Source organism: Ammospiza caudacuta, chromosome 10, assembly GCF_027887145.1.
Source record: "Ammospiza caudacuta isolate bAmmCau1 chromosome 10, bAmmCau1.pri, whole genome shotgun sequence".
NCBI classification, from domain to species: domain Eukaryota; kingdom Metazoa; phylum Chordata; class Aves; order Passeriformes; family Passerellidae; genus Ammospiza; species Ammospiza caudacuta.
Window position 1 is genome coordinate 4,133,200 of NC_080602.1, and position 70,107 is coordinate 4,203,306.

At 51.5% G+C, this 70,107-nt stretch overlaps 1 protein-coding gene and 1 pseudogene across 1 annotated transcript; one reads left to right on the plus strand and one right to left on the minus strand.

The window, feature by feature from the left end:
- The first annotated feature begins 1,891 nt into the window (after positions 1-1,891).
- On the plus strand, positions 1,892-32,687 carry LOC131562121 (hydrocephalus-inducing protein-like). The gene is made up of 15 exons (XM_058811693.1): positions 1,892-1,921; positions 3,713-3,847; positions 5,287-5,486; positions 8,136-8,260; positions 9,524-9,728; positions 10,910-11,099; positions 14,736-14,959; positions 16,875-16,942; positions 19,102-19,334; positions 21,241-21,341; positions 22,588-22,651; positions 23,273-23,335; positions 26,262-26,426; positions 30,658-30,939; positions 32,646-32,687. Exons 1-15 carry the CDS (start codon positions 1,892-1,894, stop codon positions 32,685-32,687), a joined length of 2,127 nt encoding a protein of 708 aa, XP_058667676.1.
- Positions 32,688-33,197: 510 nt separating this feature from the next.
- LOC131562122 (serine/threonine-protein kinase pim-1-like) lies at positions 33,198-47,313 on the minus strand (annotated as a pseudogene).
- Between the last annotated feature and the right edge of the window lie 22,794 nt (positions 47,314-70,107).

The window sequence follows — 70,107 nt, forward strand, 5'->3', positions numbered from 1 at the left end:
TGGGAGGAAGGCTGGGGACACAGAGGCCCAAAATTGCCCTTTGCCATTCTCCTGCTGAAGGAGCCACCTCTTGCTTTGGTGTGGTCACCATCAAATGCTCGGGGTCACAGGATTCCCTGCAGAGTGGCAGCGTTGGCCTTTGAAGGCCAAGGATCTGCAGGAATTCCTTCAGATGGAACACAACAAATTGCATTACTGCTTTGGGCTGGAACAATGTGTTGGAGCCTGACGGGGTGTTAGATTTTGCAGGCTGCCAGATATACAGGGGACTGGCCCTGGGCAGAGGGGAGTGGATGTGCTTTGTCTGGATCAGTGCCTACTCAGAGGTGTGTTTAAAGCTGCTTTTCTGGCAGGACTAGCTCGGTATAAAGCACAGTCCAAACGGGTAGGTGACTGAGGTGGGCTGTTGAGCAGGAAATTGGCAGCAAGAGACACGGAACACAATCCAGGTTAAGGATTGTCCTGGAGAGGGGCCTTGGGAACACCTCAGGAAAGGGCACAGCTAAGGGACAGTGTGCTGCAGCCACTCCCTTGAGCGGAATGCATCTGCTGTGAAGTCACAGAGGAGACCTGCTTGTGTCTCTGCGGTGACAGCAGTGTGGCTGGAGAAGGCAGACAAAGCAGGGCAGAGTTTTCTCCAAGCAATGTCTCTGCTCCAGAAGCATTTGCTGTTGTTGTGTCATTCCAGACGTGCCTCTACAATGGCATGAAATAAGGTTGCAGTAATGACAGGAAAGCACCCATTTAAAGGCCATTGAAAAAGGAGATACCAACTCTACTTTTACCCAAGTTGCTGAGAAAATAACTGAAACTTATCCTCATTCAGGATTCACCTCACTTGTCTTTTTATTTTCAGCTCATTTGTCTTTTTATTTTTGCCTTTTCCTCTCTTTGGAACACACTAACTTTTAAATACAATGAAAAGGAACAAAACGATCAAAGCAAAAGAAAAGTGTTTCTTAGTAAGGATTCAGCTGAGCTGGGGATGTCTCCCTCCCTGAGAGCCAAGGGCACACACACACCCTCTGAGAAAATGGCAATCTTTGTATCCCCTTTGTACCCGGCTGGGGCGGTCCCTGTGCCCTTTGCCATTGGATGGGTACTCAGGAGCTTCCATTCTCTACTGAGCACCAACTTTTCTGTCCGCTCCCTTCTCGTCCTCCTTCCTTTTGGTCAGGTCTTCAACCCTGCCCCTCTCACTGTGACACTCAACAAACCAACCTGAACAAATCCAAACCACAAATAACACACAGAACCAACAAATTCCATTCTTTTGCTTAATAACCTTTTGGCTTCAGCCAAATGTCACCTCATCTCTCACACCTGCTCTGGTCCTGTGCTCTTCTTACTGAAGTCTAAGTTCTAGAGCAAAAAAGATATTTGCAGTTGTGTGGGCCTCGGTTTCCCTGTCTCAGAGTAAAAGACATCCCAAATCCTTTCCCATGGAGTCTCCTGTAAATTCATGGGTTTTACTTACTCCATGAGTGCTCAGTCAGTGCCCCAGAGCTCTGTGACCGCATGGGCACAGGGCTGTGTTTTAGGAACGTGCTGCCTGGCATTCTGGAGAAAGAAACCTGGAGAAATCCATGCCGAAAGAGCAGCTTGGCTTGAGCCTGCTCTGTGTGGCCCAGCAGCTGTGGATGAGCTCAGAGCAGAGGTGGGGGAGCCACTGTTTGCCCAGTGTGGGCTGGGCAGACGTGCTCCCTCAGAGTCTGTACTTCACTGGGGATCAGTGGAAGATTCTCCTGCATGAACCTTCCTCACAGCAGCTGAAGCTCTCCCTGCTCTCTCTCCCCTCCAGCTGCCGTCAGCTGCCCCGAAACAGAGCTGGTTTGGGGTTTCCCCACCAGAGCTGGTATTTCAGAACTTCGTCGCTCGGCAGGTATCGGAAATGGTGCTGTCTCTCATGAATAAGGACAAGGTAAGTGCTGGCACGCAGAGCTTTAACGCTGTGCTGGAAGAGGAGAGTGCTCTCATTCCCTCAGTGTACAGCAAAGCAAGTTATGTGCTGCAGCACATGCAGAAGAAAATGTCTCAGCACCTTCTTCTGCAAGATGGTGGAAATCTTCCTGTGCTGGGAATTGTCCCCAGATTTTGGCCAGGCGTTGATGGTATCTATCCCAAAGGAGTTTCCTTCTCTTGAAAGCTCTGGATTGACTGGAATGTTGAGGGCTGTACAGTTCTTACCTGCTCTCATGCTTTGCCTTGGGTCTATAGCACACCCTGTGTGTCCTTGGTTAATCTTGGCTCCTGGTAGGAATCTCTGCCTCTCTCAGCCAGTTTGGCTCCCTTTGTGCAGCTCACAGGCAAAGCTCAGGGGCTGAGCCTTCTGCACTTTATGCTGGAATCACTTCTCATTAATGGCATTGGCCCTGCAGGAACCGTGTTCTGCAAGAGCCCTGCAATCAGAGTGATGGAGCAGAAGCAGTGAGAGGCCTTCAGGTTCCACTTGAGGCTCCTGCTCAGCTTCATCCAGCTCTGCTCAGCTTTTCCAAAAGCAACACGGTGCTCTGCTTTCCCTTTGCAGAAGCACAGCACATCCAAAGCCATGTGCTCCTGGAGGTTTCCACCTTCACCTGAAGAAATTGGCATTGTTTTGCAGTTTCCCAAGAGAGCTGAGAGGGAAAAAGTTGAAAAATGTCAATTGTGTTCCACTGTAAAGAGGAAAACTTGAGACCATTTGAATTTCAGTCAGGGAAACATTTTCTCAAGTGAGGCTTGTGCCAAGAGTGGGCTGGTGGGAGGAGACAGGAGGGAGTCCAAATCACCTGGTTTAGATTTTTGGAGAGCATTTTGGTGCTCAGGGGTTGATGATATCATTGTGCTAGAAAATGCATGTGTGCTGTGCATGTGTACCCCAGAGGGCCGAACCTGGCCTGCTGGCTGCAGGCAGGAATGCCCAGCAGCCCAGCTTGCCTGCACAGGCAGCAGGAAGCCCTGGAGAGCCAAGATTGGCTTTTCATACTGGAACCACACTGTCAGTCAGTGCTGGTCCTGTTTCTCCAGGCAGAAAATGCCTCTGAAGCCCCACGGTCAATAGACACCGCCTGTCTGTGTTTCTGTCACTTTTGGCAAGCTGGTTGCTCTCATGGTTTTATGATTCTTGCTTGCTGCTTTGCTCCCCATTTAAATTCTCTTTGCCATCTCCTTGTTTTAGGGATTGTCTTGCTGTGTTCATTCCTTCTTTTGCTTTTCAGGTTTGCTTTTATTCCCAGTAAGACCACAGTGTTTGGTCTCCTGTCTTGCTGCTCTGCCTGCCTGACTGTATCCCCAGAAGGTCCCTACCCAAACCTGATCTGCTGGAAGGGAATTTCTTCCTTCCCCCACAGAAATGGGCTGGTTTGCTTTTAGGTAGCACATTCCCCCTCTGGAACAGGACCACTTCATGGCTGTGTGCAGGCAGAAGCCAGCAGGTTTTTTGGCCTTGTTGAACATGCAGGTGACTTGGTTCAGGTGCTGTGTCTCCATCCTGCTGGTGCTGACCTGCTCGGCCCTTCCTTCCCAGCAGGCACTGCCCTACTGGCCCTGGCCAAAATGCTGGAGCCAGAGAGAAGGGATTCAAGTTCAGCCTTGTGAATGATGTGCCTGTGCCTGCTCAGCTGGAAGTGCTTTGGAAAAGGGGCAGGGGAGGGATGTTAGCAGGGCATGGACAGGTCTCCCCTCATCCTGTTTCCACAAGTGGCAAAATCATAATTTCATGTCTTTGCTGCAGTTTCTTCACGTGGTGAAGGTCTCCATGGAGAGCTCACCTTACTTCCAGCTGGTGAGCTCCAGCGATGCGTACCGTGCCGTGCCGCCGGGCGCCTCTGCCCCTGTGCGCATCCGCTTCACCCCCAGCAAGAACAAGGTGAGGCTGGAGGAGCCAAAGCACACAATGATCTCCACAGCCATTGTTTTCCCTGCACTCTGGCTCCAGCCCATTGCATGCTGTGAGCTGGGCTCCAGGCGTGGGCAGGCAGCCTGCAGCCAGTCACACCTTGGCACTGCTGGCAGGCACTGCAGCCAGGCCTGACAGGCTCTGCTTGCCCTCCCTGCACACTGCTGAGCATTGCCAAGGGAAGATGCACGGGAAACAGGATGAAAATGACAGAGGGCTGTTGATAGATGTTGGGCCATCTCTAGGTCCAGTGGAAGGGGTTTCATTCTGATGGAAAACACCAGAGGAACAAAGAGGTCAGAGAGCTTTCCTCCTTCCTGGACTGCCAACAGCTTCCCTGCCTGCCCCTGGGCAGGAGCACAGCCGGTGCTTTTTCACCCCCTCTGTTGTGCAGCCTGTCAGCTGTGCTGTCCCAGAGCACAAGTGAGCATGGCACAGCTGCAGGGCCAGGGCAGAGGATGTGCTGTGCCCGTGAGCCCGGCCTGGCACAGGCACACTGGGCCCTGGGTGCCCTTGGTCAGCAGGAGGTTGCTGAGCTGCAGGGCACTTGGACACCTGCCTGAAGGAGCTGGTGTAGGGCAGGTACAAGCTGCAGGCAGAGCTGTGAGCCCAGAGCCCGTGGCAGTGACACTGCTGGGGCTCTGTCTTCATGCCTGTCCCTGTGCTTGCTCTGTCAGCTGGCACCCATTCCGTGCCAAAGGTGCTTTTGTGGGGAGCTTTGAACAGCAGTGCTGAGGCCCTGGCAAGTCTGATCTCAGTGCAGGGATCTGGAGGGTTCATGTTCTGATCTGGAGGCTTGTTCATACAGAAGGGTTGAGGGCATGGCATGGAAGGGAGGAAGCCTTGCAGGGAAACAAAGAGAGGCCCTTTTCAACAGCATCCTGCTACCTCTTAGCACCGTTCTTCTCCTGACTTGGTTGGACAGGCAAAGTTAGAGGGGAGTTGTGAGCCAACTGATGTTTCTGCACCAGGCCAGAGGTGCAGGATGTCTTTGGGTGCAGCTGTTTTCTCCTCTTCCTTTTGCTGCTAAGAGTTAGTTGAACACTTTGTCCTATTCTCAGACAGTGGGAATATAGAAGCCTAAAGAGCAATGCCCTGTGTTCCCCAGCTCCATGTTGCTTAGAAGGGGCTTAGGAATTCTTTAACATCATTAAAGTTTAGAGTAAAAATGATGGTGGCCTAGGGTTGTTATCTGTATGAGCCAAGTGACACAAGAGCTGAATGCCACTGAGACGGATTTTGCAAAGTGCGCAGGTGCCTTTAAAACGTGACATAGCAGTAGAACTTAGTGTTCATGTGAGGGTGCAATAGGTAAATGGATGCCCTTGAAGGGGTATAGGAAATGGTTTTTCTTCTGCCATGGGGATGGCACTAAATGTCCTGTGCTGAGCCAGTTTCTTTTCCTGCAGGATTATTGCCACGAGCTGGTGTGCCTCACTGCAAGGGAAAGGATCGTTGTGCCAATTCGGGCCATTGGTGCCCGAGCTGTGCTGGACTTCCCTGCCCAGCTGGACTTCTCCAAGTGTCCAGTCAAGGTCAGCACCCAGCAGACTCTGCTGGTGCGCAATGTCGGTGCCCGAGCAGCTCGGTACCAGCTGAGCACGCAGAGGTGAGGCAGCTCATCTGTCCCTGTGCAAACACCTTTGGGTGAGAGCGGAGTTGGGAAAGAGCTACAGAAGGAACCAAGCACCGGATCTGCTGCCCTGCAGCCTGGCTGGAAGTGAGCAGGATGGAAGGCATTCTGCTCTTGCTTTCAGTGGCCTTGGAGCTTTCTGTGTCCCAGATTTCCTGGAGGCTGCTGGAACATGTTGGGAGCTGGCTTGCACCCTGCTGAGCACAAGCAGCTTCTGAAATGCTTCCTCAGCACTGTCAGCCAAAGAGAGCCATTCTCAGGGAGGCCACAGGCACGTGGCTTTGCAGTGGTCCTGGAGGGGACCTCTGGAAATCATCTGAGCAAAGACACTGCTCAAAGCAAGAGCAGTGTCTGGGGGTTGCAAGGTGCCATTGGGAGACATGGACCTGTAAGGCATCTTGTAAGATGCCTTACAAGAAAACAAACATGTCAATGGACCTAGTATAAAAGCAGAAGAAAACAACCTTTTAAAACCCCCTCCATACCTTATCTTTTCTGCCTGTCAGGTGCAGTAGTGATTCATTGAGAGGATGGATCTAACAGGATGAGAAGTGTCTTAAGGAGCAGCTGACAATTAACAGAGAAAAGCCCAAAATTTAGCTTTCCAGGCCCATCTCTTGACAGCGATTTTAATTTGGTTCTTACAGTGTCAGGGATGTCTCCTTCACAGCTCTTCTAGCTGTGGGCTCAGGGAACAGTTTAGTGGTGTTGGCCGAAATTCAGAGGAGTTAAGTTTAGCTGTGGAGCTTGTGTCTTTGGGTCTTGGGGAGCCAGGTGTGTGTGAGAGATGACTGCTAGAGCAGGGACAGAGGAGTCTGGTGGGTAGAGCCCAGGGATGGAGGCGATGCGGGGGCTGATTTGCACTCAGTTTTTCAGTCCTGACAGCTGAGTCCTGAACTTGGCTGGATCCTCTTCTCCTGATAATTTGAAAAGAAGAAGACACCTTCTTTCTCAGGCAAGCCCTGAAGTCATCCCTGAAATGTTATTCCCATCCTGCCACCTGAAGGCAGGAGCATGTAAGATGGGGCAGGAGTGGGAAGGGAATGGAATGGAAGGCAGTGCTGAAGCCTGGCCAGGGATTCCCCTAACTGGCAGCTTCTCTATTGCGGTGAAATTTCTGGCCAAAGACTAAGAACAGAATGCTGTGCCTTGCCCCCAGCAGGCCCTGATCCCCCCAGCCCCAGCAGAGCTGCAGCAGTGCTGGCATCAGCCCCGGGGCAGATGCAGGAGCATGAGCACTGATCTGGCTCTGGGGCTGCTGGGGCCTTGTCTTTCCTCCCCTCCCTCCAAAGTCTCACGTCCAGCACATGAACATTGCTGGCCCAAGGCTTCTCCATCAGCCAGCAGTGATGTTCTCACCAGTGGCAATGGGAACAGGTCAGCCCATAATTACAGCAAGAGGTCCTGAATGAGCAGAACCTGAAGCGAGTTCATCAGCTGTTGCTACTGACATGAACAAAGTTCAGCTTGCCAGATGTTCTCTTTGCTTTTGTGTGTGATGCATTCATCAGCAAAGTCCCCAGAACACATTTGAAGTGACAGATTGACCAGCAACAAAGCACCAAGGCCAGGAACTTTTGTTTCCTCACTGGGGCTGTAGAAGGGCACAAAGCCCAGCAGCTGCTGGGCAGAAGCACATTTCCCCTGAGCTGTCCCTGAGCATCAAAGCACAGAGTCTTGTGTTTGTCAGGCAAGAGCTGTTTACCTGGTGACTAAATCCTGATTGCTCCTGTTAAATCCAAAGTGCACCAACGCATCTGCATCATTATTTCCAACACATTGCACAGAGTTTCTCTGCTGGGCCAAGCAAACAGTTACCAGCCTGCATGACAGCCCAGAGTCCCAGACTGCATTGCTGGTAAACACACAGAAACCTCCGGTTCTGCTTCCTTGATGTGCTCCTGCTCATGGTGCTTCATTTAGCTGGGATTGGACCCTTCAGACTGTAAATGGCATCGTCCTTTTGGGTTTCCATGTCACTGTATTGCTCTAGTCTGCATTTGCACTCTTTCAGAGTTTTGATTACTCCTCTTCTTAGAGCAGCTTTCATTGAAATGCCTTGAAAAGTTGCCCTTTTTAGGCTAAATCACGATGATTTCAAGGTAAAATAAACCAAAGAAGCACACTGCAAATTCAACAGGAACTATTCCTTGGTCTTCAGGGAAAAGTTCCTTCTCCCTGTCTGATTCCTAGGCTGTAATCTCCCAGGACAGGGAGTGCCCTACCATTTGCATCTCTTGAGATGGGATTTGTAGGCAGCAGGAAAAGGCTAATTCCTGAGGCAGTCAGTGTCAAGTTGTGCATGCAAATAGCTCTGAACCCTCTCTGTGCTTTTCACAAACCATTCTCTGATGGGATTGCTGGCAGTGGGAGCCTTGAGGCTCATTGCAGAGAGCTGGATGCAGAGAATGGGGAGCTGAGGCCCTTTTACCCCCAGGGTCTTGTGAGGGCTGGATCTTGTCAGCAGTGGCTCAGTGGCTGTTTGTGATCCTGTCTGTTCTGTCTCTTGTGCTGCCTGTGCTTGGTTTGCTCCCTGCTTGGCCAAGGGAGCTGCAGGGAGCTGCAGTGCAGCAGGAATCTCATGGCCAGGCGTCCCCAGGCCTGACCCCTCTCTCTGTGTTGCAGTCCTTTCTCCGTGGTGCCGGCCACAGGAGCTCTGGGCGCTGGTGACACCGTGCAGGTGACAGTGGCATTTCACCCGCTGGCCAGCGGTGCCCATTGCGGCTCCCTGGCCGTGTGCTGCAGCTCAGGTGAGTGCTGGGCCCTGCAGGGCACAGGACAGTTCTGCACATGGCTCCCTGCTGTCCCATCCCCTGCATTGCCTCCAGAGGTGCCTCCCCTGTTCAGCCTTACCCCAAAGCAAACTGAGAACTCCTTGGTGTTTAGGGGCTTGAGAAAGGCAAAGATTTTTGACTGCTGTTTTGCTGGGACTTGCTGAGTGGAGGAAGGAGGAACTCTGATTCTCCACTACCATGTGGCTATGCCTGGGTGAAGTTTTATTTGATTCCTGGGCAGTGCTGTAGGTGAGGTCTCCATCAGACTGTCTCCAATGCAATAGATTTCTTGCACACCTCTGTCCCATATGCTGCTTCTCCATTGGCTTGTCACAGGCCCTTTTTCTGTGTGGCCCTTACACATAGATGTAGTTTCTGTCTAACAACATTTTCAGGCCTTTAAGTTCCTTTTTTGTGACAAATCAAAACAATTTTTTCCCTGTCCCCATTTCCCAGGCTGTTGAAGCTGTTGCAAACCTCTCACATCTATCTCCCATTTGATTTCTAGACTGAGGGATCCCATTCAGTCTTAATGTAGAAACTGCTCTGTACTCACTGATCTTTCCTTTGTCCCTTTCTTCTTTGATTTGCAATGCTCCAGCTTGGTTTTTCAGATCAGAACAGTATAAAATATTTAAAGACTGATGTGGCTGTGGGTTTGGACAGGGAGATGATTTTCACGGTGCCCATTCTGTAGTGGTTTGTCACATTGCAGAGCCAGGCTGGTTGTGTTTCCTCACCTGTGTCCCTCCTGCTGTGGGCTGTCACTTCACTTGTTCCTCTGGGCCTCCTTTTGCTGCCCACCTGCCCCCAGGCATATTTGCTGGTCAGCAAGAAGGGATCCAAGGGATCAGGAGTCTCCTGGGATGCCCGGGGAGAGCCTGGGCAAGGCAGGACTGAGCAGGGCTCCTCAGCCCTGTCACCTGAAGGACTTGGATGCAGAAATCCTGGTGATCTGAGTGGGTCACCGGAGCACATGGACCAATCTCCCTGTCCATCCTGTCCCCTTGGGGCCAAATCTCTACAAACACCCTCAGAAATAAGGTGTTTTAGGAGGTGCCCAGGACATCCTCACGCTGTACACACAGAGCTGAAGGATGTGATCAATGGGGTGGTCCACAGAAGTGCTCCTTCAGCGCAAAACTGGGACACTTTCTTCTGTGCCCTGTGCTTTGCTCTGTCCCTTGTGCTTCCATCAGCCAGTGAGCTGAGCAAAGACTCCCCTTTGCTTTGTTCCAGGTGAAGAAAGAATCCACACAAAGCTCCAGGGAGAAGCTGTAGATGTCAACATTGGGCTGAGCCCAAATTCCGTGGAGCTTGACAAGACTTTCACCAGCATGTCAAGCCACAGAACCCTGTTCATTGAAAACAGGAGTAACATCACAGCCCACTTCCAGTGGAAGGCTTTTGCTACTGAGGAAGAAGAGAATGAAGCGAAGAGGAGGTTGGTTTGAAAGATGCATTTCAGTGAGATACAGGCCCAAGACTGAAACTAACGTGTGGCCTCAGGGGATGTTGGTGCTTTTGAATGGTTTAGGCCAAGTGAACCATGCCCGGCACTGGGGTGTGTGTCCCTGGGCTTCAGGAGCTCAGCACTCAGCATTCCAGGTCATTTATACTCCAACCAGGGATGGCATTTTGGGAAGGAAAGGTTGATTGGGATGACTGGATTTCCTCAGGTTCTAATTGGGCTCTTGTCTCTCTTCTCTTCTTTCTACATGACCTGGCAACATCCTTAAGCATTTCCTGAGTTGCCAGTCCCTCTTTCCAAAGGTGATACAGCCTCTTTTTTCCCTTTAGTTCCTTCAAAATCTCCTTGCCCATGCGGGCTGGTAGTGTGTCCCTGTGCTGCTGTCAGAGAGGTTTTGTGCTCTCAGAGCAGAGAGGATTTTTTGTGAGAGAAGATAGTGCAGGATCCTTTCCCTCTCAGGACATTCTAGTGCCATGCACTGGGATGGGATCCAAAAAGCTCTGGCTCATGGAAAGGTCTCTCCAGGAGTTTGCTGTCTCCCTCCCGCACAACAAAGTTCCTTCCCCTCTCAGAGCCTCTGTTTTCATGCATATTGCATATAAAAACTTGAATGTCCCTGAAGGGATTCGGTGCCTGAATTCATCAATTTCCTGTGGAAGTGCTCTGGGATGCTCTTGTGAAAGGCAGAGTAGGGAACGGGGCAGGTCCAAACTGGAAGAAACAAAGAGTGATGCTGGTAACACGTAGCTGCAAGCCAGCTTTGTCTCCCCTTGCCAGGGAAATGCTGCAGTGGGTGCTCTGTGATCTTTCTGTGCCCCCCCGAGCAGCTCAGTGGGAGGAAAAGCCACTTGAAATGGCTGGTTGATTCTCCCTCATCTGTGGCAGAGGCTTTGAGGCAGGAGGCTCTCTGGAGGGATGCTGGCTTTGCAAACCTCTGCTGAGCTTGCAAGGATGGAGTGAAACTCCCTGCTGGGCCAGGGAACAGCAAGTTGTCCTCTGATCCCTGTGGGACCCTCGTGGCTTGGGCTCAGCCTTTGCTGGGGAGCTGCTGCTGCTGCTCCTCAAGTGCTTTGCTCTCTGGCGCTCACACTTCTCTCTGCAAATCTGTGGCTCATGAAACCATCTGCTGGCCTTGTCTCTCCCTGGGGCTGCAGGCAGTGCTTGCTGCGGCCGCCCAAAGAGGTGTCTCAGGAAAACTTCCCAGAGGAGAAAGAAACAGAGAAGGTGAAGAGCTTTTGTGGAGATCACAGTGCCCTCCTGAGCAGCATGGACAAGGAGAAGATGGTAAAGGTGCAAGAAGACCCCATGCTGTTCTCTGATGACATTTTTTTCCTTGAGCCAATGGTAAGTGATAGCTGAGAACATTCTCTTCCTCCTCCTCCTCCTCCTCCCACCCACCCTACTCCCTACACCCACCCCTTCCCCTGCTGCGGTCACTGGGCAGATCCTCAGCTGGCTCCATGTGCTGGCAGGGAGGACATGGAGTTTCTGGTGAGGCTGCAGGGCTCGCTGCTGAAAGCATTTGTGCCCTGCAGGCTCCAGGCAGGGCTGGGAGCCTGACAAAGCCCAGCTCTGCTGCCAGGCTCGAGCTCAAGGCACTGCCTGCGTGTCCTTGCAGTGTCCCAGGGAGCAGTTCTTGTAGGCAGGGGCTCCCCTGACACGTGGGGCTCAGCAGAGGCTGTTGGAGCACTGCCAGCTCACACACTGACCTGAAGCTTGCAATTGTTCCCTAGCAAAAGGAGGCCAAATTCAGCCCAAGGTTAATGACAGAAATGCCAATCCCCTCCTGTAACCATGCCTTGCACTATTTCTGAGTGTCCCTTCCAGCGTCATCTGTGAGCCTGGACACCAGGGTGGAAGGTTAAAATGGGCCTTTGGAGTTGTCCTGCACACAGGGACAGAAAACCTTTTCCTTTTCTGGTGGTGCAAGCAAACTGCCACATGCTCCCATCAACCAGAGCCTTGATTCTGAGTACTGGCATTGTGAGAGATGATGAATGCCTGGTGTGTGCACAGTGGAACACCCTTCTCATCTTGGAGTAAACCCTAGAATAATCCCAACCTCTGCTTTCTTTCAGTAGAGGTTAAACTAATATTTTTATTTCCAAGGAAGGGGATCATGTTCTCTTCTTGGTTACAGCTATGGCCCATCTAAGGCCAAGAGCCAGCAGGGCACAGTGGCAGTTGCATCCCACTGTAGCTGACAGCAGCATGATGTGCCCAAGAGCTTGTGTCAGAGCAGCAGGAATATTGTGGAGAGTGGGAGCTGACCAGCTGAGCATTGAGAGCTGTGTTGGGCTGGGTTTGGAGTGTTTCCTTGGCCCCTTGTGTTGTTCACTCATCACTGATGCTCTAAACAAAGGCTTACAGGAGGGTGGTGAAAACAAGAATGTGAAGTTTGCAGACCAATCTTTTGCTGTCCCTTTCTGGTGTAGGAGGGAGAAATCAGGCCGAATTGTTCAGCTGAAATCAAGGTGACCTTCAAACCCCTGGAAGCACTGGAGTATGGAAGTGTGGCTTACTGCAGCATCTCAGGTGCAGCTCCTTTGCCCTGCCTCTCTCCCCCTCAGTGAAGCCATGGTGCCAGCCTGAGCCCACTGGGCTCCCATGGAAGTGCTGGGAAGGGTCCCTGGTCAGCAGGGCAGTGCTGGCACATCCCCCCTGGCCCTGCAGCTCCCAGGGAGTCTCCCGTGCCAGGCCAGGGCTCAGAATGCTGTGTGTGCCTGACTGATCCCAGAACAGCCCAGGCAGTGCAGGGAGAGGTTTTCATGCCGTGGCTTTGCCAGCATTCCCTCAAAGGCCAGAGAGCTCCAGAGCAGAACAGCTTCAGTGAACAAGGACTCAGCCCCTGCAGGACCCTGGCCTCCAGGATGGCTCCATTTGCCATGGATCCATCATCAGGGAGCAGGAGCTGAGTTAGAAATGGGCTCCCTGAGCCTGGACCACCTCCCAGTGCCCAGACAGCAGCAGAGCAGAGGGGGCTGAGCCCACTGAGCCCGGGCTGTTGGTAGAGGGAGCAGCCTTGGCCAGCAGCTGCTTCTCTCCCTGTGTGGCAGTTGTCACCTTGCAGCTCTCAGTCTGTGGCAATAGAACACAGTGCTGAGTGTCACAAGGGGAGCACCTGGGCAACAAAGTCCTGTGCTCCTGGGCCAGGGAGTTTGGCAATTGCCAAACCCTGTTGGAGCTTTGTGCCTGCACTGAATGGATTTCAAAGCTCCTCTAGGTGCAGGGGAAGGAAACCACAGAATCACAGTATGGTAAGGATGGAATGGACCTTAGAGATCATCTAGTCCCAAGGCCCCTACCATGGGCAGGAACACCTCCCCATAGAGCAGGGAGCTCCAAGCCCCATCCAGCCTGGGTTGGAACACTTGCAGGGCTGGAACCTCCACAACATCCCTGGGGAACCTGCTCCAGTGCCTCACCACCCTCACAGGGAAAATTTCTTCCCGAATATCTCACCTAAATCTCCTTTCTCTCCATTTCTACCCATACCTCCATGGCCTGTCACTACAGGAACCAGAGATGTTTTAAACTCAGCAAACTGGTGGCTCAAATTGGAAAGCAGCCCAGGGAATGGGTTAGAAATTGCAAGTCAGCCTCAGGGGATATGTCCTGAGGGAAGAGAAGGGTCCATATCTTCTCCTGCAGCATCAGGAGCTGGTTGCATCCAGCTCAGAGTCGGGGACTAGCACTGAGGCAGCCTGGAAAATCCAGTGTAGCAGAGGGAATGATTGTACTGCAATGGACATCTCTCCCCAGGCTGTGAGAGCAGGCTGCCCCTGCAGCTCAGAGGGGAAGGCCAAGGACCCTTGGTTGAACTCAGCTCTCATACTCTGAACCTTGGGAACGTTTTCGTCAACACCCCCCATGTCTATGAGGTGAGCAGCAGGGCTTGGAATGGATCCTGATGGCTCCTGAGGCAGCAGCAAGCCTGGTGCAGCTGTGGACTTGCTGCCAACCTGGGCAGCTGTGAGCAGGGAATATTTGATGGACTGCTCAAATCTGGGGGGACACAAAGGTGTGTCAGTTGTTCCTGAAGCCCCAGTCCCTGCCTTTGGGCAGCCTTCCTTAGGGATCAGCTGGGAGGCTTCCTACAAAACAACTCCTTGGCCCATGAAACCAAGCCTGGGTCAAAAAGCTGCATGTTCAGAGGCTTTTGTGGCAGTGCCAGACACAAGGCACCTTTGGACTGGGCTCTGCAGAAGCAGCTGCACCAAAGTGGCTGCCTTTGAGCTTCAGCCCACTGCCAACAGCTGCCAGCCAAGTGTCTTCTGCTTATTGCTGCAATCACAGGAAATCCTTGGGAGTTCTCTCCCTTGCTGACCAGTCCCTCACAGCACTTCAACCTTGGTGCATCTCTGGCTCTAGAAAGAGAAAAGTGTTCCTGGGAATAAAGCAAAGGGTTTTTCTACCTATTTGTCTCCCCCCCAGTAGAGTCAAGCTTGCAAAAACTTCATGAGGCACTGCATCATGGCAGACACTTTCAAAATCTTGGCTGTGGATGGGAAAGACACGCTGAGATTTGTTACAAACGATGGTGCTCTCTGTACGTTTTGACGCTGATGCCTCATTCTCAATGTATTGTTTTCATGGTCTGGGAAAAGGTGAATGAGCAGATGGTGCTGTTGGAGCTGTGCTCACTGGGGCAGCAGCAGCTCTGGGGTGATTCCCTAGGCAGCTGCAATCAGCCCACGTTGCTCTCAGCGCCAGCTCTCAATGCGCTTGGTGCTGCTGGGCAGAGGGGCACTGCTCTGTGCCCATGGGATAAGCCCAGGGTGACTGCAGTTCTGTGGAGTTGCCACTGCTCTGCATGAAAACCCAAAGGCAGAAGTTGTCCTGTTGAATCTTTGGACTTCTGCCATTCAGCAGCACAAAGCATCTTCTGCCTTTTCTGGGTGTTCATTGCATCATTAGACAATAACTCACAAGAAGGGGAGATTCCACACGTATTTCCATTTTGCTCTCTTGCTGCTGCAGGTGAAACTGATGAACCAAGGAGCTATTGATGCTCCCTTCACCTGTCTCCCTTCAGCCACCAACCTGGGTTTGTGTTTCAAGTTTGCCCCCGAGGAAGGCATCATTGCAGCAGGTGGGAGCCAGAGTGTGCAGATCTCCTTCAGTGCCACCGTGCTGGGGAGCTTTGAGGAGGAGTTCCAGTTCAGTGTGGCTGGATCTCCTACGCCTGCCATCCTGACCATCAAGTAAGGACCCTGGGAGCTGGGTGGGCACATCTGTAGCTGTCTCTTGGACATCCCCCACCTGCCTCCTTTTGGGGTGGAGCAGAGGAGAAAGGTGTTTCCTGAGGTCTGAATCTCTGCTCTGCCGCTGGCATTGCTTTGGTGTCAGGCTGCCTCCTGCCCTGTGTGGTGGCTGGGAGCTGGAATGACTCGTCCCTGCAGGGATCTCCCTGTGCCTTGGGCCATGGCAGGCAGTGGGATGGATCAGCTTTGGGCAGCAGCTGCTCTGGGATGTCCCACCTGAACACCCAGCAAGGCCCCCAGGGCTTTGCAGATGGGCCAGCCTGGCTGATTCTGCAGCAGCAGCAGCAGTGTTTGTAAAACCTTGTGTGAATAATCCATGCCAGATGGGCAGCAGCAGCCTCAGCTCACCTCTCATGGCCATGCTGTGGGGCACAAGCTGTGCCCCCAGCTCCTGTGCCCAGAGGGCTCTGGTGCCTCCTTTGCACAGCCAGCAAAGCGCTGATGTGGGAGTCAGGAACTGTGCCAAGGACTTGGGCACCATCCCGTGGGCTGGTGCCATGGCAAGAGACAATCCTGGCCCAGCCACAGGGAGAAGGGCGGATCATAGGGGAGGCAGAGCTCAGTGCTCAGCACCACAGCAGCGTGAGGCCTTGTCCCTGCCAGCCTGAGCCATGTGCTGCAGGATAATGGAGTGGAAGCAGGAGAGCTGATGCTGGCTGCTCTGCAGCTTTGGAGCTGGGCTGCTGCTCTTGGGGAGCACTGGCTCAAGGCAGTGAAGAAATGAAAGCAATCTGCACCTGATGGTACCAATGAGATAAGGGAGATGGGTAAAGAAGAACAAGGAAGTTATTCCTTAGCAAGAGAAAAGTGGTGAGCAGGTCTGCCCATAGTGCAGAAACAAATCTGCTGCCTTTGTTTTTGGAGGAAAAGTGCTGCTTTTTTCATTTGGAAATCAAGAGGGAACCTTTCACCATCAAATAATTGATTCTCCTCTGTCCCTCCCCCAAAATGGCCATGGGGTGTTTGTGCATAAGCAGCTTTCTCCTTGAGCAGGGGCAGGTGTCTCTTGTTGAGATGTGCAGAGCAGAGCCAGGGGCAGTCCTGTGAGTACAATAGAGGACACAGCTGACTGGTTCTTGATTTTGAACCAAAAGGCAGAGTGGGCACTGATTGGCATCAACCATGAAATCAACTGGTGAATGTTGTGCAGCTTCAAGTGCTGATTTCAGTGGATGTTGGTGGCTTTTGGAGTGTGCCTGCTGAGTTCAAGGGAAGGTGAGGTTCTGTGCTAGATTCAGGACAGCCAAGTTTGGTTGTTGAAGCTCTTGCTCTTGGCTGTGCCAGCTGGTGCACTGCTGACAAGCTGGTCCTTTCCTCTAGGATTCATCTGTGCCCTGGGTAGAACTGTTGCTGCTCTTTTCAGAGGATGTTTGGGAATGCCCTGGATTTATATCTCAGAAAGTGTCTGTAATGATTGTGTGGGTCAAACTCTCTTGAGAAAGCTCCTCCATGGGAACAGCAGTTGCAGCTCAGAAGGAGCAAAGCAGGGAAGCTGTGGCTGGAAGGGCTGCTTACAGAAGTTAGTGGGGACACCTTGATGTCCATGCCATTGCAGATGGGGAAACTGAGGCACGGAGCCATGTCTGGGTGTGTGTTCAGGGTCCTTCATGGGACCCCCAGCAACCCGGGGGCTTCTCCTGCCTGCCCTGTGCCCAGAGCCCATCAGGGGCTGTTGGCTGCTGCCCCTTGGCTGGAGCTGCCTCCTGTGCCCAGGGCCCTGTGCTGAGCACACGGGGCTGTGTTGGTTGGAAACCCCGGGTGCCCTGAGCCCGGGTTTTGTGCCCCCGAGCCACGACAGCCGGAGCTTTGCAATGCCTTTAACCGAGCCATTGCCTGCTCTGTCCTCGGCCTGCAGGGGCAGCGTCACTGCACCGAGTTTACACTTCGACCTCGCTGAGCTCGACTTCGGGGACATCTCCTTTGGTGAGTGTTCCCTGGGCTGGGACACAGCCTCAGGGATGTGTGCCTTCCAACAGAAAAGCATCCCTCACTCCTGCTCTGCCCCAGCAGCCTCTTCAGGCTGTGAACTGCAGAGCTGCTGCTGCTGCTGCTGCCTCAGGGGGCATTTTGCCATTGTGAGATCCAGTGGAAGCAAGGAATAGAAAGGCAGAATTTTCTGGTGTCTCTGTGCTGCTTTAAAAGACAGATGTCTGCCAAGGAAGGTGGGAATCTTGCTGCAATGGAAAGATGAGCCCCTCCCTCCAAATGATTATCCCTTTGAAATGACAGGGCTCCCAGGCAAAAGTGTGGGAAAAGGAATAACAGTTCTTTGCTAGACTGTCTCAGGAGAGCACAGACAAGAAGGCAAGAACAGACATTTCCCAGTCCTGTTTTTCCCCTTTGGTGGAGTTCTGGTGACAGCAGGAGGAGCTGTGGGCTCTGGCAGGCCAGGGATCCCCCCCAGCCGGTGCGGGAAGGGAAGGGAAGGAGGAAATGCTCCTTTTGCAAAGCCCCAGAGGGCAGGGGGATGCGGGCAGTGCCCAGCAGCAGCAGCAGCAGCAGCGGGGCAGGCAGGCAGGGTCGGTGCCAGCGCTGAGCTGCAGCCAGGGCAGCCCCGGGCCAAGCACAAACCTCCCGCAGCAGCAGCGGCCGAGCTGCGACCCCCGAGCGGGAGGAAGGGAAGCTCCGCTCCCTGCCCAGCCTCAGCTCCCACTGCACAGCCGCCCACGGCATCACGCCACAACTCCCAAGAACCCCCAAGGGAAAAGCCCAGCCCAGGGCCAAAACCCCCCAAAACCCCCCAGAACCCCTGTCCCCCTTCCCAGACCCAGGGCAACGTTCACTGCCAAGCCTAAAGCCAGAACAATGAAGTTCATGAACTTCTGAAGGAAACTCATTGCCTTTCTTGAGCTTCTTCTTCCCCAGCCTGCATCACCACAGAGGCGCTTGTCAAGTTGACTTTGGAAGGAATGAAACACGAAAGGAAAGAGATGGAAATATGGTTCTGAAGCAGGAGATTGATCCTGCTGAATCAATTTTCATTCCTAAGGGCTCTTCGGCTGAAGGCAGCTGTTGTATTTTTGCTTCTTTGTAACTCTTGACTGTTGTCTGCATGTGCTGGCCTCAGTCTCCTTGGAGGTTTTGACATCTGGGTTTGTCCTTTTTGTGCCTCTCTTGCCTCCCTGCTGGAGTCCCTGCTGGAGCTGGCAGTGGTCACTTGGATGGGCACAGAGAAGCTCTGGGCTGCAGCTGCAGTTGTTTTTCCTCCCCATCTGTGTCCCATTGACTCTTGGTGAGCAGGCCTGGGGAGAAGTCTCCTCCCCACAGAGCTGGCCAGCCCAGCCAGATGTGCAGTGCAGAGCAGGCTGTGGCTGCTCTGCGCGCTCTGCAGGACATCCCCACCATGAGTGGCTGTATCTCTGGCTTTGCAGGATGGAAAGCAAATCTCAGAGCCAAAGTGGGGTAAACCCTTGCAGGCAGCACTCTCAGTGAGCAGCACGGCTGTGATGTCCCTGTTTGTGGGCTGAGGTGGGACCTGGTTCCTGATTGCTAATCTCAAAGCAAGGCTCGGCTGTGCCCCCAGCTGAGCGGGCTCTGAGCTGTCACGTGCTCAGTCTGTTTGGCCCAAAGCAAGAGATGCCTTAAGGATCCTTCAGAGAGAAGCTGCATTAGGGTTCTTTGCCTCACGTTCTAGTTGCGGATTCCATCCTCACTTTCTTTTGCTGTAGCTTCTTCTCACTGACAACTCACTCTTTATATGTCTTGAAAAAGGTGGGAGTGTTGGCAGGCTGAGCAGGGAATTGGACAGCTTGAATTCTCAGAGTAAATGCTGGGTCTGGGTGCACACTCATCACTGAGAGAGAACTGGTGCTGGTTTGGGGCAGGTGAGGGAGCTTGGCCCCATCACAAAGAGAGAAGCTTGCAGTGTTCAGCAGGGCTAGGAGTGGACATTTTCAAGGCTGCAGTCTGGAATCTGTGTCAAAGGGAGCTAAGTGACGATTAATTCCTCACGCAGCTTCTGGGTGAGCTGTAGTTCAGATCATAGAGAGCTCCACTCCAATGCCACTTTGATCCTGCCAGGATCTTGCCCCCAGGATCATGGCCTGCTGGGTGCCTGAATGGATATTTGTGTCCTTGCCCAGGCTTTCCCTACACGCAGCGCTGCCGCCTCACCAACAGCTCCGCGGTGCCCCTGACGTTCCAGCTCCGCATGTCGGACGATGGCACGCAGCCAGCTGTGGACAGCGTGGATCAGATCCGCAGGGACACCGACCCGGCCTGGAGCAAGGGAATCCATTTCCATGTGGAGCCCAGGGAGTTCACCATCAATCCCAGCGGAGGCACCATCCTCCCCCAGGGACACCGGGACATCGAGGTACGGCAAGAGCCCAGCCACAGCCGCTGCAGCACCAGGGCTGGAGCTGCACTGCAGGGTGGGAGGGCTTTAGCTCTGGTGCCAGCTTGGAGCATGCTGGCACTGAGAGATCTGCACTGCTGGGACGCCTCTGCTGGCTGGCTTACTCGGGATGTTCCTCAAAGAGCACTGTTTGCTTTCCAAAATCATATGCCTGAGTTCACAGACCTTATGGTCAAGGCCTGAAGCCATTCTTGTGTTTTTGAGAGCGATTGATTTGATTGCAATGGGGCAGAGCAAGGATGAGGGCAGAAGGTGGCTGTTAGAGAGATGTCATTGTATCAAGCAGTGAGCTTTTCTTTGTGGTGTCATTTCCCCCCTCCTGGGCAGCAGAATGATTTGTGTTCACTGCAGGAAGCTCCAGTGGAGACAAAAAACTCTGCAGCCATGTGTAGCGGTTCAAATTTATTGTATTGATTCCTTGTTAAGTGGTTTGTTCTGTGGTACCCCGTGTTCTCCCTGAGTTGGTTTACCCCTGGGTTTTAGCCTCCCTCAAAGCTGTCCCTCATGCCATTCCCTGCCCCTTGTTCCAGCTCTTTCCCTGCCTGTCAAACCCAGCCCCTTTTGTTCCCCAACCTTCTTTGCCAATTTAACCTGGAGCCAATCCCTGTCTGCAATGCCCCTTTGGAATTCCCCTATTCCTGGAGGCCCCATTGGCCCAAGTGAGCCATCCTCCCCACCCTCCTACCCAAAGTGGCCCCAGACACTTGATGTAATCCCCTCAGTGCTCCCCTGAGGATTCCCTTTTGGCTTGCTGTTTGTATTCACCCTCTGATTTGTATCTGTACAAAAGCCCTTGCACGGGAGTGTCCAGGGCTCTTTTGGCTTTGACCCTTTTGCTTGGAATAAACCCTTCCTTGTGGAACTTCAAGACAGAGATCCTCCTCCTTTCTCCTCTGCCTGGTCCCGTTGGTGGCTTGTCTCTTGCGGCGTAGAGCAAGAGGCTCTGAGGGTTCTGCCTGTGGTAAATGCCCACCCTGGGGCAGTTCTGAGGGTTCTGCCTCTGGTCAGTGCTCACCCTGGGGCAGTTCTGAGGGTTCTGCCTCTGGTCAGTGCTCACCCTGGGGCAGTTCTGAGGGTTCTGCCTCTGGTCATTGCCCAGCCCGGGGCAGTTCCCCACTCCTGGCGTGGGGCCGGAGTTCTCAGAGCCAGCCTGGGGTCAGGGTCCAAGGGCAGCCATGAACTGCCCAGCACCTGCTGGGCCACACTTTGCCCTCAGCCTCCTGCTGTAAAGCTGAACTCGTTGTGGTCGAGTCAGATTTCCTCGGCATGGATGTCTTTGTAGTCAGATGAGAAATTGGCCCCTTAATTTGAATGCAGTGTTGCATGGAGCTGTAGTCTAATGTTTTAACGTAGCTGACCTGACATAGGAAGGGGACCAGGACACCAGGTGGTTCATCACAGGTCCAGTTTATTGAAGAAAGCTTCAAACACTTATACAGCAAATAATAAGCTTATGAATATTCTGTAAGCCAAGCAATCTATTGGTTAAACTATACCATTAACTCTTCCTCATTCCTTAGGGGTTACATCTCTCTTTTCTCATGTCTCTCTCACTATTTGTTATCCTACTACAGCTAGGCCCAAGGACACGCTATCTCACAGGTGCAGGACTTGGAATTAGCCACAGTCTTGTACTTTTACATTCTCTAGTCTCCTAAATTTCCCAACACTGACCTGTGCCCTTATAGCAAGGTGTGTTTAACAAATGTGGTATTGCCAGAAGGCTTTTGTTACTCTGAGACTGTGCTCTACACATGGAGCAGCAGAAGAATGAAGGGCAAATCCTCCCTCAGGAACTGGAGGTTATCACCCGTGGGTAATGAGCTTTTGTAAGGAAGCATTAACTGTTCTTCTCTTCCACCAGGTGACCCTGTGCTCCAACACGGTGATGGAGTTCTACCGGAGATTGCTGGTGGACCTGGAGGGTATTGGCAAGGGAGTGGCATCCCTGATCATCACAGCCAGGTACCAGCCCTTGCCTGGCCTCCCCCAGGCACTGCCTTGCCCAGGCTGTGCTGGCTGCAGCTGCCAAGGAGAAGTGCTGCTGAATGTCCTCATGTTGTGCCAGCTGGACACGAGAACAGCAGTGCTTGGGCAGCAGCCCGTGGTGAAAAGCACGTTTGCTCGCAGCCCAGCACGGTCCTGGGCCCTCTTCTAAAGGCACCAGGAATGATATCATTGATTGGCCTTGTTTTTGGTGCTTGAGGTGGAACAAATTTCCTGAGGGCCTCCTCTCCTTCAGGCTGCAAGAGGTGGAGTTGTGCTGGCTGTGAGCATGGTGCACTGGTTTGGGCCACACCAAGCAGCTGCTGAGAGTCAGGCTCTGCCTCTGTCCATGAGGGCACATGGCAGGGGAGAAGTGGCTCCCAGCAAGAGTGGGGAGGGCAAGGTGTGACAAGGGGAAAGCAGCCCTTGATGTGGCAGGTCAGCTCCAGTTTTTGTCCTTCCCTCTGCTTCCCGTTTTGAGCTTTAATGTTGTCAGAGTTGAGAGCAAAAGTCGTTGTTGCTGCAGCAGAATTCCATGCTGCTGTGCTGCTGTGGGTGTCAGTGTGATGCCCAGAGGGATGCAGCTCCCTGGTGCTGTTCCCTGTGCCAGGCAGAGCCATCCAGGCAGTGCCTGGGCTGCCACTGTGTACAGCAGGTGGAGCTGGGGCCAGGCAGTGCCTGGAGCTGTGCAGTGAAGGAGCCAGGGAGCTGCAGGGCCTGGCAGGGGCTGATCAGCCCCTCTGTGGGGCAGCTGCTGTCTCGTGCCCTCCAGGGCTGGGGCAAAGAGCTGAGTTCTCAGGCAGGGCAACAGCACAATGGCAGAGAAGGGAGTCAGTTTTACTGAGACCCTGGAGCTGTGTGTTCCTTGAGCCTTAGGGAGCACTGATCCTTGTTGGGAAGGCTCCCCCAGCGCTCGTGGGTCACTGGCACTGTTGCAGGAGTCCTTGCAAGCCTTCTTGGGTAAAGGAGGGGCTGAGGCAGCTGTGGGGCAAAGTGCTCTGCCTGGGGCGCTTGGCAGCCTCTGGGTGCTGCCTCTCAGGGTTTGCCCCTCCTTGACAAGACATGTGGGAGTGGGAAGAGGTAGAAGGCAATTTATCCCTGTAGGGCTCTTCAATGTGCATTTGACAGTGACCAATGGGTTCTGCTCCATTTCACAGTCTTTGGGGGTAGGCATTCTCCATTCTCTCAGTATCTCTGATTGTCCTGGGGTCATCTCTTTGCCCAGATGTCTCGTTCCTGAGCTCCAAGTGTCCTCCCCAGTGGTGCTGTGTGATGAGTGCCACCTGAAGGTGCCCTACGAGAGAAAGATCCTCATTAGGAATCCCAGCCACCTTCCTGGCTGCTACGGGCTTATTCCCCAGGTTTGGCATCACATCCACCTCCTCCTGTCAAATATTCCTGAGGAGATTATTAGGGGAACAAAGGGTTTGGATAAGACCTTGCTGCTTTCTATTCAGTCTTAAAGATCTGCTGAGAGCAGGATCCTACCCAACTGTAAACTTTAGGAGGCAGTTTAAGCTCCTGAAAAAACAGTTGATGCTCTAGTCCTCAGGGTGTTTTCCTGTGGGAGATCTTAGAGGGTTGTGAAAAGCTGCTGCACCCACAGACACCAGTGCCTGTGCTGGCAGCCTCCTTGCAGGATCCCCTGGGAGTGCTAACCCTACAATTCTTGCATCTTGTTTGTGCCTTTGACCTTTGTCCTGGGGAGCTTTAAAGGTGTGTGTAAGTTGCTGTTGTGGTGGATGTTAAGGAGCCTACAGTTTCTTGAGAGGTCCCTCTGAATCTGCGTTTCATTGTGTCCCTTCCAGAAGCGCAAGGAGGACTCTGCTGTGCTCTACTCCAGCCCCAAGCCCTGTGGGATTGTGCAGCCCCAGAGCACAGCAGAGATCCCAGTTGTGGTGGCAGTGCAGGCCCTGGGCACTCATCGCACCAACGTTCTCATCGGCGTGTTCGGGGATGAGAGAAACCCCCTGGTGAGGGCAAGGGGAGATGTGAGCCTGTGTGCAGCTGCTCCTGGCAGGATGCACAGGGACAGGGATTCTGCCGGGGAAAACAGGCACAGGCTGCTGGGGAGAAGGACAGGAGGGACGGGGGCACAAACAGCTCCTGCCTTAGAGGTGGGAATCTCAGTGTCTGACACAGAATGGAGTTGGGCTCAGCTGGAATCCAGGGGGCATTTGAGGTCATTATTCTTTCAAATGCTGGTAACTTTGGAAACATCTGTTTGAAAATGTCATCTCTCTGAGCGCAAGAGAGGATGTCAGAAGTCTTCTGGGAACCTTGAGCTTTCTGTAAAAGAAAGGAAAGCTGGCATTTGAAGAGTGGTTGCAAGGACTGAAACTTCGATTAAAACATATGGAAATGGCAATGCCAAATTCCCCGGATGGCACCAAACATCTGAACCCGGGCCGTCGTGGCACTGCCTGTAAATCAGTGAACAGGAAGGAAAGGCAATGCAGGCTGTGCCAGGGAGCCTGAAGTTTGAGCAAACAGTTGCTTTTAACTATCAGGCTGCTTCCCTTAAAGAGGAGGGTTTCTCCCCACCAGAAGAACCAGTTGTTTAACCGTCAGGCTGGTCTTACCTAGAGATTTCTTGCAAAGATAAAACCTTTCGGACAGTAACTTTTAGTTTGAAAGGTTCTCTTAGCTTAATCCTTTTCAATTTGGAGGTGAACATGTAATTTTCTTTTTCCCCAAAAGCCCAGCATTTCAGCTGGAGAGTGGTAGCTGTCCCTAAAGAAATAACTTGAGCAGGGTTGAGCTGTTGAAGGTTTTTTAGGTTTCTCTGTTGTGGTTTGTTTTGGGTTTTTTAAAATCTTTCTTGCTTGCTTCCTGGAACAGAGAGCACAATTACGGAGCTCAGGACGGCTGGCAGAAATCTCCCCAAGCCCAAGGCTGGCAGAGCTTGGCAGGATCCCAGCACCACAGCCTGTGTATGTATGGATGGAAGGAAGGATGGATGGGGAATGCGACCTGAGTCACCTGGGAGTGTTGTAAAATGTCAACCAACCCCCCAGCGGTGTCAGGGGAACATTCCTGATAAATCCCTGGTGGAGCTGCAGAGTTTCTGGCCTTGGGCACTGGGTGGGCTGTGCTGGCTGGGCACTGGCTGGGTCTGCCCCTCGGTGTCTCAAATCTCACCTTTTTGCTGCCTTCTCTGTCTTTTCCTCTCCCACTGTGCTTTTTGCATCCCCACCAGGTGTAAATGCCTGTCCTCTGTAATTGCTCAATGCGAGCAGTTGCAGCTGCTGCAGCACCTCAGTGCCATCCCTGGGCTGCCTTTAGAACAGACCTGCCCCAGCCTGGATTGGGAAGGGCTGGATCAAACCATTTCTCAGTCCAACGAGCCAGCACCCAGCCAGGGGCTGCATCCTGGCCAGGAGCTGCTCGTGCAGGTGTCCCTCCCTCCCTCTCTCCCACTGCAGGTCCCTGTTCATAGTTATTTATTTTCCAGAGATGAGCTCCACCCACCTAAATTCAAACCCCAGCCACCGAAGGAGAGGAGAACCAGTCTGGATTGTGCGGCAACTCGATGGAGGCACTTCAGGACTGGACAGGAGGAGGCAGCCAGAGCCCTGAAAGAAGTGCAGGATTTTACCCACTCTTCAGGAGCAGAGGTAGATTTTCTTGTACACCGACTGCTTGCTTTGCCTCCCCAGCCTGCCAGCACCAAGTCCTGCTCATGCTGAGCTCCCTTTTTGCTGCCCTGCTGTGCTGTGCCCTGACAGTGGGCTGGGCAGCAGGGCACGTGGCTGGACATGGGCTGAGGGGGAGGGAGAAATAGGAGAGTTTTCCTTGGAGAAGCTGGCTCAGATCCTACAGGCCTGTGCTGAGTGTGGGATTTTTTTGCCTTGTTTCCTTCCCAGTGTAAGATGAGGCTTTTCTCTGCATCATCATGGTAACACCTCCAGCTTCCCTGCCAGAGCAAGCTGGGATTATGCTGATCTCCATGGACCCTCTTCCCAAGGCAGCCAGACTCCCTGTTTGCAGGGCTCTGCTTTCACCCAGAGCTGCTATTGCACTGCTGGCCCTGGAGCTGTCTGACAAAGGCAGACTTTGCAGAGGGGCTGTCTCTTCCTCCCAGCACAGAAAATGGCTTGTTTTTTGGGTGCCAGCACCAAGTCCTGAGCACCCTCACCTGCCTCGAGGCTTGGAGGGATTCAGGTGCTCCCTGGACGTGGCGCACACTGCCCTGGGAGCAGAGAAGGCAAGAGGGAATCTGACTCCCTTGCCCATTGTCAGTGTGGCAAGCAGGGCTGGAGCTGCCAGTGCCACTGGGGGCCCTCAGCATTGGCCACAGAGGGGCCTCCCATCCCTGCAGGCCATCGCAAAGTGCTGCTGGAGCAGCTGCTTGTTGGAGAGGCCGTGCAGGACACGTTGCAGGGCTGCCCAAGGATGCTGTGCAGCACCTGTGGAGGGCACTGCTCCCCCTGGAACTCCTCAAGTGCTCCACAGGAAATTGTTGCAGGAGCTTTTGCTGTAGCACCTTGAGAAAGAAGCATTTAAATCAGAGAGAGAGGGGAAGAGCCTCAGGAGTCAGATGAGCTGGACTGGACTCCTTCCCTCAGCTCCAAGAGCTCTCACTCTGAGTCTCCTCCTTTTCTAAAAGCAGGAGGTTTTGAAACTTTGTAATGGCAAATTGTGCATCAGAGAGAATTTCTACTGCCAGGAGACATCCTAGTTCACTTTCATGTAATGTACTAATTAATGCATTGTGCTGTGAGTATGGGAGAAGATTTTCCCCATGGTCCCTGCACTGGTCAATGGCATGGATGCAGGATGAGGTGAGGGTGATTCTGGCAGTGTTTGGGGAATAGGCCCCTCTGGCTACAGCTCCAAGATGCTCTTCTGCATCCATTTCCATGCTCAACACCTCAATCTCACTTGTCTTCCATCCAGTCTTTCAATATCCTGCCACTGCCAGGTGTGCTGCAGCCAGGAGAGAGCCAGCAGGTCACCTCCACCTTCTCTGGCCACCTCAACACCACCTGCAATGTCCCGGAGCTGTGCCACATGGAGGGAGGCTCCACCTCTGAGGTGCTGGTGCCCAGGGCGGCCTCACGTGTCAGCTCCTCCCTGAGCCCCCAGGAGATCAACTGTGGCTCTCAGGCCTCTCTCAGGGACAGGTGAGTCAGCCTTCCATGGGTTCCTGCTCTGCCACGGGTTATTGTCCCTGCAGGGCTTCCCTGCTCCAAGGCCTCTGAGCTCAGAGGAGCTGCAGAGCAAAGGCCAGCAGCAACATAGGGATGGCCACTCTGAGCTCCCTGGCTGCCAAGAGAGGAAGGACCTTCTTCTGTTGAGACAGAACATCATCTTCTCTATTTGAGTGCTGAGCCCTCCTGGCTTAGCTGCTCTCTGCGGGGAGCTGGGCTCTGGGCCTGCCTTGGCACCGCATTTAGAGGTGTCTTGAAGTCCATGGTGTTGAGTGGCATCTTCTTCATCATCTGCCTTCTTCACCAGAACAGTGTGATTGTGGTATGGGCAGGCGTGGGGCACAGAGCAAACCTTGCTTTGGGTCCTGCTCCTGCCACAGATGAAGTCCTTGCACTGCTGATCTGCCAGGGTTCTCCTTATGGTGGCATAGCAGCCAGAAAAACTCCTGTGCTTTAGGCTCCCCTGCAGCTGCAGCCGTAGGCAAGCACAGGAGAAGCTCAGCTCCAGCAAGGCAGCCCAGCTCAGGACACACAGGCCAAGTGTGGAGCTGGGAGTGGAGGTGCTTAAAGCAAGCCTGTGCATCAGGACTTCTTCAGGCCAGGCTGAAGTTGGTTTCATGGGGAGGAGACGGACGAGGCTGCTTCCAGTGGTTTCCATGGCAGCCAGCACTGGTTTGCTTGGTCCCAGCTGGGTTCCAGCAGGAAATCTGCCCGACAAGAGCCTGTCTTGCAGGAGAGGAGTTCCTGCAGCCTTTGCTTTCTGACTGATAGGATTGTTCTCATGAAGGAGCAGGCTAGGAGTCGTTAAAACCGAAGATCACGGGCAGAGACTCTCTAACTAATTAAAGTTAGACAGTGGGATGTTTATTAACACCGGCGGGCGGCACCAGAGCCGTCCCTAAAAGGCGTGACCGCGCTGTCCAAGGTTCTTTGCCCTCTCTTTATTTCCCAAGATCTTACACACAATACATCTGCACAACCCCAGCACCTCCCATCCCTGCTCTGTATTCAAATGAGGTCATTGGTCCTTCACTCCTGTGCAATTCTTCCCTTGAATTGGGTTGGTGTCTCGAATTGGGTCAGTGGTCTTAGGGGATGAAGTCAGGAATGTCTTCATCAGGTCTCTGTGACCCTCTGGCACCATCCAAGGTCCCCTGCTTAGTGATTGATTGACATCAAGCCCAGGTGCTAACCATTGTTCTACTGGTTTCAAGATGTTCTTATAACAGTTCACTTCCTCCACTTCCCTCTCCTAATGGTAAACAATAGAACAATCTGCTCCAGCTTAAGCATCTCATAATCATTAACCTATGGTCTGCCTATCTAACCTACATCCTGATCAATGGGAATTGCTTCTAACCCTCAGCTGAAATCTGAACTCTTTAAAATCATGCTTCAGCTATGCCCAGGGAGAAGGGGGCTGAATGAGCTGAGTAAGAACTGTAGGAGAGCTAAGCAGATGTCAGCAATCTGTGCTCTGCTTTAAACTGGGAAGCCAAGAGACAAAGGGCGTTTCCAGGCACCAGTGCAGAGAGCTGCTGGATCAGCCTTTGGCAGGGGCTGGAGGGGTCTGGCTGTGCCTTCAGAGGGAGCTTGCACAGTCAAGACCTTATGATGGCAAAGCTCAGGTTTGGCCGGTCCTGGAGGTCCCCTTCCACCCATGCCCTCACTTGGGATGTTCCCAACCTCTGTGGGTTGAGGAGAATTCACGGAAATGGCCTCAGGGTCAAGGAATGAAGTGCAGGGCCAGCCAGGACGAGGGAGCCCAAGGTTCTGGTGGGACTCTCAGCCATATTTTCTGTTTTGTCTGCAGAAGGGAGCTGAAGGAGCCAGCTCAAAAGGTCGAGGAGGAGGCAAAAGCCTTAGAGGAGGAAGAGAGGAGGAAGGAGGAAGAGAGGCAGAAGAAGGGAAAGAAGAGTGTCTCTGTTGGCAAGCAACCTCCAATACCAGCAAAGGGGAAAACCAAGACCCGAGAGAATAAGGAAACCAAAATTCCAAAAAAAGAAACCAAAATCCCAGAGAGGAAGGAAAGCAAAGCATCAGAAGGGAAGAAAATCAAAGCATCAGAGAAGAAGGACACCAAAGCATCAGAGAGGAAGGAAACCAAGATCCCAGAGAAGAAGGAAGACAAAGACCCAAAGAAGGCGGAACCCAAAGCTCCAAAGAAGGGAGAACCCAAAGCCATCAAGAAGGGGGGAACTGAAATCCCATAGGACTAAGCTAAGATGGAGAAGAACTCTTTATTCTTTATTCATACAACTCATTTTACACAGTTTAACAGACCTTGTGTGCACCTTTAGTTCATTCAAAGGTTTCTTATCAGTTAGTCGATTATTGGTTAATAAAATAGATTTTACTTGTGCATCAAATCTCTCTATTGTTTACCTCTTCACTGATTCTCATGGGACAAATTACTTGTTATTGCAGGTGCATTTGTTTTTCACCCTCAGAATAGAATGGTCACAAAGTCTCATTCTCAAAATAGCTTCACATGGGAACTTGTAACTGCTTAGTTGCACACAGAAGAGATGATAGGCCAGCTATTGATGTGGCTGAACAAGGCTTCATTTCAAAAGGCTTTTCTGTCGCAGACATTTTTTCACAGAAAACCTTTCTTTCAGTTTTCTGTGTCTTCTGGAAGGCTGAGGCCTCAGAGGAGAACATAAACAATTATTATCAGCTTCTGGGGAATGCAACAGGGGCACCTATTTTGATTGGTGATTGGTTCATGTTCCCATGTTTATAATTAAGGGCCAATCACAAAGTGTAAGCCAGGGGACTGAGTCCTTGGCCACAGCTTTGTTGGGATTCTTTTCTATCTCTTCCTAGCTAGCCTAGCTGCTCTGCAAACCTCTCTCCTTATTCTTTCTAGTATAACTATAATGTATTATATCTTATATTAATAAATTCAGCTTTCTGATTCAAGAAACAAGATTCACCGTCTCTCTATCACCAGCAGCGCCCACTCAGGCGCGGTAATATCTGGTGACCCGACGTGTCAGAGCAAAAATTAATTTAATAAGACCAGAGGAGCAAAATTGCTGCACTGGGTAAAATCCTGTATGTGTGGCATTTGATGGTTGCTTTGAAGTGACCAAAGAAAGTGGATTCAAGCCAGGAGCTGAAGAACTGAAGATCCTGATTTGGACAGAGTTCACAGCCAAGGCTGACCACAACAGAACCTTCTTCTGGAAAACCATCAGGAAAGATGATGGAAAAGGGCAGCAGACCTGTGGAGCTGGCCAGAGCAAGCTGGACTCTTTTAGAAGGTACTGTGGGCTTTTCTATCCCTGATGAACCAGCCCTTCATAGCTTGTGGCTGTTTGTTTGGCAGACACATGCCTTGCCAGAAGACATTCAGTTCTCCGCTTCAGAGGAAAAGCTTATTGCCCTCTGGAAATATTGGTGCAGAGAAGATGGTTGCTTTTTGTCAGAAACAGATATCTATGGGTTCTTTCGATGGGCAAAGCTTTTTGGGTTTTTTACTGATGTCCTGTACGCTTTAGATGTTTTCGTCTGGGAGTGCATGGACTCAATTATCCAGTGCGTCTACAGTCAGGGACGCGTGTTGCCTTCTATCTACCCAGCATTTATAAAGCTTTTCCCAGTCCTGAAGCGCAGAGCAGCTTGTTTTCAATGGATCTCTAACTGTTATGGACAAGCTCCGTTTCCACCGCCCTTGGCAGAAGACCCCATGGGTGATGACTTTGGGCTTTTCGCCCCCCCCTGCTTCGCGGCGCGGGGGGCTGAAACTTCGCGGCGCGAAGAAGTTTTTTTTACTCTTGCTCCGGAGCATGCTCAGATGGAGTGTTGTCCTCCCCCCCCTTCTCTCTTTCCGGGGGGATGGGAGTGGCCGCTCAAGCCAGCGCCGGCCTCTCAGACTCCGCCTCCTTCACACATCGGAGCGGCACCGGTCTCCGAGGCTTCCTCCACGCCCCTGCTAGAGCCGTCACTCCAGGAGGTCCCGCCCGCGGTTTCACCGGCCTCCCCGCCCCCGCCAGAGCCTGTGTCGGAGAAGGCAGAAGAGAACAGCACTTTCGGCGATTGACCTGTTGCTAAGCAACAGCGATGCCCCGCCGCTTCTCCCGGCTCCGCTGCTGCCTGTTTGCGCTCCGAAGGAGACTGCGACTGCGCCTCTGCAGCAGACCCCGGAGTCAGCGGCGGGGCACGGCGCCGGCCCCGTGTCGTGCCTGCCGCTGCTTTCAGGGCTGGGGGACGCGGCGGAGGTGGGTTCTCGCGCATCCCCGCCGCTTCAAGCCGAGACAGTCCCAGAGTCAGCGGCAGAAAACGGCGCTGAACCTGCGGGACTCTCGGAGCAGCCCGCGGCTGATCCCACGATCAGCGTGATTCCCTCCTCGGCCGGCTCCTCCGTGGCCAGAGTCACTGCCGCGTTCCAGGCCAGCCCCAGCGTCATCCACAGCCCCGTGGGCCCCCACCCTGGCCCAGCGCCCCCCATGGCCGGCCCGCCAGCCCCGGGCCCGCTCCAGGAAGCGGCCCCGGAGTCTGGTCTCTCCTTCAGTGGAGCGGGGGCTGCCCGCCAGCTGACTCTTGCGGCAGTCCAGCTGCCGGCTTTCAAGCTCGGCGGTTTGGGGGGTGGTGTTTCGGTTGCTGTCCCATAGAGGCTGCCATCTCTGCCGCCCATCTTGTGCCCTAGCGGCGAGGGGGAGGGGGCTCCCGAAATTTCTGCCTCTGGTCCCCAGCCCGGTGGGGGTGGTGACATGTTGCTGTGGGAAACAAACATTCCCAGACCCAAGATGAAGATTCTCGGGGCAGCTTCTATTTCCCTGCTGCTGGCATGCCTCAGTGGTTTAGGGGAAAGGAAGCGTCTCACTACCCGTGCTGCCATTGTACTGGCAGCAGGGTTCAGGCCTGCAGGAATGCAGAGCCTTCCTCATGGGTTTGGCCTGGGCCGTTGGGCTCAAAAAATTCCTGGGCTGGTCCCACTGCGTGGCCTCCTTATGTTTTTGGGGACTCTGGTTTCTCCTACCGGTCCTGGTCCCCCTTTGTGAGCCAGTTTTGGGGTTCCTGGTCCAGTATGGGACAGAGCCCCCAGGGCCTTTCCTTGTCTGGCACTGCTCTGCTCGGGTGCTGCTCTTTTGTTTTTCAATAAAAAAAAAAAAATTAAAATTAAATAAAAAAGATTGAAAACAGCGGGCAGCAGCTCTGAAGCATTGAAGGGCCAGAAAGGACATTCCACAAACTGTTTAAAAATTGTGTTATGACTGTCAATGGTTTTTTGATAACTATTGATGGGATTCCTTTTGCAGCAAGTTGTTTTCAGGACCAAAAAGGACTCTCAGATATTCCAAGGGAAACAACTTTGGCTCTTGGACTGTTCCTGAAACTCAGCTGCATGGACTCAAATTCTCTTTGCATTGTATTTTGCATTTTTCTTATATTGTAGCATTGTTCTAGTGATTTGTTAGTTATTGTATATTCTACAGGTAAAGAAATTTCCTGTTCATTCCACATCAGCATTTTTTTTTATTTTATACAATTTAGAAAGGTGAGATGTCGCAGACATTTTTTCACAGAAATCCTTTATTTCAGATTTCTGTGTCTTCTTGAAGGCTGAAGCCTCAGAGGAGAACATAAACAATTATTATCAGCTGCTGGTGAATGCAACAGGGGCACCTATTTTGATTGGTGATTGGTTCATGTTCCCATGTTTATAATTAAGGGCCAATCACAAAGTATAAGCCAGAGGACTGAGTCCTTGGCCACAGCTTTGTTGGGATTCTTTTCTATCTCTTCCTATCTAGCCTAGCTGCTCTGCAAACCTCTCTCTATATTCTTATTAGTATAGTCATAATGTATTATATATAATATCTTAATAAATCAAGCCTTCTGATTCAAGAAACAAGATTCACCGTCTCTCTATCACCAGCAGCGCCCACTCAGGCGCGGTAATACTTTTCTTCTATCATTATTCTACCTATGACATCCCCCGGTGTGTCCTTGGACCCACATTGTCACAACTGACCCACGGTTCCATGAGGTTCCCCTGTGTCACCATGGTCACTGTCAGAAGCTGGATGAGATCAATGTCCTGAGACACTGTGGGATGAGCTGTCAATCAGTCACACAGTGGGTACAGTGCTAACCCAGCCCTGATTGCCTGTGTGATCAGAAATCCCACCTGGGGGAGGCTCACAAGGGCCCGGGGGCTTAAAATATAGAGCACAAGGTGAGCCCCTGGTATGGACTCTGCCCTCTCCTGGGGTTTGTGTCTCACCCACACTGGAACCCTAGGAGCTGTTAGTCATATATGTGTCTTTCTATAGAGCTTCTGTCTTTCTGTCTCTCTCTCTTTCTTCTTGTTCTAATGCTCTTTATATGGAACATTTTTGGATACCCTAACAGCTTACGTGTTTTAATGTTTCCAGGATAAATGGGCTAAGTTAATGAAGTTACTGCTATGATTAGTGTTTTATGTGTAATTTGATGTTGCGTTAAATCCTATTCCAAAGTTCTTGATTTTTTGCACTTTGCCAGTAGAATTTTGTGTCATTTTGACCTCTTACAAATATCTGGCTGGTGTTTTTCCTGTGCACCAAATTTGAGTAAAGGTGGCAGATGAATTGGTGAGTTGGCACGCAAGCCCTGAATGGAGCTCCGGGTGCGTGGAGGATCGGGGCAGTGTGAGTCGCGCACAATCCCTGCAGTAGGAGGACACGGGTCCCTAGCGGGGTTTAGGGTGCCCCGAGTACAGCGGCAGCACTGAGTAGAGCCAAGAGGGCCCCAGTGCCCAGGGTGGAACGGCGGTGCTGGGGGTTCAGGGTGCCGCCCTTCAGGTAGAAACCGTAAACCCACTGAAGGCCCCTGAGGGGATTGGGGTCACAGGGCAGGGCAGGGCTGGGCTTACAGGGCAGGGCAAGGCTGGACCTGCCCCTTCCTCCCCCACACACAAAATGTTTAGAGCCAACAATCTCCTCCAGTCTGTCAAAACAGGCAGTGTTGGAGGTGAAATCCCAATTGTGGCCATGGGCACCTGGCTGAGAAGGACAGTTCTTTTCCATGGGAAGGAAAGCACAGAGCCTCAAGGTTTGGAAGGCAAGTGAGAGCCTCAGCAGGCCACGGCCAGCTAGATTGTCAGTAATTGCAGAGTTTGGATTTAGGGAATTTTGGAGGTGGAAACCCAATCTCAGCCATGGGCACCTGGAGAAGCAGACAGTTCTTTCCTTAGGAAGGAGAGCATGGAGCCTTTCCCAATGTTTTGGGGACGGATGAGAGGTGACCCTTGTGAAACCACTGCCAGACAGACTTGTCCTGGCAATATTCCTATTGGAAGAATCCCTGGATATAAGGACCTTTGGAGGTGAAATCCCAATTCTGGCCATGGGTGCCTAGAGCAGGAGGACAGTTCTTTTCCATTGGGAAGGAAAGCACAGAGCCTCAGTGTTTCAGCAGCAGATGAGAAGTGACACTCAACATGCAAAGGTCAGTTGGACCAGTCAGGCAGTCTATGGGAGGCCAAAGCAGCCAGACTTGTTTTGTGTTCCCTTGGTTTTGTGGGGCTCCATATTGTCACAATGGTTCCTTGGATCCATGGGGCCCCGCAGTGTCAGAATGGTGACTTGATTCCATGGGTTCCAGCAGTGTCACAATGGCCCCTTGATTACAAGAAGACCTGCAGTGTCACAAAGGCCTCTTGGTTTCACGAGGCCCCACAATATCACAATGGTCCTCCCAGGATCACAATGGTCTCACTGATTCCATGAGGCCTCACAGCGTCACAATGGTCTCTGCGTTTCCATGAGTCCCCTGAGTGTCACAATGGTCTCTGTGTTTCCATGGTGCCCCTCAGTGTCACCATGGCCCCTTGGTTCCATAACACCCCAAAGTGTCCGAATGGTCTCCATGGTTCCATGCAGACCCACGCTGTCACAATGGCCCCTTGTTTTGATGAGGCCTCTCAGTGTCACAATGATCCCTACATTCCATGGAGCCACACAGCGTCAGTACAGTCCCCATGGATCCATGAGGCCCAGCAACGTCACAGTGCTCTCCATGATTCCATGAGGCCCCACAGTGTCACAATGGTCCCTTGTTGTCACAGGGTCCCACAGTGTCACAATGGTCTCTTGGTCTCACAGGGCCCCACAGTGTCACAATGGTCTCTTGGTCTCACAGGGCCCCACAGGGTCACAATGGTCCCTTGGTTCCATGGGCCTGTGCTGCTGCATTCCCCCCTCCCCTTCTCAGGCCGCCCTGCCAGCTGAGAAATGCTCCCTGGGCCTCAGCCTTGGCCAACAGCCCCAGGCTCAGCTCCTCTGCAGCTCATCACAAACACTGTCTGCTCCAGGCACTGCTGCTGCCCAACCAGCTCCTGGTTCCTATAGGAGCAGTCCTGGGACCTGTTTGTGTTCCCTGAGCGGCACAACATCCCTGTTCTCACACTGCCAAAGGAAGCTGTTGGTGCCAAGTGCGGCCAGGATGAACCATTGCTGGGACTGAAGCCCCTCTCTTGGGGCTCTGCAAACAGCGCTCCAAAAGGAGCCCTTGGAGCTCTCCTGGGTCAGCCACTCCCTCTGAGTGGGGCCTCTCCCAGCCGGGAACTCTCCCGTTTGCTGCACTCGGGGATCCTGAACAACGACGGAGCCTGGGCCGATCCCCCCACTCCTCCAGGCTCAACCCTTCACCCGCTGGGGAGATGCCAAAGGACCCACAGTGAGCATTTCCTGCCCTCAGGGGAATTGCTCACAGGTGCCTTGCACTGACTCTTTGTGTCTGTGTGCACACAGGAGTGCCTGTGCTGGAGAAATGTGGCAGAAATGCTGCACTCTGAGGGGCTTGAGTGCCTTGGATAGCTGAGTCAGTCAGGCCTGTAGGGAAGGTTAAATCACAAGGCCTAAGTGAAGTTAAATGCTGCTGAGAGGTTTTCTTTTGCTAAGCAGTTACCTTTAGTATAAGTTTTATGTTAAGTTCAATATTGTTAAGTGTTATTCCTCTGTTAAATTGCGAAGTCATAGGTTTAAGTTAGGTTACATGCTGTTATACTCTGCTCTTTTGCTAAACTGTGAGGTTGAAAGTATCAGTTAAGGTTAATGTATAAGTAAAGTCCTGTTAAGTTTGAGCTCTGTTAAGCTTTCAGGCCATGTTCCTTTTATCCTTGCCCTTGCTGTCCTTGTGTCACTCACACATGCACACACAGGGACAGTTCCAGGTTAATTTCTGGTTTTATTGCCTGGATTCTGTTTGGTTTTGTAGTTGCTTTGTTTCCTTGGTGTGCCTGAAGTGTCCAGTCAGGAGCAGAGTGACTCTTGCCAAGGAACTTTGTGCTGCTGTCCCTTAATATTAAATCTGGTTTTGGCTGATCCCTTGCCGGGGGTTTTTCAGCGCTCTCAAGGCCTCGTTTGTAACAGGGTGAAGGAGCCCTGGCCCAGGCTCTGGCCCTGGGGGACACGGGGACGCTGCCGGGGGGTCCCTGTCCCCCTGTCCCACGCCCAGGGCCCCGTCCCCCCGTCCCCGTGTCAGGCTCTGGGGTCGATCCCGTGGAACATCCTCTGGGGGAGGCTGCGGGGCTGGGGGACCCGGGGGGACAGGGGACCCCGCTGTGCACGAGCAGGGTTGGACTGCTCTGGGGGGAACTGTGAGGGGGGCCGGGGCAGAGTGACCTCCCCAGTGACCTCACACAGCACCTGTGATGTCACACTGCCCCTGTGATGTCACACTGCCCCTGTGATGTCACACAGCCCCTGTGATGTCACATAGCCCCTGTGATGTCATGCTGCCCCCATGATGTCACACAGCCCCTGTGATGTCACACTGACCCTGTGATATCACACTGACCCTGTGATATCACAGAGCCAACTCTATGTCACCCTGTGATTTCATACAGCAGTGCTGTGACATCGCAGAAGACTGATGTCACAAAGTCACCCTGTGATGTCACAATCTGGTCTGTGATGTCACAGCCTCCTCTATGATGTTACACAGCCACCAGGTGAGGTCACAACCTACTCTCTGATGCCTCAGAGCCACCCTCTATGAGAGCAGACACTGCTCTATAGCCTCACACCCTGCTCTGTGATGTCACAGCAAGCTCTGTGATGTCAAAGCCAGCTTTGTGATGTCACACAACCCTCAAGAACCCTTAAGAACTCAGTTCTATTGAAACACTGAAGTTTCTTGTACTTTGAAGAGATCCCTGTCAGGGACACCACAGGGAAAGTGTCCCCAGGCCCCAGGCAGAGCAGAGAACTGGAGGCAGTGATGACAGGTGGGGACAAAGAGAAGCCAAGTCTTGGTGCCCTGGGGCACAGCAGGGTCTGTGCCACCAAGGGCTGTGAGGAGACACCTTGTCCTGAGGCACGGGGGCCTCCTGGCACAGCCCCAGCCAGGCTGGGCACTGTCAGCCCCTTGTCCTGCCCTCAGCATCCTCCCCTAGCCCACATCCCATGGCCTCAAGGATCTGCTGGAAGGAGTCCCTGGGGAGCCTTGCTCAGGAATGGTCCTGGGGGCTCCTTCATGCTTCCAGGGACTGCAGGTTTTTCAAAGGACTTTGGGTTTTGCTTTTGCCTTGGAGTCTCTGAGAGCTTTGTGCAATCATGGCCTCTAATTATGTGTTGCAATTAGTCCTTAGAGAGGCTTTGTCAGTAACACCACTCAGTGGGGCTCATAAATGCTTCAAGGTACTTCAGTTCTTTTAAGGTATTTGGTGTTTCCCTTGGGATAGACTCTGGGAGATATTTGTCCAATCATGGCCCCAATTATCTGCGTTAATTAGTCCCTGGAGAGCTTTGTACTGACACGAAATGGGGCTCATTAATGCTTTGAGACACTCAAGGTGTTGAAGGTACTTTAGATTTTCTTTTCCACACTGTCTGAGAGGTTTTTGTGCCATCCTGGCCACAAATTCTCTCCTCCAAGGAGTCCATGAGGAGCCTGTGTTGGAGAGGGACCTCAGAGGGAGCCATGAATGCCTGGAGACACTTGGGGTGTTTCCTCTGCCTTTGACTCCTGGCAAGGTTTGTGCAATCTCCTCCCAGGCCCTGAGGTTCAAGGGCTCACTCCAAATGCACAGTGAGGCTCATGAGGATCAAGCAAGTCCTGACAAACCCTGGCTCTGCCTTGATTTCCCTCTGCTCCAGTGTAGTTCATTAGGAGGTTTTCCTTTGACAGTTATGGAGAAATAGTTCAAAGAGCTTCCAGGAAATATGTAGTCCTATTTTAAAGGGTGTCTTTTTATTGCTGTTCTTATTACACAAGAGGTGATTGCAGCATTCAGTGACTGATATTGATCCAGGGACTCTCCTAAGGAGCCCTGGCCTGCTCAGAGAAGTGGTGCCTTGAGCTCTGAGCCAGTGTGGACAACCTTGCTTCATATTTCCCAAGCCCATGGTCTCTCTCCTCACTCACCTGGAACCTGCTTTGCTTGGAGAAGTGGCTGCACACAGCCAAAGAGGGATTTTCCTTCATTTGTTTTTGAAGCAATCTAAAACTCCTGAGTTTCCCCACTGAAAACAGACATCCTCCTCAACTGTGTGCCAAGCCCAAGCTGCCACCAGAAGCACTCCAGACCTGCCCTGGGCCAGCTGTGAGGGTGCATCATCATCCCAACATGCAGTGGTGCCATTGCAAGGGACTGTTGCCATGGACACTGCAAGGACCCCACTGCTGGGTTTGGGTGCCATGGCAACCCCCATCAGTTCAGGTTTCCTTGGAAACCAGCCCAAGGAGCCATTTCTGCAGCCAGGTTCCATGGCCACTTGCCTGCAGAGCTGTTGCTGCCCTTGGCTGCCATGGCAACCCTGGGACAAAGCGGTGCCAGGGCTGTTCCAGGTACAATTGCAGTGACACTCGTTGGTGCCACCAGGTGCCATGGCAACGGCCACGGGGACCCGTTCCTTGGTTTGGTGCAATGGCAACCAATGCCCGGAGCCGTTGTGATGGTTGGTGGCCATGGAAAGCTGCCCTGGGCCCTTGCTCAGGGCTGGTGTCAGTGCCCAGAGCCAGAGGGGATCCCTTGCTGGGGGCTGTGCCATGGCCACCTGCCCTGTGCCGCGCTGGCCGCTCTGGCACCAGGAACCAGCAGCCACCGGCACTGCCAGGGCCAAAGGCCAGGTCAGCCAGACAGAAAGGGGCAGGGCTGGGCACTGTTTCCATGGCAACCGGCACTGGGGGGACACCTGGGTCACCTGGCCTGGCAGTTGCCATGGAAACCCCCGGCAGGGACTGAGGGCACAGCCCCTGGCACTGAGACACTGCTGGGCCGGGTGCTGAGCACAGCGCTGAGCACGCAGAGATGGTTTTGTTCTTGCTGAGCTGCAGCACAGCCAAGGCCTGTCCTGCCCCTCGTCCAGCCACGCTGGGGAGGGGCTGGGGCTGCGGGGGAGCTGGGCAGGGGACACAGCCAGGACAGGGGACCCAAACTGAGCCCGGGCATACCCCAGACCAGAGCACATCATGCTCAGGGTATGAAGGGGGGAACAGGGAGGAAGGGGGGAATTTTGGAGGGAGGGCTTTTGCCTTCCCAGGTAACACTTAGGCAAAAGGGGGCCCTGTTTCACCAGTGGGCAGGGTCACTACCAAAGACACAGACACCAAGTTAAGGAATTGTGTCATTTATATCATGCACAGCTGCAGAGATTTACAAAAGGATAAGCTCAGCAAAGCACATCATCATTAGCAAAGAATTACAAAAGAAGCTCAGCAATCCATCATAACCCATCATTATATTTTGATGACCAATCCCTTGGTGAAACACCAGAGGTATTTGTGGCAGACAAAGATTCTGGCTGACTATCAAGGTACACCTTACAGACATCAGTAGTACTTTAGTGACACCGTTCTTCATTATTTTTTCTCAATCTCATTCGAGTTAGGAACAAGAATTCTGTTGTCCATGGAGCTGGCACCTTTTTAATTCCAGAATAATGCCCCCAGGCCCTTTGCTGTTCAGCTTTACCATGCTGTCTGTGGCTAACAAGGCTTGGGGGGCCCTTTCCCCTCTGGCTGGAAGGGGCCGGGTCCCAGTCCCTGAGGGGCACCCAGGCTCCTGGATGGAATTGCTGTGCAAGTCCCTCAGTGTCACAGCAGCCTTCGCACGGAGCCCCGTGGATCAGAGCATTTTCCACAGGGGCCCTTAGAGCAAACAGGGAGATCTGGTCTGGCAGGATGTGTTAAACAATATAAAAAATATATACATATTTTTTACACATATGTGTATACACATATATACCCACATATATATGTGAATATATTAATATATATATATATATGTCTTTATATACTATAAATATGTATATAGATATTTATTATATCAATATTTCACTTGTACAAATGCATATTAGCTCAAGATTAAAACCTTCTGTTGCTCCATGTGGGAGCATTCCAATAATCATTGTTCCTTCTGAAAGTGCTGTTTCCTATGTACTCTCAACAAATTCATCTTTGTCTGCCCAAACCCACAAGGTGTTTTCCTTTTCCATTTGCAATTTTTGGATGCACTTGAAGCCATCCAGGGGTGCAGCTTCTTTTACCCGACTGCCCCACTGCTCACAAGGGGCTCCGACCTCAGCCCACTCCAGAGCCAGGGAACTCCAGGGAAGGGCTTCCCAGCTGGCAATTTCTGATGGGACTGATTCCTCACATTTACATTGAACAAATGACATTTTGTTGGCATCTGGCCAGACTGTGCCAGTTTTGTTTTACCAGTGGGCAGGGTCAGCACCAGAGATACAGACTCCAGCTGAAGGAATCAGTGTCATTTCCTGCAGCTCAGAGCAGCAAAGAATCACAAAAGGAGCAGCTCAGCAATGCACCCAACCATCCCCACCAAAGATTGCCTGCAGTGATTAACAAAGATCCAGCAGCATTTACCCTCAGCCTTTACCATCCCCCAGACCCACACAGCAGCTGGGGAAGCTGTCACAGCCAAGGGCTGCAGAGCCACTCCTGGGCACTGGGAATTCCTGCAGGTGCCTCCAGCCCCAGGTGAGGCTCCAACCCCGCTGGGAGAGGGCCCAGCTCTGACAGTGCTGAATGAACAAACTGACAGCACTGCTAGTGTGGCAACATCTGCTTTCATCCTCCTCTTGGGTCCCTCCCAAAGCCTGGCCAGGGCTCAAGGAGGAACCAAGGGAGCTGACTTTGACCATACAGCCCCAAACAAGGCCAGATGTCAGATTTCATGGCCTTGTCTGGCTTCTAAATACACAAAGGTCAATACATGTTTCACTAAGGAGTGGCTACATCTATCACAGTGTTAATGACCATGCATATTTCATCAGGGAGCAGATACAAAGATAACCTTTGCTTGGAAGGTTCATCCAGAGGCCACCTTTGGCTCAGGGCCTGCTGTCCAGGCCTCACTCAGGGCTGGTGTCCAGGCCTTGGCACTTCAGGGACGTGGTTTAGTGCTGGGCTTGGCACTGCTGGGTGACCGGCTGTACTGGGTGAGCTCAGAGGGCTTTTCCAACAGAAAGGATTCTGTGATTCCATGATTATATCCGCTGCATTCAGCTGGGGCTATTTTAGCAGCATTCCTTTGCTCCAAAAGTTCCCTTTTGCCCAGCTCCTGTGGCCTGAGGCTTCAGCTCCTTCAGCTCCTGGTGCTGAGCTGCTCATGCTGAACAAGACGGCTCAGAGAGAAGAACACAGTCCATGCAATTCCTTCTGGGACACGGAGAGGGGAGGCTGTGCAAACAGGAGCTTGTTTGCTGTGGCCTCCTCCTCTGCCCTTCACACTTTTCAGCGCTTTGAACCAGCCAAGAGCTTTCTCCAAGAGTGCAATGGAGCAGCTGTTCCTGCTCCCAGGCCTGGCTCTCTCCAGTCTCTGCCCTTGCCTGGTTCTGTCCCTCTTGCTGTGCCCTCTGTTCCCCCAGGGCTCGCTGGCTGCTGCCCAGGACTGTGGCACTGGCACAGATCCAGTGCTCCAGAGCCTCCTTTCTGTGCCCTTGCAGCTGCCTGGGCACAGCAGCCTTTTCCATCTGGAAGCTCCCCATGCACAGGGAGTGCCCAGCTCCGTTCCTTGCACAGCCTCCAGGAGCCCAGGGCTGCCATCTCCAGTCCCTGCTGGCCCTGGGGGCTCCCAGGTGCCTCAGGCTGCTGTGACACCGCTGCACACGGGAGGGAAGAGGGGCAGGGGCTGTGCTCAAAGTCAGCTCCATGTGCTGCTGCTGCTGCTGCTGCTGTGGGGTCATTTGTGCAGCCCTGTCTGCCCAGAGTCAGGGATCAGATGCTGCCAGTCTCTTCCAGCCCTGGCTGCTCAGAGTTTGGGCCTTGGAGCCCCAGGTGGCCAAAGGCAGCTGCTGCTGGTGCCTCTGTGTGCCCGTGTTCAGCAGTGCTGCTCCATCAGTCTGTGCCCAGCAACGGGGAAAAGCCTCAGCCCTGCAGGGCCAGGAGCTGCCGGGCTCTGCCTGAGCAGCTCAGCCAGCAGGAAGGGAGCTGCTCCACATGGGAACCAGGAGCAAAGGACGTTCCTTTGATAGGACATGTTTTCTATTGAAAGGAAAAAAAAAGGAAAAAGTAATCAAAAACTATATAAAATGTGAAAGTGTGAAAAAACCCCAAGTGTGCAGTGAAAAGTCATCTCTAACTTTGAATTAAGAGGCAACTTATCTTTTGAAAAGAAAAGTTATTTACTTTGTAAATGTGCTGATGGCATGGATCCATCTTACTGACCTCAGCAGTCTTTTTAAAAAGTTTTTGGGGATTGTTTCCAATATTGTTATTTTAAATTGTGGTCGAGGCAAGAGGAAGTTGCTTTGTGCCCTTCCAGCTCCAAGCAGGACTGGGAATGGAAACTCTTTCAAAGCCCAAATCCTTTACAAGACGACCTTCCTTCTCAGCCTGGGAATGAGCGGAACATTCCCATTGAAACTTTCAGGGATTTCTTAGAGTCACAAAGTCCCTCTGACAGCTTTTTGCTCTGGTGTGGAAGTGCAGAAGGGCAATTCTCCATCCACCAGCTCCAGACTGCACTGCCTCTGGAGCACGGCCCACTCGCCAGCTTTGGCCCACTCGTGGCACTGCCAGAGGAGGAAGAAAGTGCAATTGCACAATTCCAGCCAATAAAGAAGGAAGAATGGGACAGACAAAACACCCTGTGCAGATCCAGGTGTTCAGCTGCTACTGTGGAGAGTTTGGGTCCTTGCCAGTTGGATGTGTGTCCCCAGCTGCAATCTCTGGGCCTGCAGCAGAGTCTCACTCACCTGCCAAAGCAGAAAGCTCAGGCGCTGTGCTCGCAACGGGCTCGTCTGATGCAGAGCTGTCAGAGCAATGTGAGGGCAGAGCCAGCCCAGCTGGGCCCAGGGCTGAGCCCAGCTGAGCCCTGGCAGAGCCCAGAGCAGCCTCAGCAGCCGCAGAGCCCGGCTGCAAGGAGAGAAAGCAGAAACCGCCCGTCAGCTGAGGGCTCCTGTGCCCTTGTGCCAAGGCCTGCGGTGCCCAGGCCATGCTGGCAGTGCCCAGAGCTGCCCATCCCTGCTGCCTTTGGCAGCAGAGCAGGAGGGCAGCACATGTGCCCAGCCTGCAGCCAGCCACGGCACATCCAGCCCTCAGCAGCTGCCCAGAGCCAAAAAGCAGCTGGGCAGCTGACTGAAGAATTCATTGTATCTGCCCCAGCAAAGGGGGAACCTTTGGTGCCCAGCTGTGCCATGCCCAGATCCGGGAGCAACCCCCTGCCTATAGACTCACCTGCAAATTGGACCTGGAGCCTGGCTTTGAAGAAGGTGCCAGAATCCAAGTCCATCATCTTCAGCTGGCCAGGCCAAGGAAGAGATTGTCATCTTTGAGGTTGTCCTTGGTGTCTCCAGCACCAGCCCCATTTGGAACAGCTTCTCCAGGGGCTCCTTCTCCTTCCCTGGGGTCAGACCAGGCTGTCAGGGCTCTGCCCAGGGCCCCAGCCATCCATGAACCATACAAACAAAACCAGGGGGATGGTGGCCACCAGTGCTTGTCACACCGGGTCTCCAGCTCAGCTCCAGCCCAAGAGCTGCATGTTCCCTTCTGCTGACCCCTGCTCAGAGCTACAGGCAGGACAAAACCAGCCTGGTTTGCTTTGCCACTGATTGCCAAGAGATGTGTGGAGCTGGTACCTGCCAGGCCCCTGGATCCAACTGTGCACGTGGATCTCTTCAGTCTTCTAGGGCAGAGGAACACCCTTCACCCAAGGATGACAGAAAAGATCTTCTAAGGATGGCCTGTCCGAGGGTTGCATGGACAAACACCTCTTAATGACATCTTGGCACGCTGGGGAGAGAAACCAGAAATCACCAGTCAGTTGGAGAAGTTGCCCTCCTGTTCCCATGCCCAGGTCATGCTGGGTGTGCCCAGAGCTGGGCCTAAACTTCCCCGTGGATGCTCTGTTTGGAGGACAGCAGGAGAGCAGGACATGTGCAACCTCCTCAGCAGCTGCCAGAGTGGTTTGCCCATGAGCCCGCTGCTGTCTCCCAGCACTGGTATTCCCCCCGTGCCCAGAGATGAGGATCCACCTTGAGAGAGCCATCGTGGGAACAAGATTCGCCCCCGGATGATCTCCTGGCCCCTCCTGAATGGGTGCTTCCCCATGACCAGGTGGCACAGCAGGAGGCCCAGGGACCAGATCGTGGCTGCCTCGCCATGGTAGCGTTGGTGCTGGATCCACTCTGGTGGGGGACACCAGATCCACTCTGTAGGACAGGGTTCCTGTGGAACACAGACACAGCTCAGCAGGGGGCTGCTGCTGCTCCCAGAGCCCGGCCCCAGCATCCCTGGGCCTGTGGGGGCCGCCCCAGAGGCACACGGGGTGAGCGCTGCCCTCTCACCAGCACTTGGGACTTGTGCACAAACTTGGGGATGGAAAAGAAGCCACTGGTCTTGGAAGAGGGCAGAAGAAACACAAGGAAGGCCCAACCATGACACACAAAGGAAAAACCCACCCAGTAGTGGAGAAAACCCACTCTCCCTCCCACCCAGAACAACTCGGCCTTAGCATCAATCCCATCCCAGTGCTGCACCCAGGCTGGGCCACGAGATGCCCAGGAGCACACCCTGCGAGGGCTCACCTGCAAACTGCGTGTAGGCTGTGTCTTGGAGGAAGGCGCCACAGCCAAAGTCGATCAGTTTCAGCTGCCCGCTGGCCAGGTCGAGCAGGACATTCTCGGGCTTGATGTCCCGGTGCAGGACCCCGCAGCTGGTGCAGTGCCGCACGGCCTCCAGCACCTGGCGGAACAGCTCCCGCGCCTCCTCCTCCGGCAGGAACCCCCGCTCCGCCAGGAAACCCGAGAGCTCCTGGCACCGCTCCGGACGCTCCAGCACCAGCAGGAAGCTGTCGGGGAGCTCAAGCCACTCCAGGAGCTGAATGACACCGCCACAGCGACCGGACACCTTGGCCAGCAGCACGATCTCCAGGGGTGCGCTGGTGCCGTCGGGCTGCGGGAGGAGCACGACGCCGTCAGTGGGGCCGAGGCCGTGCCGGGGCTCTGGGAGCCCTCAGCCAGCCCGGGATGCTCTGCATGCCCCGCTCAACCCACGCCCGCTCTCCCCGCAGGGCTCACGGCGGCTCCCACCGCGCCGGGCCCCGGCTCCTCCTCGCCCGGCACGGCCCGGCTGCTGCCGCTGGCTCCGCTCACTCACCAGCTCGCCCCAGTGCCGGATGCGATCCCTCGGCACGCGTTTGATGGCCACCTGCGAGCGAGGGAGAGCAGCGGGCTGAGCTCGCCGCCCGTCATGCCCAGACGCATCCTCCTCCTCCTCCTCCCTCCCCTCTGCCTGCGTCCGCCGCCGGCCCCGCCGCTCACCGGGGCGCCGTCCGAGAGCCGCGTGGCCGCAAAGACGCTGCCGAAGCCGCCGCGCCCCAGCAGCGATCCCAGCCGGTACCGCTCCTGCAGGGCCTCCTGCGCCGTCCCTGCGGGCGGGACGCGGCTTTCAGAGCTCGGCCCGGGTCCAGCAACGGCCCCCGAGCGCCCCTCACCCGCCCCGGGCCCGGCATCCCCACCCGCCCCAGGCCCTGGTGGCTTGGGGCCGGCGGCCGCGCTGCCGAGCGGCGGAGCTCGGGCCGGGGAAGCCGCAGCGGAGGCGGAGGGAGCGGCCGCGCCGCGTGTGTGCTCCGCGGGCCCCGGGAGAAGCCGGGGCCGGGACCGGGGTCGGGACCGGACCCTGCGTTGGGTCCGGGTCCGGGCTCGGGCCAGGCGGAGCCGAAGGGCGGCGATGCCGCCCCCGCCCCAGGCACTGATGCCCGCCCAGCAGCGCCACCGCCAGTACGGCCAGAGCCGGGCGGAGGCGAGACCGCGGCGGGACGGCCGGGGCCGGGCACGGGGCAGCCCCGCCCGGGGCCGGGGGCGGGCCGGGGGCATGGCCCTGCCCTGCAGGGGAGAGGGAGGCGGGGAGAGGAGAGGGACGCTGGGAAACGGACACTGAGAGAAGGGTGCCCGACAGCGGGAAAGGGAGAGAAAGAGAAATAAAGAGACAAAGAGAAAGTAAAGGAGAAAGACTGTTCAGAAGTATCTGTTTTGGTGCTCTCGCCGCTGCTGCTGCCGCTGCTGCTGCCGCCGCTGCCGCCGCTGCCGCCGCTGCAACTGAAGCACCGGGGCCGTTCGTCCCCGTGTCCGTTCCCCGCTCGCCCCACGAGCCCCACGTTCGAGCCCCGCGCGCCCCGGGGACAGCCCCTCCGTCTGCCCAAACACGGGAACTTTGCAGCCTTGAGCCCAAATGCAGAGCCCTGACTCCTGCACGCTGGCACAGTGATCCCCTCGCTCGCTGCTGGGCATTGTCCTTGCTGAGGATCAAACACTGTCGGGACACTTCCCTTGGGGTAGGATTCCTACCTGAGCCCAGCACTGCACTTACATATCTAGTGTTGCTTTCCAGTAAAAACAGGGGAAGGAAAACTCTGTGTGGCTCATGGTATTTTAGAGTGTCTAAAAATCACTAAGTCACCAATCTTAGAGGTGAGGTGCATCTGGAATTACTGGGATGGAGAAGCAGTGCAACATGGAAAAGGGGAGCATAGAAATAAATAGAGGAAAACACCTTGGATTGTTTCTTTCATTTTCATTTCACTTCTGGAAAGCTGTTTCTGTTTTCCAGGAATCTTCTCCTGTCTGCTCTTCCCAAGAATCTCTCATGGAGAACAAGGTCAAGCTTCTGTCACAAGATTTGCCACCAGGAAATGATGCCACTGGTGAAATTTTCATTGTGACTGTTTGTGCTGGTTTGGGGCAAATTTTGGGAGGAAAGCTCCAAAATGGGTCTGTCTAGAAAGCAAGTTCGAGCAGCCCCTACTCCTAATAGTTCAGGAAAAGACTTCCCTTGAGAAAAGTGAAAAAACCCAAGTTTATTTCACAAGTGAAGTATTCACAAGCATGAAAAATGAATAATATTAAATCAAACTTCTCACAGTAGTGAAGAGATGGCAAATTCAGGAAGTCCTTTTTGTGGGTTGTAGTTGGCTGCCTTGGTCTCTTCTAAGTCCCTCTGGTGCTGGAATGCAGCGTCCCAGAGCTCGGGGGGCCACAGGTGTGAGCTGCTGCTGCCGGTGTTTGTCTGGGTTTTCAGTCCAGAGCAGGTGTAAACAGTTCCAAGAAAAAGGAAAGTCACAGTTCCTCCACAGAAAGAGGAACTTCTCTTCCTAAGCTAGCTAAAACCAAATTGCTAGCTAGACCTGGGCTGTGAAGGTATCAGGAAATTTCCAAATCTGGGCACTGGCGGTCCCAGCAAACACCAGAGCTGGATGGTGCTGGAGCCAGAACCTGCAGAGTTACAAATTTTGGCCTTCTGTGCCAGCTAATCCATGGACTTGGGCTGTGCCAGCACCAGGAAGTTTTCAGATCTGGGCGCTGGCGCTGCCAGCCAACACCAGATGTGGGTGGCGTCATTGCCAGCAACAGAAATCTGCCAGATTTGGGCTCTGCTGGCACCGGGAAATTTCCAAATCTGCGTTCTGGTTACATGACACACAAGATGTGGGGGCGGTGCCAGAGCCAGTAAGAGGAAGCTGCCACAGGTTTTGGATTTCTGTGCCAGCAAATTGCTGCACTTGGGCTGTGCCAGAATTGGGAAATTTCCAGATCTGGGCACTGGCAGTGCCAGCAAACAGCCCATTTCAGGCTCCAGGCTCCAGGAAGGACTGGATCTGGATGCCTTCCTCTTTTCTTTCCTTCCTTCTTTCCTGGGATCCTGCGGCCAGCAAACTCCAGATTGGGCAGTGCTGGCAAGGGGAAATTGACAGGTTTTAGCTTTCTTTGCCAGCGAATTCTGGACATGGGTAGTGCCAGCACCGGGAAATTGCCAGATGTGGGCACTGGCAGTGCCAGCACACACCAGATCTGGGTGGGGAATGTGCCAGCACCAGGAAATTGTGAAATGTGAACTTTCAGTGCCAGCATATTGCTGGAATTATGCTGTGCAGGAACCTGAAAAATTCTGGATCTGGGCACTTGTGGTGTCAGCAAACACAAGATTGAGTTGCTGTAGGTACCAGGTATTTGCTTGGTTTTGGCTTTCTTTGCCAGAAAATTACAAGACTTGGGCTGTGTTGGCACTGGGAAATTCCCGCATCTGGGCACTGGTGGTGCCAGCAACCACCAGATCTTGGCATTGCCAATGACGGTAGCAGGGAATTGCCAGATTGTGGCTTTCTTTACCAGAAAATTGCTGGACTTGGCTCTGCCAGAACAGGGAAATATCCAGATCTGAGCACTGGCAGTGGCAGCAAACACCAGGTCTGGGTGCCTGTATTGGCATCAGGAGATTGCCGGATTTTGGCTTTCTGTGCCAGCAAATTGCTGGACTTGGGCTGTGCCAGGACAGGGAAATTTCCAGATCTGGGCACTTGCACAGCAAACACCAGACCTGGGTGGTGCTGGTGGCAGCACTGGGAAGCTGCTGGGTTCTGGCTTTCTTTGCCAGAAAATTGCTGCATTTAGGTTTTGCTGGCACTGAGAAATTCCCAGATGCTAATTTTCTGTGCCAGCAAACTGCTGGAATTGTGCTGTGCAGGCATCTGAAACATTCCCGATCTGGGTACTGGGGGTGTCAGCAAACCCAAGATCGGGTTGCTGTAGGTACCAGGTCTTTGCTTGGTTTTGACTTTCTTTGCCAGCAAATTGCTGGACTTGGGCTCTGTCAGAATAGAGAAATATCAAAATCTGGGAACTGGCAGTGCCAGCAAACACCACATTTCAGGAAGGATTGGATCTGGATCCGTTCCCTCCCTGCCTCCCTCCCTCAACAAGGCGCCAGAAGGGCTGGAGAGCAGCCAGGCAGAAAGGGACCTGGGGGCACTGATGGACAGCAGGCTGGACATGAGCCAGCAGTGTGCCCAGGTGGCCAAGAAGGCCAATGGCTCCTGGCCTGGATCAGGAATGGTGTGGCCAGCAGGAGCAGGGCTGGGATTCTTCCCCTGTGCTCAGCACTGCTTGGGCAGCACCTCGAGTGCTGTTTGCATTTCTGGACCCCCCAATTTTGGAAGGACATGGAGGGGCTGGAGCGTGTCCAGAGAAGGGCAACAAGGCGGGGGGGTGGGGGGGGGATCTGGAGCACAAGAGCTGTGAGGAGCGGCTGAGGGAGCTGCTGGGGTTGTTTATCCTGGAGGAGAGGAGGCCCAGAGGAGACAAGGCAGTGTCAGGGCACAGGTTGGACTTGATGATCTCCATGGCCTGTTCCACCCTTGCTGATTCTGAGATTCTCTGAAACCACCCTTGGAGCAGTTGCAGGAGGAGCCCTGGGCCTCCTGTTCAGAAGCTCCAGCAGCCCAGGTCCCTCAGCTTCTCCTGCCAGCCCCAAAGCCCATCCTGTCAGTCCTGCAGAGCCTCTGCAGCTCCTCCTCACTGCCCAGAGCAGGGAGCCCCAGAGCCAGACACAGCAGCCCAGATGTGCCCCCCTGGCCTGGGGTGCCTCTGGCAAGGGAACAGCACCAGGCACTGCAGGAGCCTGCAGACAATTGATCTGAAGGCCAAAGCTCCTTAGCTCCTTCTGAAAGAGCAGGAACAGTTCCTCATTCCAGAGTGGTGGAATGCTGGGCACTGCAGCTCCGGGTGAGGACTGGACACAAGTTTGCTCCCACTGAGTGCTGTGATGGGTTCTGCAGGAGCTCTGGGCTCCTGTGCTTGCCAGGCACAATGAGGAGAGAAGGAGCCAAGTCCACTGATGTGGGAAATGGGTTTGTAGAAAGTTTTTAGAGCCTAATAGAAGGCCCACAAAATATGAATCTGTATATAAATCTTGAGACAAGGAATGCTAACTTAAAATTTTCCATGGAATAGGACAGATATTGTTGATAGAGTAATGGAGCTAGAAAAATATTTCTAAAGATGGCCTTGCAAATAAGACTTTGGAAAAACAGAGCTATGAAAGATGCATTGTAGTGGGACCCACAAGGGGTATTTTTAAATAATTGGCTTTAACGCATCTACAACATGGCATGGCAAAAGGCTGAAAGACCAAGAAACACTTATAATGTAAAATATTTAGGAAGTAGTTGGCTTCTGATTGTGATGGCGTGAATTATAACATCTGTATTGTCTCACCCTTCTCATGACACTGAAAATGGAATAAAAGTTTTTAAAACACCTCTCAGTTGCCCCATCTCTAGGTCAAGAAAAGAGTATTATCCAACACACTGACACACCTTTGCCTCAAGCATAGCCCAGCCTGGACCAAACACACTGAAAGGTTTCCCCTGTGGCCCATGTCTCGAAACATCAGGTCTGCTGTTTGACAACTCAGGTTGGTTTGGTGTCAAGGAGTTCCCTTAGAAATACTGGGTTTGTCTTCCTCTGTGCCTTCCCCTCAGCAGCCTTGGGGATGCTCCTGTGTGAAGCCATCTGTCTCACACAGTTTCAGACAACTTCAAACAGGATATTGTGCAAGAAGTCGTCTCCTCTAAAGTGTGCCAACAATCCCTTTCCAGCAATAGGAAATTATTACTGATAGATGAAAGTGGAAAACCCCCAACAGTTTATTATCAAACAGAATCCCCCATGACACGCGTTCCAAGAAGGCGCCGGGGTCTCTCTCGGAAGAACAGGAGCTGTCACGGAGCAGTTCCAGCAGCTGATGGAAGCTCGGGGACTCATCCGGTGTCGGCTTTCTCCCACGGCAGAGCTCCATGGAGCGGGCAGGGCAGTGAAGCAGCTGGGCTGGAGCCCCTCGCTGCCTTGTCTCCCCGGCGTGGCTCAGCTCACAGACTCTCGGGCTGGGAGCGGGGCCGCTCCGCTCCTGCCGGCACCGTGTCCCTGGGCTTGGACAAACAGTTTCCTGCCAGGAGAGCCCTGCACACTGCTCCACAGATCTTTCATACAGGCCCAAACCAACTCCGTACACTCTGTCTGCAGCAGCTTTGCACAAAGGGCTGCAGCAATCCGGGACAGCTGCAAGTGAGTGTCGGAAGGCTCTTGTCTTGTTCCTGACAGCAGAATTCTTGATGATCTGATGCAGTTTTATTCAGATGTAACATGAGAGCGGAGGTTTTTTGTTAAAATATTTCATGATGAGTAACAAGCCTTGGGTGCATGAGGTACAGGACTGACATGCCAAAGCATGAGCGTATCCTCCAAAGGGGCCAGTTTAATTGCCCATTTTATTACTCTTGTATTTACTCCACACTAATAAGGAAAACCAAGCTCTGCTTGGAGGCAAAACAGGCATGGGATACACTACAGTCCCTCGCAGGCTCAGCAGGGCTGGCAGTGACACAGCAGGCCGTCTGCTTCATTGTGAACCACTACAGAGCTGCATCCCAATCTGGTTTAGGTAGCGTGGTATAATTAAGAGCTCCCTTTCTGCATGAGACACAAAAAGGAGATCCCAAATGATCTTCTGCAAACAAGGTGCAAACAACACAGCTGCACTGCTGTCCCGGATAAATATACATACAGGTGAACTTTGCCAAAGCAGTGCATCATTTCCCAGTGAAATACATGACCTTTTCTTACCTATGGAATTGTGATTGAAGACACCTGTGAGCCAGATCAGTGGGAGATTGCAAAGGAGCAAAGCTTTGGGATTTGGGCACACTTCTCTTGGTTTCTTTGCTCAGGCCTTTGGTGAGCACAGAACACACCTAGGTAGAAAACCTTTGACTAGACAGGATCTTTTGGATCCATTGTCCCCCAAACGTGTCAATGTGTGGCCCCGTTGTAATGCCAAGTAACAAAGAGCAGCACAGATGACACAAAGAAAACATGGCCAAAGAGGAATAGGAGAGGCCCAATGAGGAAAGGATGTGGTGAGACACTGGCACATTGAGTGAGCTGCACTCCCATAATCTCTAGGCTAGCAGGTCCTGGTCTCACTTTCTCCTTTTGGTTTTTTCAATTGTGTTTATTTATTTACTATTTTTCATCATCAAAATAAAATAGCTAGAATTAAAAAAAAAAACCTCATAAAAACTTAAAGACAGAATCAAAAGACTGAAGCCCCAAAGCAGATAGCCTCCAAGAAATAATGAGTTAAAACATAGAATGTGAGGCATTTGAAGAAGGCATAGTATTAGGAAACACATAGAGCAATTAATCAGCTAAAGCATGGAACACAAGGACAGGAAGGAGATAGGAATAGGGGGAACTGATGGGCTAAGCATGTTCAGAGCCAACAATGTCAAACTGACCCTAAGAACTCTGCCAAGCTATAGAGACCAAGCCAAGTACACCGGGAATTAACCAAATTAGGGAAGAGGTTCAAAAGTTTAAAGAGGAAGACTCATCGGAAAGACCCCATCTATGATGAAGGCAACAGGAACGACCACCTGAAAATTCCCCAAAAGAGATGTCTCCACCTACGCTCCGCCTACACCACGCCCCATATGAATATGCATGATTATGTATCTGATCTGATGTAATCCTATACCCAAAATTGTATATAAGGCTTGCTTTTGCTATGTGAACTCAGAAATCCACTTCGTGATTTCTCCGACGCGTCGTAATAAAATACCTCCTGCTTATCTGACTTAGGCTGAGTCTCTTAAGCAGTTATTCTCGCCTTTTGGGGCAAAATTCGGCATCATTTTCTGGCGACCCAGATGGGACCAGACAGGAGATCCGGGCCCTGAGGTCCTCCCGGGCCGGGTCCGGGGTCGGGATTCTCTGGGCGCCCCTGACGAATTTTTTGTCAGAAGAGACCCCCCTGGACCGGCGCCTTGGTGGACGGAGGGTTCCCTGCATCTCCTGCTTCAATTAAGAGGTATTTTAATTGTTTATTGGTCTTATTGGTAGGGAAACGGGGGTCAGACGTGACCGCCCGAAGGGAAAGCTGGGGGACGCCCCGGTAACGAATCCCAGCTGGGTTAAAACCCCAGCATTGGGTTGCTAGCATTGGGCTGCTAGCATTGGGTTGCTAGCATTGGGTTGCTAGCATTGGGTTGCCAGGGTTAGATTCCCGGCATTGTTTTTGTAGAGAAAAGGATAAAGTCCTGCTACTGGGTGAGAGTCCCGGTAATAGAAACGCAGGTTAAAGTCCTGCCACACTGGGTTAGAGTCCCGGTAATAGAAACACAGGGGTAAAAAAAAAAAAACAACAACAAAAAAAAAAAACAAAAAACAAAAAACAAAAAACAAAAAAAAAAAAAAAAACAAAAAAAAAAAAAACAAAAAAAAAAAACAAAGAAGAGGGAGAACGCAGGTTAAAGTCCTGCTGAAAGGAGTATTTGTTTATCTTGGTATCTTTGGTTCGTTTATACTGTATGGGAAACTGTCTCAACATTGTGTTTGATGTTATAATACTGCGAATTAAGGGTTAAGAACTGAGACTGCTATCTGAGAGGTTTGTCGGCCGGTGATCTTCTTGTGTCTGTTCTATGTGTCTGTTGCAAAATTTTACAGGAAACGCCTTGTCACTCTCTTTGTAATCTTTTAGAAGAGAATCAGTTGATAGACATCCGGAAGAAAATTGTGACCCCCTGCAATTGTTATATTGTCTACGGCTGCGATTGTATGAATCTGGCAAACCGGTGTCTCATGGTCTGTAAGCGACCTCTTGTGACCAAACCTGGTAAAACAGTCTGTTCTGATATAGACCATAAGGTAGGAACTATTTTATAAAGGTGTGTGGGTATGGCTGAGAGTGAATGAGACGCAGCATCGCTGCGACGCGAGAAGCCAGGACAAAGCGACTGAAAATTGTGTGTGAAGTGTTAAACCAACACAGGGAATAACTATGAGAGGTCAACAGAGTACGAAGTGATGTATGCTGACATGTTCTTTACCCTAAGAAATAAACAGGAGTGGCAAAGAGAGTGCGGGGTAAACGTAGCACCTCAGGACCCCCTGGTACTCGCCCTGGAAAAGGATAAGAAAGGTTCGAAGCCTAAAGAACGTTGCTGTGATGCATGTAGTAGAAATGAGAAAAAGCAGAAAGCAGATGCCAGAATTTTGGTGGCAGCAGTTCAAGAATTGCAGACAGTTTTGAATACAGAAAATTTGCAGGGAAAGACAAACAGTGGATGCCAGGATCTATTCTTAGGAACACAAGACCTGTGCATTTTTCCCGCAGCAAAAAAAAAAAAAAAAAAAAAAAAAAAAAAAAAAAAACTTTAAAAATTCTTGCCCCACTTTGAAGGGTGCGGGACCTACCTGTTTTTATTGTCATAAAAAGGGGCACCTGCAAAAAAAAATTGCAGAAAGAAACAGAAGAAACAGCAAGATGAGAAAACTTCTCAGGAGAATCAGAAAGGGCAAGAGTTTTGTTTAACGAAGAGGATCGAATTACACCTAGAAGAGCCCTTGATAATAAAACTAAGAGTAGGTCCTCAGAGTGAAGAATTTGTATTTTTAGTAAATACAGGAGTTTCTCGGTCAACAGTGATGAAATTACCCCAGGGATGTGAGATCAGTTGTGAACAAATCTCAGTAATCGGAGTTACAGGAGAAGCTTTCCCTGTTCCTGTAATAAAAGGAGTAAAAGTTGAAACGAATGACAAATTTGGAGTAAATGATTTATTGTTGATACCAGAGGCCGAGGAAGATATGTTAGGCAGAGATCTAATAATAGCCCTAAATTTACAGATAAAACCCTGTGAAGGAAAACTTGAAATTCATTCTTTACCTGAAGAAGACAATCTAGAAATTAATGACATGGGTTGGCATCCAGGTGAGGTAGAAAAAGGTTTAGAGTGAAGGAGTCTGGTCCCTTTAGTCCCTCCTGGTCGGGGCAAGCCTGTGGATTTTAAAAAGGCAAGAAGGGACTATTTATACAGACTCCAAATATGCTTTTAGTGTAGTACATACTTTTAAAGAAGTTTGGAAGGAAAGGGGACTTAAGGATAATAGAGTCAGAAAAATAATTTGGCTGATAAAAAAAAAAAAAGCAGAAGAGCGACCTCAAGAAAAGGAGATACTAAAATCATGACCTTACAAAAATAAAAATAGAAATCCAGCAGGAGACTCTTTCCCTCCTGCTAGTAAAATTGGTAGCTATAAGGAAATTAGGAGCAACATTTAAGGAGGAAAAGTGAGTTTTTCTTGATGATAGAATTATGATGCCAAAACCAGTGGCACATTAGATCTTAGATAACTTGTATAGACGGACATACTGGGATAACAAGAGCCTTTTGTGATCACCTTTTAAAATTTTTTGGTGTATGGGGATATTTGAAATTAAAAGGCAAATTACCCAGGGGTGTCTCACCTGTTAAAAGGTAAATAAGAAGGTGTTTAAAAGCCCTCCCTCTGGAGGATGCAAAACAGCCTAGCGGCTATTTCAAAAGATCCAGGTTAATTCTGTAGACTTGCTTAAAGTAGGTCGGTGGAAATATCTGTTAATTATAGTAGATCAATTAACTCAGTGGGTTAAAGCACAGTTCAAACAGTACTTTTGGTTAATGCGGGAGCAACTTTTTCGGTTTTAAATCAAGAATTGGTACCTAAAAGTGATGAATTTGTACAAGTTGTGGGAGCAACAGGCCAACCAGAAAAAGCTTACTTTTTGAAACCTATCAAATACAGATTTGTATTTGCCAAATTCGCCAAAACCTCTACTAGGGAGAGACTTACTAGAGAACTTGGGAGCCATAATAAAGTTCAAAAAGGACAGATTTGAATTTCAAGTAAAAGAAGAACAACTGATTACAGCCCTAAGCCTAACAATCAGTTGTGTGAAACCTAAACCTGAGAATCACAATTTTGAGCGAGTCCTGAGCGAGGCATACCCATTAGTATGGGCTACTGATATACCTGGAAAATCAAAACAAGCAGCACCGATTGTTGTTGAACTTAAAGACGGGGCAAGACCGGTGGTAAGAAAACAATACCCTTTGAGAATAGAAGACAGGAAGGGGATTGAGCCCATAATCAAAAGGTTTCTGGAACTGGGGTTATTGGTAGAATGTGAATCGGATTTTAATACACCAATCTTGCCAGTAAAAAAAAAAACCTAATGGAGCTTATAGACTAGTTCAGGACTTGAGAGCAGTAAACGAAATAACCAAGATATTACATCCTTTGGTTGCTAATCCATACACGCTTTTAACTAGACTCAAGGATAATTTGGCCTGGTTCACTGTATTAGACTTGAAAGATGCATTCTTCTGCCTTCCCTTAGCTCCCGAGAGTCAAAAGATTTTTGCCTTTGAATGGGAATCTGTAGATAAAGGAAGAAAGACCCAACTTACCTGGACGGTATTGCCCCAAGGATGGGCGAACTCCCCTACGATTTTTGGGAATCAGTTAGCCAAAGAATTAGAACAGTGGGAAAGGCCGCTGGGAGATGGCACCCTTCTGCAATACGTAGATGACCTCTTAATAGCAACAGTGACAGAGGAAGAATGCATTGAATGGACTATTTCCTTGTTAAATTTCCTGGGTTTAAGTGGATACCGAGTCTCTCAACAGAAAGCACAGCTGGTGCAAAAAGAAGTGGTGTACCTGGGATACGAAGTCTCCAGAGGACAGCGATCCCTGGGAGCAGCTAGGAAAGAGGCCATCTGTCAAATGCCTAAACCAGAGACAGTGAGAGATCTGCGCGCCTTTCTAGGGATGACAGGTTGGTGTCGGCTATGGATCTACCAGTACGGGATACTCGCTAAACCACTGTACGATTTGTTGAAAGAAACTAAGGATGTTCTAGTTTGGACTCCCGAGGCAGAAGGGGCCTTCAAGAAGTTGAAGCTGGAGCTAATGAGAGCACCGGCTTTAGGTCTCCCAGATGTATCAAAACCATTCTGGCTGTTCTCCCATGAACGACAAGGGATGGCCCTAGGAGTCCTGGCACAGCAGTTGGGAACACACAAGAGAGCTGTGGCCTACTTCTCCAAGCGATTGGATGAAGTAAGTAAAGGATGGCCAGGCTGTCTGAGGGCAGTGGCCGCAGTGATAATTAACATAGAAGAGGCCAGAAAGCTCACACTGGGCCAAAAGATGACTGTGTTAGTATCTCACACTGTGTCGGCTGTGCTGGAACAGAAAGGCAACCATTGGTTGTCCCCTTCCAGATTCCTAAAATACCAGGCCATCTTGGCTGAATCAGATGACGTAACCATTCAGGTAACTAACATTGTGAACCCAGCTTCATTTCTAGAAGGGAGAGCCCCAGCAGAACCCATCGAACACGACTGCCTGGAAACAATTGAAGCCGTCTATTCCAGTCGCCCAGATCTCAAAGAAGAGCCGCTCGAAGGTGCGGACAACTGGTTCTCAGATGGCAGCAGCTTCGTGAAGCAAGGAGTAAGAATGGCTGGCTATGCAGTCACCACTACAGAAAGGGTAATTGAGTCAAACCCCTTGCCTGCAGGGACCTCAGCCCAAAAGGCAGAGCTGATAGCTCTGACCCGAGCCCTGGAATTGGCAGAAAACATACAAATTAATATATGGACAGACTCTAAATATGCCTTCTCTGTTGTACATGCTCATGGGGCCATCTGGAAAGAAAGAGGACTATTGACTACACAAGGAAAAACAGTCAAACATGCAGAAGAGATTCTGCGATTGCTAGAGGCGGTCCAACTCCCAGCACAAGTGGCCATAATGCATTGTAAAGGACATCTGAAAGGTAACACTATTCCAGAAATAGGGAACAGGAAGGCAGATACAGAAGCTAAATTGGCTGCCACAAGGAAAAGAGAAGTGGAAATAGTGGCCCTAATACCAGGAGAGCTGGATACCAATATCCAGCCAGAATACCAAGAATCAGATCATAGATGGATTCAAAAGAATAAAGGTAAACTGTTAGACAGTGGATGGGGACAATTAGAAACAGGACAGTTGATAATACCAGGGAACATAATGTGGCAGATTGTGAAGGCGGAGCATGAAAAGGCCCATTGGGGTCTAGATCCGCTTTATCAACATTTGCGAGCCAGGATAGCAGGACCGAAATTATTTACTACTGTAAAGCACGTCACATCCCAGTGCGAGCGGTGTCTGAAAAGTAACCCGAACACAGGAACCAAAGTACATCAAGGAGCCATAAATCGAGGTAAATTCCCAGGTGAAGTATGGCAAATTGATTTTTCTGAACTCCCAAGAAAAGGGGGGTTTCGGTATTTGTTGGTACTAACTGATACATTTTCTGGGTGGCCTGAAGCATTCCCTTGTAGGACAAATAAGGAAAGAGAAGTGACTAAAGTACTGTTGAATGAAATTATTCCACGGTTTGGGGTACCAAAGAGCATTTCTTCGGATAGAGGTACACACTTCTGTGCAAAAGTGGTGAGAGCAATAAGCAAAGCATTACAAATCAAATGGCAACTACACACACCTTATCGTCCACAGGCCAGTGGGCAAGTGGAAAAGATGAATCATCTCATCAAACAGCAAATTGCCAAAATATGCCAGGAGACTAATTTGCAGTGGTATCAGGCTTTGCCTATTGCTCTGCTTAGGCTGAGAGTCAAACCAAGATCAAAAGAAAAGTTAAGCCCATTTGAAATTTTGTATGGTAGACCTTATGCTATGCAAGTTGTAAATGGGGACGCTATAGACCAAATCGGTAATCAGTATATTTATGATTATGTAATTACGGTGGGGAAACAGTTTGATAAGAATGCTACTGTGGTGATAGGGCACCAACCTAAACAACCCGACTGCAAATTGCATCCGTTTAATCCCGGTGATTGGGTGTATGTTAAGAATCTTTTAGGAAAACCCCTACAAGAGAAGTGGGAGGGACCTTTCCAAGTACTGCTGACTACCTTCACTGCGGTTCGGATCAAGGAGCGACCCACGTGGATCCATTACTCACGAGTCAAGAAAGCTCCGGAGAATAAAAAAGAGGAGCAGACATCATGATCCTGACTCCACCTCAGATCTTCACAACCCTGATCATTGGACTAATGATAAGTATAGTGCTTCCCCAAGACTCTTCCCCAATAGACCCATGGTCTCATGCGCACCAGTGTATCCACCCAGAGTTGGGAACGAGAGGGCCCTATTTCGAGGTTTATGCCTTACGTAACAATCAGCCATATGCAAGTGAAGTGTGGGATCAGCCCTCCATGGTAGCATACAAGGGAGACCAAGTCCAAATTGGGTGTCGAGAACTTGACCCAGAGGAAGGGAAAACAAGGCGGCTAGTATTAACAATTAAACCCTTGATGCCAGCCTTTAAACATAACCTAATTACCTTTAGTCCAGTGAAAATGGGCAGGCCCACAGTCTGGATCCAGCAAAAAGGCCCAATTTCATGTCAGTGGAGCGACTTCAGGGAGGATCCACCTGGATCACAACAACCGATAAAGGGGGTGATTTATAGAGAAGATTCACTTGGGGAGCTACGCCCTCAAAACATAACCTATGACCCTCACCCCCTTCTCCATTCTCCGGGAGAAATTGTAATATCTAGTGGTCCTGAGGGAGGAAAAGCACTGTGTGAGATGGCATTTAGATTGGATCAGTCAATGACGTTCACATGTGAAAGGGAGTTGAAAACACTGGGACAGGATATTAGCTCCCTCGGGCGTGCTCTCGGGCGTGCTGTCGATTATAGGATACAATTACCAGAAGACATGATCCCATTGTATCCAGATCTAGACTTGCCTCAAGAAACCACCCTACCAGTGGAGTGTAAAGTAGTACACAACCTAACCTTTATAGGGCCTCAGGTGATAAGAAAATCTAACGAACTAAAATTATTGTTAGACCCCACTTATTCCCTGAAAAAAGGTGCAAATTCACACCGATATTACTTATTTGCAAAAGGATTGCCGACCATTTATACAGCAAAGCCTTAAGGGATGGAATGCATGGCTAGCGACAAGGTCTCATCACAGAAAAACAAAAAGAGATCTAAGTGGGTGGATTGGCACCGGATTTGGCATAGTAAACACAATAGATCAAGAGGTATTAGTAAACGATCTAAGTACCGTCACATCGAGCTTAGGAAAGCTTAAGGTGCCTCTCAGTACATCCATGCTTACATTAGCTGAAACACAATCGCTAGTGGTGAAATTACTAACCATGGTAGCGAACCACACTGCAGAGGATTTTGTGAAGCTCGCTAACTACACAGGGGAGCTTGGCAAAGACATTGCACTCGCTATCCAATGCTCTCAGACGCAACAATGGGTACAGTCAGTAGCGGCAGGAATAATGAGAGAAGGAACGGCAGGTATATTACCTCAAGAAATAAGGGAAACAATATTAAAGGACAATCATACTACACGATTTGAAAGGGACCATCAAGCTTGGTGGCAATTAGTAAACTTCACTTACGAACCTCAACAAGAACACGTTGAAGCTTATGTCCTCACCATTAGTGCGGCAGAGGAAAGAGGTATCTTTCCCATCCTCACTTTAGGGACAATACATCAAGATGTCATTGTCAGGCCAATAAACCATAACGTCTGGGCCAGTTATGATTACACCAAAAATAAGTGGCAATCGGTTAGCACAGAAGCATGCATCCCTAGAGGACAATTAGGCTATGTTTGCGAAAATGCTGTGGTAGAAGCCGAAGATTTATGCTTAGATGCTGAAAATAGTGTATGTACCTTAGAAATGCTTCCGCATGATAGAACACAATCACAAGTTTACTATATAGGAAATGGGTGTGCTTGCGTAAGGACAGCTTGTGACAACGTCACTATAGATAATTGCCTAGAAGAGACTAACAATACTAACTTTTGTGTATGCAACTTTACCAAGATCATAGGTTGTGATTTTCATTACACTGTCCCAATAACTACCCAACAGCTAATTAACGCAAATTTCAACCTATATCAAGAGATACCGAAATTACAAATAGGGATGGACGTCAAAATTCTCAAAGCAATGCTTGCACACCCTAAAGTAAAGAAATTGGTGCAAAAGGTGAATCAAACAACTAAACGAATGGTATGGCAGATAGAACACAATTCAGAAAGGATAAAGAACGTCCTGACCGAAGTAGAACAAGTAGGCCAGCATCACTGGTGGGACATCTTTACAGGATACTCCCCAACAGCTACACAGGTCTTCCATTACCTGGTGCACCCAATGCTAGTAGTAATTATAGCTTTGTTATTACTAACTCTTACAAACATTTGTTTGTGGTGGAGACTAAGGGGCATAATGAAGAGGACCCAAATGATTTGGGCAATGGCACGAGCCTATCAGCGTCCTGTGGGACCAGAACTTGACGAAAGAATTCGTAAGCTATAAGAAAAGGGGGGAATGAAGCCCCAAAGCAGATAGCCTCCAAGAAATAATGAGTTAAAACATAGAATGTGAGGCATTTGAAGAAGGCATAGTATTAGGAAACACATAGAGCAATTAATCAGCTAAAGCATGAAACACAATGACAGGAAGGAGATAGGGATAGGGGGAACTGATGGGCTAAGCATGTTCAGAGCCAACAATGTCAAACTGACCCTAAGAACTTTGCCAAGCCATAGAGACCAAGCCAAGTACACCGGGAATTGACCAAATTAGGGAAGAGGTTCAAAAGTTTAAAGAGGAAGAGTCATCGGAAAGACCCCGTCTATGATGAAGGCAACAGGAACGACCACCCGAAAATTCCCCAAAAGAGATGTCTCCACCTACGCTCCGCCTACACCACGCCCCATATGAATATGCATGATTATGTATCTGATCTGATGTAATCCTATACCCAAAATTGTATATAAGGCTTGCTTTTGCTATGTGAACTCAGAAATCCACTTCGTGATTTCTCCGACGCGTCGTAATAAAATACCTCCTGCTTATCTGACTTAGGCTGAGTCTCTTAAGCAGTTATTCTCGCCTTTTGGGGCAAAATTCGGCATCAATACAGACAGACCAGATTGGGCAACTGAATCCAAAACACCATCACCAGAGGTCAACTAAGAAATTACCCTTTGGTAAAGAAATCTCCATAACACATTCCACGTGTTCACAACAACAGGTGCAGCAAGTGAAGATAAGAATTGTTTCTCATTCATTTCTCTGATCTTCTCACAGCCTTCCCCAGAAAAATGCCTGGCAAAGTTATGCCTGCTGCTCTCTGTGGAGAGATCTGCAGCCACAGACAATACCTGCAGTTAATTGTGAGCAGAACATCTTGAGCAGCTTTCCTAATTATGTCATTTCAAGCTGGAAACTCATGATGGTCTGAAGAGCAATATGGACTTCATGACAATCATTACAGGAGACAATCTGCAAGTGACATTCTCACCAGTGCTCACTCAGGAAAGCCAAGGATGAGATGCATCTGATCTATCTTCAGATGGCTGCCAGGGCACACAGGTCACTTTGCTTTGTGGAGAAAGAGAGACACTACTGCCAAGTTTAAATGCCTCCTCATATGGGACGTGTGTGTCTTAGAATAAGGGAACTCATCACTCTGGAGAATTGTCTCTGCAACCAGGTATGACAATCTGGAAAAGTAGCTCAGATGCATTCTGAACAGATAAACAGGGCCATATTTGAACGATTCAGAAAATCAGTAACAGAGATAAAAACAGAAGCCAGACATCCCAGAACTACACTCACATTTCATTTGCTTCCCTAGAGACCAGATGCACAGCTTCACAACCCCACCAGGAACAATTCTCCTGATCAACCTGTCTCTTCCATGACCACAGGAAGATGCCAGCTGTGCTACTGAGGCATGTGGTCACTTTCCTGCCACTGCTGAGCAGGACAGAGCTAAATAAATCCCCTCTGCTATCAGAGCAGAACAGGTACAAGCAGCTCTGCAGCTGCCATGAAGAGACAGCAAGGAGCAAATTCCTGTCTTAAATGCTGATTGCAGCACAGGGGGAAATAAACCAAACATGCTGTCCATCAAGCAGATTACATGAAGGACAGGAATATCAAGACAAAAAGTCCACATTCAGATACCTGTTGACTGAAGTTGTTCAGGAATTGCCTTGCTCCTTACTACTCAAACTTGGCACTGTTTGAGGGTAAGAAAACCCTGATTCAGCCAGACCAAAGCACATGGATGAGAACTGCATCTTTGTGGAATGGCATCTTGCTTCCAAACTGAGATTTCTCATCAAAACACCCATCTGAAAAAGATTCCACTCAGATGAAAGAAAAGCCCCTTTTGAATTTACTTGTCCCAAGTCATGCAGCAGAAACTTGGCTCTCTCCCAGCCTCCACAACACTGCCCTTGCCACTGCACTGGATCGTCTGAGCTGCCACCAATGGGTGTCTGTTTGTCTCTCCATTTTTGTGGAAAACCCTCTAGAGAAGTTGTGTTCAGCACAATGCACAAGTAGACATTTTTTATCCTAGAGCATTTGTAGGGAAAGGAAACAATCTGTGGCATTGGTCATCTCTGCCAGACAGTTTTTCCTGAGGAAGAGGCATGTAAAGCTTGTCATGTGCTTTGTCACATCTGACAAAAGTGCTCAGTACCGTTTGCCAGCAGACAATGTGGCCTGGGGCTCCTCTGAGCCATCGTTCCTCTCCTTCACCGGCTCCTTGACAGATGGGCCTTCAGCCTTCTGGTTTTCCATCCCCGACAAAGACACAGAGAAACCCCATCAATCTTTAGAATATAAAACAGGAAATTCCCTGTTTAAAACACAAGTTAGAACCAGGATCACTGCTACCAAGGCTTAGGGAAACATTTCCTAACTTACAGATGAAACAGACCAGAGATTCAGTGATGCCAACTCTTTGTTTTCAACAGCCCAAGGCAGGTCATGGGTGCTACCAGACTGATAGCAGTCTAAAATCCCAAATTCCTTAGTCTTGAGCAGAAATGGGAATAATGCAAACTGGCAGGCAATGAGTGTTCGTGAAGGAAGCAGCAGAACAAACTGGACTCTTTGGGGGTTGGCCCAGTGTGTTGGAAGTTGCTTTGGTTCAACACTCACTCTCCCTGTGCCTGCACAAAGGCAGGCTCCCTTCTATAATGTCGATAGAAAAAATAAAATCCCTCCCCCCCAAACAAACAAAGGATTTTCCCCTGGATGCTGCTGAATTCACCAAGCTTCTTCCAGCCCCACATGGCTGGACAGCAGGGCAGTATTCCCAAAAGACAGACAGTCATTGTAGTAACTAGGATTGACCTGGACATCTTTTGTAAATTTGGGAATTTTCTTGGCACTACTACTTCCAGTGTCCTTTGCAAAGACTCTGTTATCTTCAGAAGCACAATTCTCACTTAATTGCTTTACAGGGGGCAGAGTAGGGAGAGCATGGTGGGGGTTACTCTTAAATGTAAACCCATTTTCTCCTCTTTCCCTTTCCTCTTTGTGACCGATATTTAAAATATTCAAAACCCCACTTTTCCCTAAAAATATCAGTTCCTTTGTGGTCTGCAGATGAACAGGCTGAGGATTAACAGCTCATTCCCAGGAGCAAAATGATTCAGCAGAAGAGGAATGAGCTAAAGACAGATTGGGTATGTTTGATCTCATATTAGCAGAGGCAATACTTGCACAAAGGAGACATTTCTCCTGCCCAGCACTTACTTTCTTCTTAATTCTTGTCAGAATATCTTCCAGGTCACGGGGGGAAAGAGATTGTTCCAAAAGTGTTGTAAATTGTTGATGATTGAGCAACATCTTCACCATCTCCTGTCCATAATGCCTAAGGAAGGAAGGAAGGAAGGAAGGAAGGAAGGAAGGAAGGAAGGAAGGAAGGAAGGAAGGAAGTGAAAGAAAAGTGAACAAACACAGGAAGAGTGTTAAAAGAAAAGGCTGATACCTTAAACTCATCAGGTGCAATCCCTGCATAAGAAGGCATTGCCTACTTAGCAAAGAGGGAGATTTACCTCACTTGACACTGCACAGTGCTGTCAGCTGAACACAAGAGGCAAGAGGAGAATGTGGGGCAACAGAAAAATACCATTTCACTCTGAAACTGGGGGTGTGCTTCTGTGGCATCAAAGCATCCCAGAGACCAAGCAAAACACATCTGCTTTGTTGTCAGAGCCTGTTAGCAGTGTCTTGCTGCCATTGCAAAATAATTTGCCTTTCTTTAACTGGCAGGGAAGCCAGGAATAAACACCTCATGCATCCTCTTGATTATTCTATACTATGTGTATGCACAGGGACAGCTAGTTGCTCTGGTGTTCTTGGCAGCTATTCATGGGAATTTCATCACCAAAGGAAGGGGATTTTGGTGGTTTGGGTTGATTTTGCCAGTAGGAAACCACAGTTTTCTTCAAGAAGAAATGTGGACCTCACTAAGCCACAGATAACAGCATTCTAGAAATCTGCAGAACAGGTTTAGAAAGACTGAATATGTTGGCTAAAGACCCCTGAAATATTTCTAGCAAAGTCTGAAGTTAATGGGAAATGGATGTTTGGGATCCTTCAGTGATGGACATTAGCAAACACTTTGGCTTTGTGTTGTGCACCTAAGGCCAAACAAAAGTGTTGGACTGGCTGATCTGAGCTCCTTTGATCTCAGTAAAGAATCCTTCAAGCCACAGGAAAAAGGTGGCAATGCTCCTTTTTGCTGGCCAACCTCAGGTGTCCCAGCACAGCCATTTGCCCAGGCAGCCCAGAGCAGTGGTCACAGTGCCAAGGCTGACAGAGCTCAAGAAGAGTTTGGACAATGCTCTCAAGCACATGGAGTGACTCTTGGGGTCACTGCACATGGCCAGGAGATGGGCTCGATGACCCTGATGGGCCCTTCCAACTCAGCATATTCCATGGTTCTGTGACCCTTATTCACACCGTGAGGTAACTTCATATTCCCTTTAGTTTCCACTCTTGTGTGGTTTCACCTTCACAGCCAGACACAAAGCGGTTTTCCTGTTTTGGGAGGTGAAATGAAGATCATTACTTGTGTCCTTGTGGCAGTCCTGAGCAAGCTTCCCTGCCACGTGTGGCAGCCTCTCAGCCCTGGGGGTGCCTGCGAGCTGGGTGACTCCAATTCTCTCCACCAGGGACAGGAGGAGTTGGGCCGCACACTCGCGCACCGGGGCGGGGCGGCTGCTGGGGAGCAGAGAGCAAACCCTGGGCACAGGGACAAGGAGCAGCGGCAGCGCCGGCCTTGGCCAGAGCTGCTCCCTGCCCTTGCTGGGGGAAGGAGCCCGGGCTCTCCCTGCGCCTTCAGACACCTGCACAAGGCTCTGTCCTCAGCTAAACACAAAGGTAGCATTGCACACTAGGCCTGCCTGCACGGAAGAGGGAGGAATTCAGTCTCCCTGCACTGTCTGATACTCAGTTTCTTTCACAGTATTTGCTCGGAGTAAGATTAAAGAAATAGATGACATATGAATAATTTAGAAATTAAGGACAATTGATGCTGACCCATCAGAGGACACCCAGTACACAGAGCTACAGCAGGACTGAGGCTCTTTCCACCCATTTATCCCCAAATCTGCAGACCTTTGGAAAACAACAAATGCAGGGAAAACACGTGGTGGGCTGTGAAGTTGCAGAATATCCAGCAATGCAGCCTGTTTCTGCTGTGGGGCTTGGCAATGGATCCATCTGAATGTTTTACCCTATTGCAAAGCTGAGGAAAGGGGGGCAGGCAGTTTAGCCAGGCTGTCCTGCTCTAGAGAGTGTCTCTTGGGAACTATCAGGCCCAGCACCAACATTTAAGGCAGCATTTGCTGCAACTGTCCCATGGCTGTCAGCCTGTGGAGGTGCCTGTAAAGTGATTCATCTTCTCAAGGCTAACATGAAACATCAGTTTGCATAGAAAGTAGAGCTCTAAGCCAGGACAGTCATACAAGACTCCTTTGGCAGGAGCTGCACCTGCTGTGCAGGCTGTGCCACACCCAGCAGATTGTCCCCCATGTGCTCCACGCCCCAGCAAGGACCCTCCTCATTTCCCAAGTTAATGGCATCATGAGGAGACGTGGTTTTCCCAGGGCCTCTGTGGTTAGAGCTGTGAAATACCAAACACTGCTCACAGCTGCAATTGCAATTGCCCCTCTGCCCACAAAAGCACAAGGCTCTATCCTTGGCCTTTGCAGGCACTTTTCCTTCCCCATCAGTCACCACATCTAGGAAAATCTGACAGACTGGGAGAACTCCAGGAAGCAGCAGGAAGCTGAGTCAGAGGAGCTTTAGTTTGGATATCAGGAAAAAGGGTTTTTCACCCAGAGGGTGGCTGGGCACTGGAACAGGCTCCCCAGGGCAGTGGTCACAGCACCAAGCCTGACAGGGCTGAAGGAGCATTTGGACAGCAATCTCAGGAACTTGGTGTGACCCTTGGGCTGCTCTGGGCAAGGCCAGGAGCTGGACTCCATGGTCCTGATGGGCCCCTTCCAGCTCCCCATATTCTACACTTCTGTGATTCTGAGAACTGATGGGCTGCAGGAGGGCAGAAATAGGTGACAAGAGGACAGAAGTGAGGTTGGTTGGAGAATCAAGTCACTGAGTTCATAGAAGATGCAGGATACAGGACCCTTCCCTCCAACCATTCCCATTCTCTTCTCCCTCCCACACACACAAAGGTGAAGAATATCACTAAAAGAAGAAGAACCTACTTGAGTCCCATGTCCATGAGAGCAGTCATTGCTCGTGCAGGAGTCACATTCTGCACCAGGATCCCCAGGGTCTGACTGGCTGCTTTCTGAACAAATTCTGGGGAGTTGGACACCATCTGGAGAAGGACCCGAGCAACCTCATCCACCTCAGAGTCCATGTCCTTCTTCAAGGTCACAGAGAGCTCTCCCAGAGTGACAATGGCAGAGCAGGACACCTTGGAACGGAGGTTGGTCACCTGGGGAAGCCATGAGGGGAAACATAAGAATTACGTTGGAAAGAAAACCAGTTGCCTTCAGGAGAAGTCCCAGGAAATGACAACACATCCCACTGGGTCCAGGGGAACGTACAAGTACAGGAAGAGCTGGAGAGCACAAGCACAGAAAGGCACTTACTCTGGCACCAATTTCTGGCCTCAGACCTGCTCACTTCAGGGCTAAAATAAAAATTTCATTCAGTGTTCTACTTAACCCTTCTAAAATGTCCACAGCTTTGATTTTAGGCCCTTTTACTAGAAAATTAAAGCAAGGGCTGCTTTCAAATCATCAAAGCACAAGTCATAAAGATAAAAGAGTCAGGTGCTCCTGTTCAAAAAAGCAACACCAGCAGTTGAAGCACTCAGCCAGGAAACAGAAAACACAGGCTCAGTTCTACAGAATAATTTGCATTGTTGAATTACAGCTTGGGCAGAAACTGGGACTCTGGGAAATAACATCATTAGCGTCTCAGTTTCTGCATTTGCACTCAAGGATGAGTGTCAGATACCCGACCTGCCAGTAAATACAGATGCATGTGCCCACAGATCCTACAGACAGCTGACAGAAATTAGAAATCTCAGGTCTAAAACCAGAAATGAAGGCAGACCCTGAGCACACATAGAGATGAACAAGCACATACCTACTCTACACACCGTGTATGAAGTATGGGGGACAATTCAGAACAATGTTCTCACCTCGCTGGTAACTGCCAAGCAAACCTCACGGAGGCTTCAAAGCAGGACCTCTGAATGGGACCCAGCCAGGTGTTGGATGGTGAAGAGTCCCTTCTCGTTCAGCTCCCTGAAAGGCAGAAGATTGATTTTTCTCTCCACCAAGGCAGCACCCTCTGAAATGAGCAGCACTGGGACAGGTACATAGAGGTGTCAGGGATGGGCAGGGGCATTTGGAGCCTGCAGTTGCTCCTCAGCTTGGCCCCTCTCCTGCAGAGGCTGGTCCAGGCCAACACTTGGGTGGTGCTCCGGGGCCTTGGAGCCAGGGGTGAGGTACCACATCTGTACCAGCTGTGCAGCAAGCCCGACGGTACCTCCATGGACGGCGTCTGGGGGCCTTGGTCGCAGGCTCTGGCTGCAGAGACCCCCCACTCCTCCGGTGAGCAGCCATCCCCTCTGCAGGGTGCTGGCAGCAGCAGCAGGGAGGCACCCACGCCTGGGGCTGCAGGGCTGGGGGTCCTGTTGTAGCAAGGTGTGACTCCCAAGTTTTGGGGGGCCAAGGGGAAGCAGCCCCCTCCCTGTCCTGGCTCTCCCTGCCCAGGAGACATCGGGCTGTGCTGCAGAACCCCTGACCTGCGGCACGTGCGCTGCGAGCGGGGCTGGGACCCTGCAGAGCCCCACAGCTCCCACCAGCTCCTCTACCGGCCACCTCCGAGCGGGGCTGGCACAAGGTAAGGGGCATGGCAGGCAGGTGGCACCCATGCAGGCACATCCCAGAGACCACTGGTCCTGCTGCGTCCCAATATCCCACACTGGGCCCCTTGCCCATGCCCTGCTCTGTCCTGCCCTTCCACCACCAATCTCATACCCCCTCACCACATTGCACCTCCAACTACAAGCAGCAGTAGCTTTCCTGGGGAAGAGCAGGAGGACTGCTGGCTGTGGGTATGCTTTGGTGAGACACTCTGGCTCCCCACTCCTCCCACAGGGAAGATGCATGGCAACAGTGCGAGGAGGTAAGCAGGGGGGCACAGGGCACCTATGCCTGCACCTTCCAGCCCAAGGCTGGCAGTGCCATCTCTGTCCTGGTGAATGTCACCAGGACCCACATGCTGCCCACACTCAGCTACTTCAAGGAGCCCTTTTGGCTGCACCAGGCTGGTGAGTCCCAGTGCCACCGCAGCCCCTGCTTGGCTCACAGGGGACACAGTGTCCCATGTCCCATTTCACAGGAGCGACAAATGCCTATCCCCAACACCAGCAGTGCTCACAGATGCCCCACAGCTTGTGCAGGCAACAGCGTCGCAGGGCCGGCTGAGCCTGCAGTGGCTGCCGCCCCTGGAGCTGCCTGCAGAGCAGCTGGACTACCAGGTCCGCTATGCCATGGAGAACAGCCATGACTGGAAGGCAAGGCCTGCCCAGGGTACCCCGAGCAGCGCTGACCCCTCCGCTGCTGACACACGGCAGGCGCGGGGTCGGGCCAAGCGGGACCCGCCCCTTGGTGCCAGCCCACAGCAGCCCTGCCTCCAGCTCGGCTCTGCCCCGCAGGTCCTGCAGGTTCCGCGAGCAGCGAGGAAAGAGGTCCTGGACCTGCGGCCAGGCTCCCGCTACCCCGCGCAGGTGCGGGCCCGGCCCAGCGGGCCGTGGTACCGGGGCAGCTGGAGCGCCGGGCCCAAACCCGTTGTGGTTGATGCCGTGGCCGATGCGGGTAAGGGGCAGGGCTGGAGGCCGCGGCCGCAGGAGCCACACGGCTGACGGCAAGAGGCGGACAGTGCTGGAAATGGGGAGGGGGGCACGGGGCAGGGGGCTGCGAGGGGCTCAGAGATGGTGGCTCTGGGAAAGGCTACAGTTCCGGCATTCCTCCTCCGATGCAGGCTGGCTCATCCCCAGTGTTACGGTGGTGCCGCTGCTCTTCTCAGCAGCGCTCCTGGGGCTGCGCTGCACCTTCC

Coding starts and splice junctions, on each gene's coding strand:
- LOC131562121 (XM_058811693.1), top strand. CDS start 1,892: ATGGTGCTGTCTCTCATGAATAAGGACAAG. Junction 1,922..3,712: donor CTCTCATGAATAAGGACAAG/GTAAGTGCTGGC, acceptor TCTTTGCTGCAG/TTTCTTCACGTGGTGAAGGT. Junction 19,335..21,240: donor AGGGACACCGGGACATCGAG/GTACGGCAAGAG, acceptor CTCTTCCACCAG/GTGACCCTGTGCTCCAACAC.